Consider the following 72,089-nt stretch of genomic DNA (forward strand, 5'->3'; position numbering starts at 1 on the left):
TGAAACAATTATATTTTTTGATCGGAAAACATCGGGATTTTCGAGGAAATCAACATCATTCATTTGTACTTTTCAATAACTATAAGGAAAAACTTTTCACTTATACACACTTTGAAATCACTCATGCATAAACCTATGGATCTCCACACTTTGATATAAACAATTGTCTTTTTCAGAAATATCGGATTTTCTGGGTTTTATAAACTACACAAAAAGTTTTCACAACAACCATGCTTATGAACTCACCAACATTCCATATGTTTACGCTTTTCAAAATAACTTGTATTCTCAGGTAACAGGTAAGCCGAGGAGTAGTACCAAGTATGTTAGGGTGTTATGCTTTTGAAAACTTTCAAACGATTTATGTTATGGATATGTAATGTTTAAACAATATACTTGATGTGAACAATGTCAGTTGTGATGTATTGATGCATGGTGATGTTTATGTTATGATTCATGTATATTCATTGTGATGATATTCAAATTAAGTCACGCGAGCCCTCGGATGTTTCCGCCGTCTGGTTCGGGGGTGTGACAACAAAGTATTGGAAGGAGGAGTTCTTTTTCGTTCATGCTTCTTCTTTCTCATGCCCCATGGCATACGGCTCTATCGCTGACAGGGTTGCTGACCTCGTCTTGGAGCTATCGTCCGATGAGCAACTAATAACGGAGAGGTTATTGGACAATTTTGTTCGATGGGTGGACCCCGGCGAAGCGATGTTGGGTATGGCTGGCATGAGTCCCCATTGGAACTGTTTGGGTAAGAAAACAATGGAGGTGTTCAAGGGAAAAGATGTAACCCTTCTTAACCGACTTCACCAGAGACGAATTGTGAACTCCACCTTAGTGACGAAGGAATTTATAGCGTCAGATTCCCCGACTAGGTTAGAGTCTAGCATGGACTCTGTACTAGATGTTTCTTGTGACATCCCCAAATTCACAGTCATTTTGAAAATTTTATTTATGCTTATTTGAAAATCAGAGTATCCTTTTTAAAGAATAATATTGCGGAATTTTTTCCTAGAAAAAACAAGATAAATATATTATCAAAGCATTTCCGAAGAAATGTATTTTGTTTATATTAAAACTTTGGGATATCATCGTCAATACAAAAACATAAGCATAAATAGACCTTACATTCATTTACACTAGTGATTTTCATCTCCTTTAATCTCTCAGTGTAATATAGCTTTGTATCGACACATGTGATACAAATAAACTGAGTGGGTCAGGTTGGGAAATCTAGTGAGTACATAGGGTTTTCAGCCCACAATAATAAAGTTATTATGTTTCATCATCACACAATTAACCCAATTACCCATCCCCATTGTCTTCTATATTTCTTAAGGATCTACCCTAAGAATCATCTATCATTCACTTATTCATTCCAAAGGGTTCTCATAAGGAATAGGCATGAAAGCCATCGTTTCCTATGGCACAACTGCCAATGTTATCTATTAGGAACAACTGCTAATATTATCCTTTAGGCGTAGCTTCCAGGATTATGACGTTCTCTATTAGGCGTAGCTGCCGACATTATCATTTAGGCGTAGCTGCCAAGATTATGATGTTCTCTATTAGGCGCAACTGCCAGGATTATCATGTTCTTTATTAGGCAGAGTTGTTGATATTATCCTTTAGGCGCAGCTGCTAGGATGTTTAGAGTACATCGTAGTTCAAAAAAATCTACAGGTTGTGGCGCAACTGCTAATGCTCATCTATATCATCTTTTATCGCTCATCATTCATCTACCCATGTTCTACCCAAAATATTCATAGATATAAAATACATATACAATTTAAATCATTTAAAAGATGTATTGTTGAGAGAAAAACTTTGAGACATACTTGAACAAACGTTAGAACAAGTATATTGCGGACTAGTTAATCTCGAAGGATCTAAAAGCTCACCAATAATATTTAGAGTTAGATGGTTAAAGAGTTAGTTGTGGAAAAGTAAAGAAATGGAAATGACAAGAATTGTTATATCAAGTATACACATAAGCTGATTCATAACGAGGAATGCATTCAAGCCAAGTTAATAAGTGAGATCAAAGTTAGTGATTAAGTCACAAATGACTTTCTCCGAAGAGAGACTGTAATCGATTATGAGAGTAAGAAGTGTGAGTAAGAGAGATAGAAAAGATAACTTCAGAGATTAGTATTCAGAATAGATGCGTAATTTTTTTTAAATACAAGTGAATGAGCTCTATTTATAGAGACTCATGAAGTACACTAGATTACATCTCTAAGAGTAGCCATGCAAGGCATAATGGAAAATAGAGAGTATTACAAAAAGACAAGTAAAGTAATCTAGTAAAGAGACTGTGGTAGATAAAGACTGCGGTTGCTGATGAAGGGGATTGACTGCGGGGGTTTGACGGCTATGGTAGCTGAAGTTCAAGAGGGCCACTTTTTATGGTTCAACAATTTCCCCCTAAGTGACCTCTTTAACTTTTGATCAGCTATCAAGTTTAAGAAACTTGTTCAGGATCAACCAAAACTTCCTAATGTTTTCCAACCAGATAATTCTTCTTAAGATCTCGAAATTGACTTCTGCAATAGTGTGCTTTGATTTTTCAACTGCGTTTCAGCAGATATCAAGTTGCTTCCTGGTGAGGCGATGCATGGCAGTCATAGGAATGAAGTATTTGACATTGTCGATCTTCCTTTTGAAAATGACTCGAAGTTTAGGGTAGTTGGTTGCACCTAAGGATCTTTCTTCATAGCCTTCGGTAGGCATTGGTGCGGGTTCAAGTGGTGGCAGATCGAATTTTTTGGCAATGGTGGGGTAGATGTCAGCGTCGATTTTAGCAAAATCACAAACTGTTTCCTTCAAGAAAGTATTAGCCCTTTCAAGTGCAATCTTCATGTTCGGGTGCTTCTCCGACTTGTGTTGGAACACCTTTGCAATGAGAAAGACTTCTTCCGGATTCATACAGGGGAAGTCAGCCTGCGTGCGGACATAGTCGTGTTCCCTTCTAGTCAGAGTGTACTGGATGAAGTCAGCTTTCATGAACTTCCTGATCTTGTAGTTCTTGACTGCGAATGGTCTATCGTTAGACCATATATTCTCAATGGGAGAGGCATGCTTAGCATAAAAAGAAACTAAGTCTCTCAAATTCCATTGGAAGTCTTTTGGAGTCTGGAAGGCTGCGGTCGAATTGCTCAAATACTGTGAAGTATCTGACATTTGGAGAAATTGGGACATCCTAGTAGCCATCCGAAGGGGGTTCTGCATACGTGAGGTGAGGAGTGTAATCATCATCAAGCAGTCTGCGGTGAGGATTGATCCAAGAATTTATCAAGGACTCATCCATGATAGTATCAAAACGACATTCTCTCCATATGAGCTCAACAAGTTTGGCTGCCTTCCAATCTTTTTTCCTTTGGGTGGTGGCAGGTGAGTCATTTGAGCTCGGAGAAGACATGTGCTCCGCAAGATTTTTGAAGTGAAGGGGAGTCTTTGGTTTCTCAGGAGTGTTTTCCTCTTGCAGTGGAGATTTATGAGGTGGAGTATGATGAGATGGTTGAGGTGAAGGTTGCGGTGTAGGATTTTTTTCTGTAGAGATGAGGGGAGTTTGATGCTGTGAGATGGAGTGATTGCACTGATGGACTTCTTCTTCACTTCCCCATCTTGAGGAGTTCAGACTTGGAGCCTCCTCAAGCCATTGACGAAGGCCATCAACTTTGGCAAAAACTTCTTGAAATTGAACTTTGAGGGCTTCTTTTAGTTGTTGATTGTTGGGGATGGTGGGGTTGAAGAGTAGCCTGTGAATTTCCTTGGTGAGTTGAAGGATTTCGGGACCATGGAAATTTGTTGACAAGGATCGCTGCAGGCGGTTGATTGTAGTTTGAAGGACTGCAATTGTGGACTCATAAGCAGTGTGAGTCTCAACAATCAGCTTTTGAGATTGGGAAGCTTTATCCACAACGGCTGCTTGAAGATCTTTCTTGATTGTGGTTACCTCAGAGATGAGGCGTTCCGCAGCAGCCATGAAGTCCTTGTGATCTGCTTGTCGATTATTGTCAAGGGACCAGATTCCTATTTCAACCGTGAGTGAGATACGCTCAACAGCCAATCTCTCACGAGTTTCCAAGCGCTCTATTCGTTCAATCAATGATTGCGGTCCGGGGATATCTTCTGGTTGCGGTTGAGTTGGCTTGACCGCAGCAAGGATTTGATCAACCTTGGCTTGAAGACTCAAAAATTCTTTCCTAGTGACAACATTCTTCTTCTTTTTCTTCTTCTCTTTGGGCTTAGAAGCTGAATGATGAGAGCCACTGGATTCTTCTTTTGTTTACCTCTTGAAGATCAGCATCATCAAATCAGAAGGTGGTAGCAGAGCTCACTTCTATTGCGATTCCTTCGTCTTGTGATCCTTGGACAGTAGGAGTGAGAGGAACTTTGGAAGCATTTTGATCAGCAGTTGCTTCCTGAGCCTTGCGAAAGGTTTCGACCATCTCAGACATCCAGTCCTGAACTTCTAGAATGGTGGCTATGGTATGAGCATTGTTAATTGTATCTGCCCAGTACTTAGCCACAACTTGAATTTCTTGTTCCTTTTGCTGTTGTTGCTTGACTTGTTGATCATTGTGAGCTTGGAATGCCCTACGGAAAGCGGCATATTTCTGAATCTTGGCTTCAGTTACCGGATTGTAGTTCAACCAAGAATCATTAGAGTCTTCACCGTCAATTCCTTTATATCGCACCGAAGCGTCCTTAGGGTCCATGGATCATTGCACAATTGTGCTCACCGTGCCTAAACCACCAGTTACAGATGTAAACAGAGTAGGATTTCCTAAGCTTCCTTGGTCTCCTTGACCCGTGGTCAAGTTTGGCCTCGGCTCAGTTCTGGCATGGGCGGAAGAAGTGCCCTGCGGTTTGGAAAGTGTTTGAGGTGTATGGGTTACGTTCAAAAGGATGGGGTTCAACTCCTTAGGAGAAAAGAAATGCAGTCGGGAAGCCCTAGAGACTTTAGGGCGAGAACGAGTATTATCCGCTTGGGATTGAACTGGGGGGGAGTCTCCTCGTTGCAGTAAATCAGACTCACTTTCTGAGTTTGAGAGGTAGAAGATGGTTGTTTCGAATGGATGTGCGGCCATCCCAAGGACTACCGGAGCCTGTTGAGAGGCTGAGGTATCAGTCCGGTCACACATATGGCTAGTAGGATCGGTTTTGCGTTTCTTGAGGATTGAAATGGGTTGATCATCCTCGTCAGAGTCACTGCTGGAGTCATGTCGACTTGGTTCGACAATAGTAACTACTAGTGGTGATTTTCTTTTCTTGGAAGGCTTGGAAGGCTTGAAAGCATCCTTTTTAGGAGTTCCTTGCTTCTTGGTGTTGCGGGGGGCATGAAGAGCTGAGACTTTATGCTTGCGTCTTTGGGATTGAGAAATGTTGGAGAGAGTAGTGGAAGAGGGGACTGCGGTGCCTTCAGGGTTAAGGATTGTGGATGGATTTTGAAGAGGTGGGGTAGGAAGGTATGGGTCAATACCTTCCGTAGCCTCAATGTGGTCTAAGACATCAGTAGTCTCAAGACTGAGGGTAGAAAGAATGTGGGTAGGAAGTCTTCGGAATGGTCCAAAAATTGATTGATCAGATGAAGGACTGTACCTTTTTAAATCGTTGGTGACGAAGAAGTTGATGTCACTGCCAATGTCGATCCCTGCGTCCGCATGAAGGTCTGAAATGCAAAGGGACCAGAACCTTACGAAAGTGAGTTCGGGTGGGTTCTCCCTTGGGCTCTCCTTAGGAATGTATTGAAGGAAGTCATCCCATAGGATTTGTCCGTAGTTCTCGTCATGACCTGTGAAGATACTCCACACCAGCTCTAAAAGTTTGAGTCCCATATTATCCGTGCCTCCGGTTCTGCCGGATAGACTGCGGATGACAAAGTGGCAAACGAATTGCCAGAACGCAGGCAGTTGGTTCTTCTTGAATTCACCAATTCCTTTGATCTTTTTCTGATATCCCACTTGGTAAAGTGCCGAAGTAATGTCCGCCATGGATGGGGTGAAAATTTTGATGGAGGGATGAACCAGAAGGTTAATGGTAGTAAGAAACTTTTCTTTGGATAGAATGACCCAAGAATCGTTAATCAGGTTGAGATGAACTTCTTGGGGGGTTTTCGAGTGGGCGATAGGCGGAAAAGGCACATTTGAAAAGGGTTGTGATCGAAACAACTTTTGTGAAGGATCAAAGGGGCCAAACAGAGGGTGATTCTTTAGGAACTTGATTATTAGTTTCGTGGGAGCATTGTAGAAAGGGTGTTCTTCAAACACGGCTCTAAAATTGATCGAAGCAATTGTGGGAGAGTCTGAACCAGTAGGGTTCACTGATCCAGATGCCTTGGATTGTTTTTTCGATACATTGGATTTCACCATTGTTGAGAGTTTGAGGAAACTTTGAAGAAGAAAGGTAGAATGCAAGAGAAGGTTTAAGATTTAGAGAGCGTAAACTTTTCTTTGTGGAGAAGAAAGAGGTTTTATAGTGGCTTAAGGGAGCAGGAAACGTTTTTGCCCTAAATGAATTTGGGTGAAAACATTTGGGTTTTTCTTTTGAATTAGGGTCTCTAATCTCAGCCACATATTGATAAAAGAGGGAGTAAATCTGAATTTGGGGTTTACCAAAAAAGGGTTTGATACCACGTATGGTGAACGTGTGGTGAGGGTGAGATCAATCCGTTGGGTAAAGGGGAAGTTGTAACAGATGTGATGTTTTAGGGTAATAGGAAAGGACATATTAAAAGGATTTGATTTGGGAAATCTTTCTTTTTGTCATCATACCTAAAATAGGTCTGACACGAGGTTTAGAGAAAAAAGAATGAGACAGTTTCTCAAGGAATGTTTTTATTTAATGTTTTATTTAATGAAGGATCATTAAATAGCACACCATGTTTTTTTTTGTTTTTCAAAAGAATGTAACAGTCTGAAAATCAATTAATGTGACTGCGGATGGACACATCATTGCAGATAGATCCTTTGCCATTACGGATGAGTAGATATATGACTGCAGTGCAAGAAACTGAGAAGAGAACTTGTACAATAAGTTAGTAATAACAAAGAAGAAGGACCAGTGAAGGATAAATATAATATATGGTTGCGGTACATAGACTGCGATACACAGGATATACCAAAACCATTTATTATAAATAACTTTCAGTTAGGACCGCAACGGAGACCAAGGATGGTCTGGGTACCTATTAATTCAAGAAGAATTGAGGGTCTGAATTCATCATTCCTTACATTTGTAAGAACGCGTTGAGTTTGGCAGAGTCAAGTGCTTTTGTAAATATATCAGCAATCTCTTCATGAGTAGGGACAAAGATGAGTTCAATGTTACCTTTTAGAATGTGGTCTTTGATGAAATGCTACCGTAGTTCAATATGCTTCATCTTCGAGTGCTGAATAGGATTATGAGAAATCGTTATGGCACTTTCAGAGTCACAGTAGATTGGTATCCGTAGCATTCTGTATCCGTAGTCTAACAGTTGTGTCTTCATCCATAGAACTTGAGAACAACAGCTGGCTGCGGCCACATATTCAGCTTCTGTGGTAGACAATGATACACAACTTTGTTTTCTTGAGGACTAGCTGACGAGTCTTCCTCCCAGAAATTGAAATCCACCTGAGGTGCTTTTTTGATCAAGTTTGCATCCGGCATGATCCGCATCTGTAAATGCTTGAAGACTGAAGTCATTGCCTGCGGGGTACCATAGACCAAGAGATTTGCTTCCTTTTAGGTACCGAAGAATTTTTTTGGCTGCGGTCATATGTGACACTTTTGGGTCAGCCTGATATCTTGCACATACACCAGTTGCAAAGACAATGTCTGGTCGACTTGCGGTAAGGTACATTAGAGAGCCAATGATACCTCTATAAGTCTTGTGATCCACAGATTCGCCAGAGGGATCAGCAGAGATCTTATATCCGAAGGCCATGGGGACCTTAGCCGAAGATCAATTATCCATTGAGTACTTCTTTAATAGTTTAGTGGTGTATTTCTCTTGATGAATGAATATCCCTTGCTGAATTTGTTTCACTTGAAGACCTAGAAAGAAATTAATCTCTCTATTCATGCACAATTGATATTTATTGGTCATGAGCTTAGCAAATTCATCCACCATTCCTTGATCAGTCGATCCGAAGATGATATCATCCACATATATTTGTACAAGCATAAGGTGGTCACCATTTGCTTTTCTAAATAGAGTGGGATCAATCACTCCTCTTTTGTAAGTTGAAGAGACTAAGAATTCAGAAAGAGTCTCACACCAAGCTATTGGGGCTTGCTTCAGACCATAGACTGTTTTTCAATGCTTTCAAAGCCGAGAGGTTGCTGAAGATAAACCTCTTCTTTTAATTCCCCATTGAGAAAAGCACTCTTAACGTCCATTTGATATACCTTGATGTTTTTGTGGGCTGCGTATGCTAAGAAGATTCGGATGGCTTCCATTCGTGCCACCGGAGCATACGTTTCATCGTAGTCAACACCTTCAAGTTGACTGTACCCCTTTGCAACTATTCTTGCCTTATTTCTGATAACCACACCAGATTCATCTAACTTGTTCTTGAACACCCATCTTGTACCAACAATAGTGTGGCCTTGCAGTATGGGAACGAGTTGCCATACCTTGTTCCTTTTGAATTCTTCCAGTTCTTCTTGCATTGCGGATATCCAATTAGGTTCCAATAATGCTTCTTTGATTGATCATGGCTCAACTGAGGACATAAATGTTGTGACAATGATCAGATAAGTCGTTAGAAGATCGAGTCAGGATACCTGCGGATGGGTTGCCAATAATTTGAACCGGTGGGTGGTCCTTCGTCCATACGTGTAGACAAGGTATCAAATGATCAGCAGCTGCGGTAGAGGGAATGTCTTTTATATCAGAAGTTTCTTCGGTTGGAGATGGCAGTTCCCCCTGGATTTGAGAACATCTTACGGAATCATCTTGGCTTGTTGGAACGAGAATGAAATTTTCTTGAACAGTTTGGAGAGGTTCCCCCTGGATTGCAGATGGGAGTTCCTCTGGAACTTGAGAGGGTTCCCCCTGGAATGCGGATCGGAGAGTGATAATCCTTGAATCAGTTCTAGTGTCAATGTTCTCTATGAGTTCATCATCCGAATCCGAAGATACGTTTGATGGTAATGATTTTCTGCGGATAGGTACTTGAGCATCATCAAGAACTGGAACCTCTATGGTTGTTTCATGATTCGGAGTAGAGATTCCCCCTCAACCGGAGACGTGAAAGTATTGAGAGATGCTACTTCGGATAGAGATGGACTAGAAACATCAGCTTGTTGTTGTTGAGCAGCTGGTGACACAAGAACTTCGGATAGTTTCGTCGTTTCAACAGGGTCGAAAAGATTGTCATAATTGACTTCAACTAGATTTAAAATACCTGAAGAAGCAGGAATATCGCTTTCCATGATTGCGGTGGTTCTAGTGGATGGAGCGGCGTTGCTGATGTGAGAATCATCAAATTTCACATCGAAGCTTTCAATGATTAGCCTTGTATCTCTGATGAGAACCCGATAAGCAACCTTGTTTGTAGAGTAGCCAAGATAGATGCCTTCATCAGACTTCGGTGCAAATTTGTTAAGCTGATCTCTGTTGTTGATCACAAAACATCTACACCCAAAGATATGAAAGAAACGAACATTTGGTTTGTGATTGTTAAGGCCCTCATATGGTGTTTTATTAAGACGTTTGTACATAATGCTTTAGTTTTGTACAAAGCATGCGGTTGCTACTGCTTCAGCCCAGAAGTAAAGAGGAAGGTGTGTGAAGTTGAGCATGGATATGGCTGCTTCTACTAGCGTACGGTTCCTTCTCTCTACTACTCCATTTTGTTGTGGTGTATATGGAGCTGAAAAGTTGTGAGTGATGCCTTTAGACACCAAGAAACTATTGAGAGGATGATTAGTGAACTCGGTTCCATTATCACTACCGATACGTCTTACTGGTAGCTTGATCTGAAGTTCTATTTCTTTGATGAAGTTGATGAGAAATTGCAGTGTTTCGGATTTGAGTCTGAGGAAGAAAACCTATGTGAAGTGAGTGAAGTCATCTACTATAACCAGTACGTACTTTTTGTCATGGAGACTGGCTACGGTTGACGGACCATAAAGATCAATGTGCAGAAGCTCAAGTGGTTCAGATATTGAAGAGTCAATCACCATGGGGTGACTTGCTTTGGACTGCTTACCACATTCACATGCAGGACAGAGAGTGTCATTGCTGAATTTGAGAATATGGAGTCCTCTGACCAGCTCTCCAGTGACCAAAGTGTTGATGTATCTGAAGTTGAGATGAGCGAGCTTGCGGTGCCATAGCCAACTGACTTCGGATACAGCTTTGGAAAGGAAACACAACTACGGTTTGCTGATGATCAAAGAGACATCCAGAGGATACATGGTACCCTTGGATCGAGACTTGATCAAACAGGTGCTCCTATCACTTATCTTTACATAACATAATTGATCATCAAATTAAACTCGATGGCCTGTCATACATAGTTGGCCAACACTGATGAGATTGTGTTTAAGTCTTTCTACATAAGCAACCTTATGAATTGAGAAGTTTCCCGTAGTGAGTACTGATGGGTTTTTGTCATAAGACATCCTATGTGCTCATACAATCCCTAATGCTCGGATCTAGGTTTCTCTATTGTACATGCAAGTTATCCAAGACTATAAACCCTAATTCTAGCATTCAAGTAATCATATTAACATGAGAATAGGTTTAAGATGTTACCTTGATTGTTATGTAGCAATAACAATCCCAAATCTCCTTGTATTGACTTTAGAAAGCTTAGAGTCACAAATGTCACTCCTCTAATGGCTCACAATCACCATAAGCAAGAGGATGGAGGCTGCCCAAAAATGTGTGAAACCTTAGAACAAGTCTTTTCCATGTTTTTTGGTCTTTAAGGGGTCTATATATAGTGAGGCTATTAGGGTTATCTAACAAGGAAACCCTAATTTGGATGCTTAAGCCCTAAGCAACCCATAGACTCCTTTAATTAAGGCCTTGGACGATTTCTTATGGGCTTCCCCATAGAATTCGTCCACTCCTTAATATAAGACAATCCATAGCCCAAATTGCAATTATCTTATAATTACAATTCTAGTCCCTTAAGTTTAATTAATCTCTTTTAGTCACAAAACTAATTACCAATTAATTATTGACTAATATTAATTAAACAATATGATTTCTCCTTTAATATATTATTCTCATAATATATTAATAAATCATATTTAATCCTTTCTCTTCATAATTCATCCTATCAAGTTGCTTTGGTGAAGGCAACCCAAAAGGACCATGCACCATCGGGTCAAGTACATACCAAAATAGTTATGGACTTAGACACTAATCCAACAAGTAGGCCATAACCTCGGATGATTCCATTCACATTGTTGTCGAATGTAACATTTCCACCGTTGCAAATTGGCCTGAAATCCTAAAGGTATTCTAACCTTCCGGTCATGTGGAAGGAGCAGGCACTGTCAATTAACCATTTATTTTCTTGTTCCTCCTCGCACAAAGCCTGAGAATTAAACGGTTAGTTTAGGCATCCAAACTAGTTTGGAGCCTGGAACAACAGATGAGTTTCTGAGTGATGCATGGGCTGAGGTTGTAGGGACTGGTTTCGTGTCAACTTTTAAACATAGTCCTGGGTGTTTGTGTAGTTTTGGAGTGTTGTGTGTTTTTGCAAAGTTACGAGGTTTCTGATTTTGGCAACTACACTGACATTCACATGTTGAGCTTTTGTTTTTTGTTCTGACACCACGTTTGGTCAGCAGTCTAAAGGATGAGTTGTTTGGCTTATGACTAGTCCGAGATTGAAAAGATCTGACATGAGTGTTGTTTGGTTTCTGAAAAGTTTGTTTTGAAAAAGGTTTAACACGTGTAGTTCTTTGTGTCCTTTTTGTTGGATTTGGTAGAAGACCCTTCCATTTGTTAAAACTTTGATGTGACTTTAAAAGTATTGGAGTGGGTAAGATACCTTTCCATTTCGAATCATCTGAGGAATAGATTTGAAATCAATTGTTTTGAAAAGACTTTACATCCTTTTGGATTGTGTCAGATGAATTAGGAATTACTGTTGAAACTGTAAATTCCTTTTTGGATGTTTTCTTAATGGTAGAGTTTTTACAAAAATAGTGAGAGAAAACAGTTTTTTCTAGACTATTGGACTTTTGAAATCTAACATGCTTCTTGTTTTTTGAAAGAATTTGTCTATTTGTGCCTCAGGAGCGAATTTTCTCTTTGAAAGCATTTTTAGCTAAGGATTTTGGTGAACCGCAGTCTCTGTTGTTCAACTGCGGTTTCCTAGAATCCTTTGAAATTTTGTGAAAACGTAGGCTTGATTCATCTGAACTTGAGGACTCAGGGATTTGAGAACATTGAACCACTTCAAAGTTTTCTATGGGTAATTCATTATGAATTGTTTGAAGAGTGGCATAACTTTTGTTTGAAGACTGCGGTAGAGATGAATTGACTACCGCAAAGTAAGTATTAGTTGGGACTTCAATGTGACTTTTGTAGGACTTTTGACTACAGTATGGGATACCGCGGTCTGAGGACAGAGATGGAAAGTCTTTCGAGACTTCAGTGTCCTCAATGACAATTTCTTCATCAACTACAGATGAGTTTTGAGAATTTGGGTAAGTAGTGCCACAGATGGGAATTTGATCACATGTGTGACCTGAAACCTCAGGCACAATTTCCTCAATGACACAATTGTTGCTTAGATTATGTAGTCTGCCGAAGTGAGTTTTGATGTCTTCGGGAAAGGTTTTGTCATTGAATGGGAAATGAAATTCTCGGTCTAGAGGGACATATAGTCTGTCTTTGTGGAACCGGGGCGAGGAATCCATTGCGGTAGGATATCCATTTGACCAACCCCAATTATATGTGTTGTCCACAGTTCCATTATTTACCAAATTTTCAATAGCTTCACTTTCGTTGAACAATTTTTCGATTAAAAGATTTAAGCATACCGTTTCACTTTGAGCTAAATCTCTTTGATTCAAAGCTATCTCTAATTAGGTTTCACTCAACATTCTTGCATCTTTTTCTAAGTCTAAATCTCTTTCTAACATAGCCCTTTTGAGTATTTTGTTATCCAGTCGTCCTATCACATGGAACATCTCCTGGGATGCAATGTTCATCTCATCTAAGGCTTTGTTAAAGTCTGTAAGGACGGCATCACATGTGTCATTAAGATCATCTATGTAAGGTTGACAGTCATGCATGCTATAATTTAGAGTTTAGATCATGAGTTTTACCTATTTGACGATGCTTAGAGTTCCATCATTTGCCATGTAGCAGTAGTTTTTGTCCATCTTTGTAGACCCATCATCATCCGAAGTCGCCAACATGTAGATCTTCCCTCTTCCTTTGACACTGTTGATGGGTTCGTCTTCGTCTCCGGATGAACAAACTTGATGGTCTCTTTTGACATAGGCTACGTATGCCCTTTCTTTTTCCTTTTTCTTTTAACTCTTGAGCCATTCTAAGGTAGAATGCTCTGTCTTTTACTAAATTGGCCTTACAATTTCTTGCAAAGTGATTCTCTTTGTTGCATTTGTGGCAAACAACAACATCAGTCTTGTCTTCTGCGGGAGTATCGGAGTCAGTGGTTTGAGTAGACTGCGGTGCTTCCTTTGGTTGAGTGTTTTGAGATTGCGGTGGTGGATGAGAACTTTTAGGATAATGGGAGTGATTGTTTTGTGGGTTGAAATTACGATTGAAAGGTGGTTTCTTGAATTGTTGGTTTTTGCAAAAAGAGTGAGGTGGTTGTCGGTTGAATTGTTTGCTAACTAGAGCAATTGCCTTTTGAAATTCTTCTTCATCATCATACTCTAAATCAGCTTCGTATGACTGCGGTGAAGTGTCATACGAGGGAGAGTAAGATTGATTATGTGGAGTTTGTGCTATGAGAGCAAGAGGTCCTCCAAAGTCAGCACAATCTTTGTGTACGGTGGATTCCTGTGCTTGTAGTTCTCCATAGAGTTTATAGAGTGACAAGGAATGAATCTTTCTATCGCCCTGAACTATCATCTTAGCCGTAGTCCAATGTCTTCCCAAACCATTAAGAAATTGAAGATTTGTTTCATGGTTACTACGGATGGTGCCCGCATTGGATAACTTGGTGACAATCAGGTTGAACCTTTTGAAGGAGTCTTCCAAACTTTCGCCAGTATGAGCTTTGAAGTTGTTGAACTCATTGAGTGCTGTTGTAAGCTTCTTGTCATGTTCTTGTTCTGAGCCTTCGTACAGATTCTTGAGAACATCCTAGATCTCTTTTGCTGATTTGCAATTTATGATAATATCAAAGTTGTCAGGAGCAACTCCACAGGAGATTTCATAAAAAGCAACAACATCATTTTCCATTTTATCGAGATCATCCTTGATGGGATGGTTCATAGCTGGTTGACCTCCTCCTAGTCTGGTTGTAGTTCCATTAGTTTGGACTGGTGTAAGGACAGGGACATGTGGTCCTTCTTCTACGGATCTCCATACGTCTCTACCAAGTCTCCTTAAGTATCTTTCCATTCCTTGTGACCAGTGATGATATTCATTTGCAACCAGTATTGGGGCTCGATTAGAACCACCAACACTGTTGGAGACATTCAGAGATAACGATTGTGCCATTTTTTGTTTTAAAAGTGAGCTTTAGTGGTATAGAAAGCTCTTCGAAAAATCAGAGTTCTGATTTTCAAAAAGCAACCACTATGGCTCTTATACCAATTGTTGAGAGAAAAACTTTGAGACACACTTGAACAAATATTAGACCAAGTATATTGCGGAATAGTTAATCTCGAAGGATCTAAAAGCTCAACAATAATATTTAGAGTTAGATGGTTAGAGAGTTAGTTGCGGAAAAGTAAAGAAATGGAAACGACAACAAGTGTTATATCAAGTATACAGATAAGATGATTCATAACGAGGAATGCATTCAAGCCAAGTTAATAAGTGAGATCAAACTTAGTGATTAAGTCACAAAAGACTTGCTTCGAAGAGAAATTGTAATCGATTATGAGAGTAAGAAGTGTCAGTAAGAGAGATAGAAAAGATAACTTCAGAGATTGGTATTCAGAATAGATGCGTAGGTTTTTTTTGAATACAAGAGAATGAGCTCTATTTATAGAGACTCACAAAGTACACTAGATTACATCTCTAAGAGTAGGCATGCAAGGCATACTAGACAATAGAGAGTATTACAAAAAGACAAGTAAAGTAATCTAGTAAAGAGACTGCAGTAGATAAAGAATATGGTTGCTGATGAAGGGGCTTGACTGCGGGGGCTTGACAGTTGCGGTAGCTGAAGTTCAAGAGGGTCACTTTTTATGATTCAACATGTATAAATCGTTCATCCAACATAGATATCAGGAACACAAATAATATGCACACATAGTATGTAATTTATATTAAATACTTCATATCTATGTGTAAAATGAAAGTAACTATGCACTCACTTGTTAAAGTGATGATTCCCAACTCGGGCAGCGCTTCGCTTCTAATAATTCAATTTCCTTCGACGAAACCTAGTATCATTACCGCTAGATTTTAGTCTAATATTTATTGCGACTATTACAAGAGATATTGTTTTATAAGTGTTCAAAGATACTTTTCAACCACTTTGTATAGACATGGGCCAGACATGAAACACCAGAGGGCAGGACCACTTTGGCATTATAGAAGTTCTGAAATACAACAACCCTATGCGGCCCTTCAAACCAGATCCCCGTACTACAAGTAATTAAAAGATATTATAATAACACTTTTTATATGATATTTTATAATATATATATTTTTTATAAGTTCATAATAACAATAATAAACATAAACATAAGCTATAGCTAGAGTAGGGTATGCATATCTCACTAACCGGGGGTTTGGACGGGAACCAGGCTCTGTGGGGGCAGAATTTCTGAGCCAAAAGCTCTTCTTCTCGAACTTCTGAGCCAAAACCAGGGTCTGCGGGCTTCTGAGCCAAAAGGTCTTCTTCTTTTCAAGAGCCGAACTCAGGGCATTCTTTAGCTGAACGTCGGGCGTTCGTGGCCAGGTGTCACCATCTGGTGGCAAGCCGTCGTGAGGAAGCAGTGGCTCAGATCGCGCCACGTGTCGCCTCCTATTTATTCCAAAAACTAATTATCTTCTAAGATCCATAAATTTTTTATACGATCTCTGTTTTTATGTTCTTTATATCCGTTGTTAGCGATGGGATCTATAACTTTCTTTTTGACCCCATCGGTTAATTCTTGACCGATTTTAAATTTAAAAGTGTGAGAAGATTTCATTGTTAACGACCGTGTGAAATTCATAACTTCTACATACAAACTCAGTTTTGTACTGTCTTTTTATCGTTGAAATCCTATTAATGAGATCTTAAATTCTCATTTATTTTGTGCTAGCTAAAAATCGATCGATCTACAGTTCGACTTCCAGGCTGTGCATTGCTAGGCTAAATCTTAGAAAAATCATAACTTCCTTATATAGAGTCAGATTTGGACGTTCTATTTATGTATGCTGTCGGTTTTAACACATAATACGACTTTCGTTTAGATCACTAAGGCTAAAAAGTAAATTATCAAAAATTCACTTTTTACGTTACGCGGTGCCGTGCCAGTTTACCCGTAACACTTCGACGAGTCATAACTTCTTCGTTATAACTCGGATTTCAGTGTTCTTTATATGTATGGAATCCTTGATACATATACTATAATCTGATTAAGATTATTCATTCTAAATAACCATCTATAAAAAGTCATTTTGACACTTATTGTCTCTAAATTGACTAGCCCGAATCTAGGGGCGTTACATTTCTCGAGCAGGGGGTTTTGGACCTATTCCTCCTAACATTCGCTAGCAGGGCATGAAATTGGATTCCGATTTTGGCAAGCCTCCCATGGTGTTTACGAGGGCTACATCGAAAGGGTTCATCCTAAAGAAGCGCTCAGAGAGTGCTCAATAGGATCAACTGATTAGAATGTCCCCTCCGAAACAGAAGCGTTCTGGTCGTGAATTAGAAATTCGAAGCCTGAATGATCTATCTGATCCTCTAGCTCCTGATGCAATAAGCTCTGGGCATGCCTCAGAAGATCCTGCTACTACTGTTTTTCATAAATGTCAAATTGAGCCGGACAGCAAGATGATGTGTGTGGAAGATGATGCAGAGGTGCCTCATTTGGGCAAGCCAGAATTGGAGACCGTTACTGGAGGCCTCCAGGAGAAGATCCCTGAGGATCCCCCTTTGGAGAAAGAAAACCCCAAGGGCTTGTCTATTGCGGCTGTGTTTCAAAGAAAATCTTCGGCATAAGGGGGAAGAAATTAGGAGTGGAAGCCCACTCTAATTTCGTCCAGGGAGGCCTTATTCCAGAAGGTACTGAAGTTGCTTGGGGCCTATGTCATCCAATTAGGGTTTTGACTGAAACCCTAGCAACTCAGCTATTTAAGGGACCCTACGGCTTCAGTTTCGGCTACACCAAGAAATCCTAAGGTTACTATAGCCGAAATTCACCCTTTCTCCTTCTCTCTTCTAGATTATCCTTTTGGTTATGGTGTTTGTGAGCCATTAGAGGTGTTACACTTGTGACACTAAGCTTTTTGAAGATTGAAGATTCTTGCAACCATTGAAAGGTATCATCTAAACTTGTTTTATTATAGATCTCGATTTCAATGTATGCTAGATTAGGGTATTCAAGTCTTGGATGAATTGCATGTACAATAGAGAAACCTAGATCCAAGCTTTAGGGTTTTGCATGAGCACATATGATTGTTCTCTTGTATAAAACCCATCATTGGTATCAGAGCCTTGATTGGTTTCTATTGTATTTGATGTTTTGTATGTCATTCATGCTTGAAAAAAATCAGTTTTTTGGTCTTCTACCTGACAGACTCTTCGAGTCCCAAGGTGGGCTTGCCGAGTCAAATGAACTCGACAAGGCCATAAGGGGACTCAGCGATTCGGGTTGTTAGACAGAGGGAATTTCGGGATTTCATGCCTATTTTGCTGTAGGATAATTACCAAAACATTTTTAATTGATAAAATACGAATTTTATTGATATTGTGTGATTATCCTTGCCAAAATAAAAGATAATGTCAAATTAATTGAATAATTATTTCCTTATATGATAAATGTTAATTATTTGAATTATTTGGTCAATTATCTTGCATGAAATTGGATTAGGTTAAAATTAGATAATCACCAAAATTAATTGTTTAATTATTTATTTGAATTTTGATCTAGATAGTTTTGAAATGTTTCAAAACTTTCCCTCAAGTTTTGAAATTTAATTTTTGGATTAAAAGTTTAATTTTGAAATAATTAAATTCCAAACTCTAGAATTTTACAAGTTTAAAATTTACCCTATACTATTATAATATTATAAGAATAATTATTATATATGTATAACATAAATGCTAGTCTAACCATTAGTAGGACTCATTCATGAAGTCGATCTATAAGGCGGAGTATAAGGTTATGGCCTATAAAATGACCGTTTAGTGGGTGTGTACTCTCACCCACAGTTTCCTTGATTGGTGGAGGGTCGTTAGCCGAACGGGTAGGATAGGGCAACTCTTTCCTCATTAAAAGTATAATGATTTATAAATTAACTAAATGTTTTTTTACAAAATTTCCAATCTTAGTTACTTTAGGCAAAAATGTGAATTTGATGCTATTCCATGAGATTACACTTTGTACCCTTGCTAAGACGTTAGTGGAGCGTGTGTGGTTAACCGACACACTAATTTGGCTCTAAGAAAAGGTCGCAAAGGGTGACTCGATGTTTGAGATAGATCAATGGAGTGTGTGTGGTTAACCGGCACATTGATTAGGTGACTATAACATTGGGGGCACCATGTACATTTGCATGGTTATTCACACCCTGTTTGTGATCGTCGGTATCCCAGTCACAAACTTGAGGGGCATATCGAGATTTAAACATGCCATTGAAAGGTTCAATGAATCTCAAAAGATCTAGGAGTTTTCAATACATTTAAAACTTAATTCTCTTTCTTTTTTCATGGTGGAAATTAGTGAATCGTCATTCGCTTACCTTCAAATTATTTGTTGTTTAGATTACGACATCCCTCTTCTAAATTGAAAATAATGTTGTTGGATCCTAACCCTAATTTCTCATTTTGGTGTTGGGATTCTTATCTAATCAAACTTTGCCTCTTTTCTTTTTCAGATGTCGAACTCAAACAACAACATTTCAAGCTCAAATACCTCCGACTCATTCTCACTCATGAATTTGTGTGGGAGGGTGATCTTCGATGGAAACAATTTTAACGATTGGATCTACAACATAAGGATGGTCACCCGCTACAAGGACAAGGAGTATATCCTCGACATGGAGCTGAAAGAGGTGGATGTGAACACTGCCACTTCCAAGGAGATCGTTGTCTTTGAGGCCCATGAGCGTGATGCCACGAAAAGTCCATTGCATCATGCTAGAGACCATGACTTTTGAAATCCAAAAGTCCTACGAGGACTTCTATCCCGACGAAATGCATCAGGACTTGCTTGAAAGGTATCACCAAAGTGCAAGGCATGAGAGGTACGAGATCATCACTTTGATGATCTCGACCAAGATGAGAGACGGAGAGTCTGTCACTGCTCATCTACAGAAGATGCAAAGGTATGTTGACCTGCTACTGAAGTTAAATGTTAACTTTGATGAAGAGCTGGCGATTGACATCATTCTTCATTCACTGCCACCCTGCTTCAACCAGTTTCGCATGACCTACCACATGAACAAAGAGGAGGTCACATTGAGTAAACTTCAAGTCATGTTGAGGAATGTTGAGAGTAACCTCAAGGACAAGTCCATTGCACAAACTCCTATTTCTACTACTACCCCAGTTTTGGCAATTGGGCAAGGGAAGGGTAAAAAGTGGAAGGCTCCCTCAAAGAGCCACCATAAGGGAAAGTCCCATGATGGCATCTCTTTTAGTAGAACCAAGGCTGGTCCCCTACACCCACCTCGAGCCCCAAGGATACAGAGTGCTATCACTACCACGACATAGGGCATTGGAAACGAAGCTGCCCGAAATATCTACAAGACATCAAGGATGGAAAGATCAAGCCATCCTTCGCAAGTATTTATACTATTCAATCTAATGATTCATCACATGCTATTTCTTGGGTACTTGATACAGGATGTGGTTTTCACATTTGTTCTGATTTGCAGGGCCTAAGAAGAAATAGGGATGTGGAGCATGGGAAGATAAACTTGATCATGGAGAACAGAAGATCATCGTCTATCACCAAGATTGGAGTTTACTCTTCGGTGCTTAGTAATGGATTAGGACTAGATTTGAATAATTGTTGCTATTCACCAGAAATGGCAAGAAACATCATTTCTTTTCATGGTTTTTATAGACAAGGATTTAGATATTTATTTGATAATGAAAATGGTTCTATTAATGCTTATCTTAACGGTGTTTCTATTTTGAAGCATTCTCTTGTAATGGAATATATGAAACTGTGATGGTTGTAGATAACTTAGGAAATGATGTTTTGTATATCGAATCTTCCAATAGTTTGGACAAAGCATGCTTGTTTCATTGTCGTGTTGGACATGTCAACAAGAAACACATAGCCCAACTCCAAAAGGATGGAGTGTTGGAGTTATTCGACCTTAGGGACGATGAAGTTTGCGAATCTTGTTTACTTGGAACGATGACCAAGTCACCCTTCACTGGTACTTGTGAAAGAGGTGAGGGTTTATTGGATCTCATACACATCGATGTGTGTGGGCCCTTTAGATCAACCACAAGGGATGCGAGCCGCTCCTATGTGACTTTCACTGATGATTATAGCAGATATGGGTATATCTACTTAATCAAGCACAATTCATAAACCTTTGAAAATTTTAAAGAGTTTAAGATGGAAGTGGAGAATCAGTTGGGCAGGAAAATCAAGATGCTTCGATCTGATCGAGGTGGAGAGTACCTAAGTCTTGAATTCCACGACTACCTCAAGGAATGCGGAATCGTGTCACAATTGACGCTACCTAGGACACCACAGTTGATTGGTGTGGCTGAGAGGTGAAATTAAACCTTGCTTGACATGGTTCATTCCATGATGAGTTGTGCTTCGCTATCTATCTCATTCTGCGTGTATGCCTTAGAGATTGCCGCCCATATCCTTAACTTAGTGCCTACAAAGAAGGTTGCTAAAACACCTCATGAGATGTGGACAGGGAAAGCTCCCTCGTTGGCACATATCAAGGTTTGGGGTTGCAAGGCTTTCGTAAGAAGAGAGACTCACGACAAGCTCGAACCTCGTAGGGAGCAGTGTATTTTCATCGACTACCCGCAGAAGTCCTTTGGATATCTCTTCTATAGACCGACTAACAATGTTGTCTTCGTTGCGAGTATAGGAGTTTTCCGAGATCAAGAACTCGTAAGCTAAGGGGATAATGGGAGGCAACTCGATCTTGAAGAGCTTCAAGAGTCAAGCGATGAAGGAACCTCTAACGCTAGCGCTCAACCTGAGGAGGAAACTCCTGTTGAACCAATTGACGAGCTCTTAGACATTCTATTAGACTTAGTGCTCCACTTGTGTTGTATGGTTTTCATATAGCAAGTGAGGGTGATACGTTTATTAGTGATAGTATGCTAATAAATTTGGATGAACCTAATAGCTACAAGGAAGCCATGGCGGGCCTGAAGTCTGTGATATGGAAAGAGGCTATGGATAGTGAGATTCGGTCCATGTATGACAACTAAGTTTGGAATTTGGTTGACAATGTGCCAGGTCGTAAGACGGTCGGGTGCAAGTGGATCTTTAAGAGGAATACCGACATGGATGGGAAGGTACACACTTATAAGGCGCGATTGGTTGCGAATGGCTTTAATCCAACTCCCGGAGTTGACTATGATGAGACCTTCTCACCGGTTGCAAAGATAAAGTCAATTAGGGTGATGCTAGCCATTGCTGCATTTCATGAATATGAAATATGCCAGATGGATGTCAAAATCGCTTTCCTTAATGGGAATTTGGCTGAGGATGTTTACATTAGTCAGCCAGAGGGTTTTGTCGATGCGAAGCATTCTAATAGTGTGTGTATGCTTGAGAAGTCCATTTATGGATTGAAACAAGCATCTCACAGATAGAATCTTTGTTTCGACGAGAAAGTTAAAGAGTTTGGCTTCCTGTGAAGCGAGGATGAATCATGTGTATATGTCAAAGTCAGTGGGAGTATAGTTAGCTTCCTCATATTGTATGTCGATGACATACTGCTCATAGGAAACGACATCCCGACCCTGCAGGAAGTTAGGTCCTAGCTTGTGAAGTGTTTCGCTATGAAGGACCTCGGAGAGGCTGCCTATATTCTGGGAATAAGGATAGTGAGAAACATGAGTAAAATACTAATAGGACTTAGTCAGAAAACTTACTTGGACAAGGTACTAGAGCGTTTTAGTATGGAGAATTCCAAGAAAGGGGAGTCACCAATGCAAAGTAATGCCAAGTTGAGTAAGACTCAAAGTCCGAGTACCGAAGTCGAGATAGCGGCGATGAGCTGAGTACCTTACGCTTCTGCAGTTGGCTTGATCATGTATGCTATGACTTGCACTCGCCCTGATGTGGCCTTCGCTTTGAGCTTGGTCAGCAGCTATCAAGGGAACCCTGGCAAAGCACATTGGACCGTAGTCAAGAATATTCTTAAGTACCTTCGGAGGACCAAGGAATGGTTTCTAGTCCTCGGTGGGAGTGATGAATTAATGGTGCGAGGGTATAGTGACGCCAATTTTCAGATCGGCCGTGACAACTACCGGTCTCAGTCAGGCTGGGTCTTTACCCTAAATGGAGGAGCAGTGACTTGGAAAAGTTCCAAGCAAGAGACTGTAGCTAATTCAACGTGAGAATCAGAGTACATAGCGGCGAGCGAAGCGTCAAAGAAGGCGATATGGTTGAAGAACTTCATTGGAGACCTTGGAGTTGTGCCAGCCATAAAGGATCTCATGGAAATTTTTTGTGATAATGAAGGAGCGGTTGCCTTGACCAAGGAACCGAGTGATCATGGTAGATCTCGAGATATCAACAGGAAATATCATTTTATTCGACATCGGGTGGAAGAGGGACTCCTCGTAGTGAAGAGGGTATCATCGGAGGACAACCCAACAGATCCCCTTATGAAGGGACTGAGTAGGCTTAATCACTTGCAACACGCTAGGAGCATTACGCTGAAGGACGATATTAGTTTAGATTAGATAGTTTTCGAAACATGTAATAGATAAATGTAATTGACATTTGATGATTACATAAAGGAGTATTATTTATAAGTAAAAGTTACTGTCTTATGTTAATTGTTTACCTATTGTTTCACTTTGCATGTTTTGTGTGACATCCCCATTTTCACGGCTATAAAAGACCGATTTTGTTTATGCTTTATAAAAATCAAAGTATTTCCTTTAATAAAAATGTTGCGGAATTTGTTCCCAGAAAAACATGATAAATGTGTTATCAAAGCATTTCTGAAGAAATGTATTCTCATTCCTTTTAAAACCTTGGGATATCATTGTCAATACATAAACATAAGCATAAACATAACTTACATTCATTTACACTAGTGATCTACATCTCTTTTAAATCTCTTAGTGTAAAGTAGCTTCGTATCGACACCAGTGATACAAATAAGCTTGAGTGGGTCAGTTTGGGAAACCTGGTGAGTATATAGGGTTTTCAACCCATAATAATATAATTATTATGTTTAAACATTAACAATCAACCCAATTACCCATCCCCATTATCTTCCTTACTCTTAAGGATCTACTCTAAGAATCATCTATCCTGCATTCGTTCATTTCGAAGCCCATTGCTTCCAGGGTTTATATGATAGGCACTAAGTCCGTAGCTGCCAATGCTTGTACGTAAATCACTAATTCCATCGCTGCTAAATTTCATTCACCGGGTACTAAGTTCATAGCTACCAGTGTTAATCTGATAGCTACTAAATCCATAGCTACCAACATTTATCTAACAGTTACTAAGTCCATAGCTACCAACGTTTATCTAAAAGGTACTAAGTCCATAGCTACCAGTATTTATTCAATTGGCACTAAGTCCATAGCTGCTGATGTTACTTATTAGGCACTAAGTCTATAGCTGCCTATGTTCACTCATATCATCCTTCATCTCTCATCATTCAACTACAAACGTTTACCCAAGATATTCGTAGATATAAAATACATATATAGTTTAAATCATTTAAAAATTGTATAAAATCATTCATCCAACATAGATAGCAAGTATACATATAATATGCACACATGGCACATAGTTTATATAAAATACTTCATAACTATGTGTAAGATGAAAGTAACTATGCACTCACTTGTTAAGGTGGTGATTCCGAACTCAGACAGCGCTTCGCTTCTATTAATTTATTTTTCTTTCAACGAAACCTAGTATCATTACCACTAGAGTTTATCTAATATTCAACGAGACTAATTAATAGTCTAGCTAATATTTCTATTATATAAGCATTAAACAATAATCTTCACCCACTATGTACAGATAGGGGTCAGACATAAAACACCAGAGGACAGGACCATTTTGGCCTAAAACACTTCTGAAATCCAACAACCCTATGCGGCCCTTTAAACAAGATTCCCCATACCGCAAGTGGTTAAAAAGATATTATAATGACACTTATATAACTCATAATAATAGCCCACATATTTATTATAAGTTCCTAATAACAATATTCTATTTAAATAAAAGCTCTATTTAAAATAAGGTACGCGTATCTTACCTACGAGGGGGTTTGGCTAGAAGCTGTGCTCTGCAAGGGCAGGACTTCCGAGCTTAAAGCTCTTTTTCTCGGTGCCGTCGAGCGCTCCAGGGCTTTCTTCTAACGTTAGGGGAGTTTTTAGGAGGTTTAGAGAGAGTGTAGAGAGAAGAAAGAATGGGAAAGGTGTGAAGAAAATGAGGGTGGGAGAGGTTCTATTTGTAGGGTGGAATATGGCTGAACTTGGTTCCACATGTCACCATTTGGTGGCAAGACTTGGGGCGAAAGCAATGGCCAAGATTGTGTCACGTCACCCATTTTCTCACACCACACTTCCGAATTCTAAAATCCGTAACTTTCACATACAAGCTCCGTTTTGACGTTCTTTATATCCACGCATAGGTAAAAATTAGATCTACAACTTTCCTTTTGACTCCATCGGCTAATTCTCGACCGATCTTAAATTTAACAGTAGAAGGTGACTACACTGTTAAATGTCCGTGTAAAATTCATAACCTCTACATGCAGACTCCGTTTTCGTCTGCCTTTTTGTCGTTGAGTTCCTATTAATGAGATCTTCAATTATCATTAGGTCGCGTTGGCCAAAAACCGCTCAATCTAGAATTCGAGTTTCGGGTCATGCACTGCTAGGCTAAATCTTAGAAACATCATAACTTCCTCATACGAAGTCAGATTTGGGCGTTCTTTTTATGCACGCTCTCGTTTTAATGTGTACTATAACTTTTGTTTAGATCAATAATTCTAAAAATTCATCTATCGTAAATTCACTATTTACGTCGTGTAGTGTCGTGCCGGTTTTTTCGCGAAACTTCAACGGGCCATAACTTCTTCGTTATAACTCGGATTTCAACATTCTTTATATGTACATAACCCTTGTGACATATTCTAAAACTTTGTTAAGATTAATCCTTCTAAATAGTCTTCCTTCAAAAGCTCATTTTTGATGCTCATTGTCTCTAAATTGACTAGCTCGGATCTATGGGTGTTACAATTATCTCCCCCCTTAGGATGATTACGTCCCGGAATCATCAACGAAATAGGGCTTGTATAATGACTCCCTATGTTAAATCTTCATCCTAGGTAATAACCATAACTTCTATGTTGCTTCAAATAAGTATTTAACTCTTGGACTCCCTGACTGCAAGCGGTGCTCGATCTTGCACCTGCTCCTTATCTCACGTTAGACTCCAAATTATGACCTTCAAGTCACAATCTCAATCCTTACTGGAGACTCCTTCTTCTTCTTAACAAACTTAAGATAAGTTCTTTTATTACTACAATGGACCGATGTGTCATATTCTAATGACCTCTCATTGCATGCTGCAACGCTTAGACTCAGGTCTCTTAGAGTCAAATTCCAAAACAGACTATACCTTCCTTCATGTTCTAATCACATCTTAAAAGGTAGCATTCTTAGCTACAAGCAACTATCGCGATACCTCTACTGATCGCTTTGATTATCTTTTATTTCAATCTTCCGGCTTAAGTCGGATGCTACATCAAACTTGGTTCTCTGAACCACGTAACATACTTATCATAGTCGGCCTCAATTTGATATGACCACTAGGGTCGGAATAACAATCATCTTCTTAGTCATTACCGAAATAATGGTAATGACATACATGAATAAAACGAAATCAATTACTAGTGCCTTGGTAACCTTGTGACTTTCCCTGATCCAAGTGTGAGTCATGTGCTTCCGGTAGTATAGGCCTCTACTACCTTTCACACCTACTCATACTCTTTCCAAGTATTGTCTCGCTATTTTTCCAAGTTATTATCACAAAAGCAATTTTAACACATACAAATGTGTCCAAACAATAATATAATTTTCTCTAGACTCTACTAGGACTTATTCCAAGCGTATCTTCGATCATCAATTCTGATTCAACTCGGTTCGTAATGGAAATGTCCGATGATGGGATAACTTCATGGATTATACCAAAAATCTTTCTTTCTGATAATCGAAAGTGTACTTCTCCCGTACTAGACGTATTATTTCTTATACGCGTTCTAAAGGCAAGATATCACTCTTACGATATCTTCTGATAGGTACCACTCAATATCGTAAGCCTTCTCATTTCCTCTATTTACTCAATTCACTACGAGTCTTCACCATAATGTTCTGTACACCAAAGCAGGCGTTCGGTGTATTGAGACGAGAATATAGATATAGGAAGATTTAGACGCGTATTCCTCCTTATTACTCTGAAAAGTTACATGTCAGTTCTAACATCGTAATTAAACGTTTAGAAACCTGAGCACATAAAATTTCCAGATCCAGTCGGCAACAGACCATAGATCCGATCAAACGATAACATCATAAAGCATATAAGGCAACATAAATCACTTAGTACATAAAAACAATTTAGTCATCTTCCCTAAATAAACTAGTGCTTGTGTCAATTCAGGTGTACTACCTAATATATAATAGACACACTCCTCACGATCATCGCTTAACATTCTAAGTTTAAGTCTAGAAATAAATCCTTATTCCTAGTTCGCTTAAACTAATGCTCTGATACCAACTGTGACATCCCCATTTTCACGGCCAGAAAAGACCGATTTTGTTTATGTTTTATAAAAATCAGAGTATTTCTTTTAATAAAAATGTTGCAGAATTTGTTCCCAGAAAAACATGATAAATGTGTTATCAAAACATTTCCGAAGAAATGTATTTTCATTCCTTTTAAAACCTTGGGATGTCATCATCAATACATAAACATAAGCATAAACATAACTTACATTCATTTACACTAGTGATCTATATCTCTTTTGAATCTCTTAGTGTAAAGTAGCTTCGTATCGACACCTGTGATACAAATAAGCTTGAGCAGGTTAGGTTGGGAAACCTGGTGAGTACATAGGGTTTTAAACCCACAGTAATATAATTATTTTGTTTAAACATCAACAATCAACCCAACTACCCATCCCCATTATCTTCCTTACTGTTAAGGATCTACCCTAAGAATCATTTATCCTGCATTCGTTCATTTCGAAGCCCAATGCTTCCAAGGTTTACATGATAGGCACTAAGTCTATAGCTACCAATTATTGTTTGTAAAGCACTAATTCCATCGCTGCTAAAGTTCATTCATTGGGTATTATATTCATAGCTACCAGTGTTCATCTGATAGCTACTAAATCCATAGCTACCAATGTTTATCTAACAGGTACTAAGTCCATAGCTACCAACGTTTATCTAAAAGGTACTAAGTCCATAGCTACCAGCATTTATTCAATTGGAACTAAGTCCATAGCTGCTGATGTTACTTATTAGGCACTAAGTCTATAGTTGCCTATGTTCACTCATATAATCCTTCATCTCTCATCTTTGAACTACGAACATTTTACCCAACATATTCATAGATATAAAATACATATATAGTTTAATCATTTAAGACTTGTATAAAATCATTCATCCAGCATAGATAGCAATTATACAAATAATATGCACACATAGCACGTAGTTTATATAAAATACTTCATACATATGTGTATGATGAAAGTAACTATGCACTCACTTGTTAAGGTGGTGATTCCAAACTGAGACAGCGCTTCCCTTCTATTAATTTATTTTTCTTTCAACGAAACCTAGTATCATTACCACTAGAGTTTATCTAATATTCACCGAGACTAATTAATAGTCTAGCTATTATTACTATTATATAAGTATTAAACAATACTCTTCACCCACTATGTATAGACAGGGGCCAGACATAAAACACCAGAGGGCAGGACCATTTTGGCCTAAAACACTTCTGAAATCCAACAACCCTATGCGGCCCTTTAAACAAGATTCCCCGTACCGCAAGTGGTTAAAAAGATATTATAATGACACTTATATAACTCATAATAATAGCCCAAATATTTATTATAAGTTCCTAATAACAATATTATATTTAAATAAAAGCTATATTTAAAATAGGGTAGGCGTATCTTACCTACGAGGGGGTTTGGCTAGAAGCCGTGCTCTGCAAGGGCAGAACTTCCGGGCCTAAAGCTCTTCTTCTCAGAGCCGTCGAGCGCTCCAGGGCTTTCTTCTAGCGCTAGGGGAGTTTTTGGGAGGTTTAGAGAGAGTGTAAAGAGAAGAAAGAATGGGAAAGGTGTGATGAAAATGAGGGTGGGAGAGGTTTTATTTATAGGGTGAAATATGGCTGAACTTGGTGCCACATGTCACCATCTGGTGGCAAGATTTGCGGAGAAAGCAATGACCAAGATTGTGGCACGTCAACCATTTTCGCACAGCACACTTCCGACTTCTAAAATCTGTAACTTTTGCATACAAGCTCCGTTTTTGACGTTCTTTATATCCACGTGTAGGTAAAAATTAGATCTACAACTTTCCTTTTGACTCTGTCGGCTAATTCTCTACCGATTTTAAATTTAACAGTAGAAGGTGACTACACTGTTAAATGTCCGTGTAAAATTCATAACTTCTACATACAGACTTCGTTTTCAGTTGCCTTTTTGTCGTTGAGTTCCTATTAATGAGATCTTAAATTTTCATTTAGGTCGTGTTGGCCAAAAACCTCTTAATCTAGAATTCGATTTTCGGGTCGTGCACTGCTAGGCCAAATCTTAGAAACATCATAACTTCCTCATACGAAGTCAGATTTGGGCGTTCTTTTTATGCACGCTCTCGGTTTAACGTATAATACAACTTTTGTTTAGATCACTAAGGCTAAAAAGTCATCTATCGTAAATTCACTATTTACGTCGCGTAGTGTCGTGCCGGTTTTGTCGCGAAACTTCGACAAGCCATAACTTCTTCGTTATAACTCGGATTTCAACATTCTTTATATGTACGGAACCCTTGTGAACTATTCTAAAACATGGTTAAGATTAATCCTTCTAAATAACCTTCCAACAAAAACTCATTTTTGATGCTCATTGTCTTTAAATTGACTAGCCCGGATCTACGGGCATTACATTTTGACTTCCTGAATAATAAGATTATTCGAACGTTCCACACTCGCTCATACTTTGGAAGTCGGTATGAAAGAAGATTGTCATGAATTGGTTTGTAGATTGTCTAATGTGTATTAGACATAGAAAAAATTTGCTGCAACGTTCATGAGTCCTTATGAATAAGATTTGAATATTGGATTAAACCCACGCTTGCTGGTATCACTGAATTTATCACGAGTGATCGCAAGACAATAATATCATATGGTCTTGAAACCTAGATATATAGTTTATTATTTGCAAGTTGGTTGTGTGTTGATAATGCATAAACGCATCAGTAACTTGATGCTATAAAACGCATTGTCGTGCATGATTTGATGAGTGAATGGTAAATGCATATAATAGAAGTTTATCTGTTCCTTTTATCCTAAGAGGGTAAAAGCGATATCTGGGCCCCTCGATGATTTGGTTTGACTTATGTGTCGGGCCCGGTCAGGACTAAATTGATGTGTTCAATTAAGTTCTATGTTAGACGAATCAGAGATCAAGAAACAAACTGTTGGACAATAAGTATGACTATGTTCCATGTAGTTGTTCGCACGATATCTAGAACGGAGGACTATACGATCTGTTATCTAAAGGATAGGTTACTGATAAGATCAGAGTTCGACAATGTCTTTGAGAGCTACGATTGCTAATCTAATCCTGAAGTCGTACTTGCATTTATAGTTACTAGACTTATCTAAGTGGGAGATTGTTGGATTAGTGTCTAAGCCCGTAACCATATTTGGTATATACTTGACCCGGTTGTACATGGTCCTTTTGGGTTGCCTTCACCAAAGCAACTTGACAAGATGATTTATAGAGAAAGAGGTTATTATGGTTTATTTATATATTATATGAATAATATATTAAAGGAGAAATCATATAGTTTAATTAATATTAGTCAATAATTAATTTTGTGGCTTAAAGAGATTAATTAAATAAAGGGGACTGGAACTGTCAATTTTATGATAGTTGGTTTTGGGCTGTGAATCTTCTTGGGCCTAAGAGGGATGGAATTAGGAGTGGAAGCCCACTCTAATTTCGTCCAAGGAGGCCATATTCCAGAAGGTTCTCAAGCTACTTAGGGCCTAAGTCATCCAATTAGGGTTTTGACTGAAACCCTAGCAGCTCAGCTATTTAAGGGACCCCAGAGCTTTAATTTTGGCTACACTAAGAAACCCTAAGGTTACTATAGCCGAAATTCAGCCTCTCTCCTTCTCTCTTCTAGATCATCCTCTTGTTTATGGTGTTTGTGAGTCATTATAGGTGTTACCCTTGTGACACTAAGCTTTTTGAAGATTGAAGATTTTTGCAACCTTTGAAAGGTATCATCTAAACTTGTTTTGTTATAGATATCGATTTCAATGTATGCTAGATTTGGGTATTCAAGTCTTGGATGAATTGCATGTACAATAGAGATAAATTTCAATGTATGCTAGATTTGGGTATTAAAGTCTTCGATTTCAATGTCCCTTAAATAGCTGAGCTGCTAGGGTTTCAGTCAAAACCCTAAGGTTACTATAGCCGAAATTCAGCCTCTCTCCTTCTCTCTTCTAGACCATCCTCTTGTTTGTGGTGTTTGTGAGTCATTATAGGTGTTACCCTTGTGACACTAAGCTTTTTGAAGATTGAAGATTTTTGCAACCTTTGAAAGGTATCATCTAAACTTGTTTTGTTATAGATATCGATTTCAATGTATGCTAGATTCGGGTATTCAAGTCTTGGATGAATTGCATGTACAATAGAGAAACCTAGATCCGAGCTTTAGTATTTTGCATGAGCACATAGGATTATTCTTTTATATAAAACCCATCAGAAAACTCTTTGGGTCCGGACTTGGTTGCTTTATGGCATCAACCATCGGCTCCTCGGTGGTTATTCCTATTCTCATTCACTCCGATACCATAACTGGGAATGAAGAGCCTTTGGGAACATCTGTAGATATGGAAGTTAGTATCCTGAATCCTCCCCCCTTGACAAGTCGTATGTTCCCTTTCTCTCTTTGTTGATTTTTTTTTGTGTGTGTTTTAGATCCTTTTTGTGATTCAATTGCTTATTTATTGCACAACTATTGTGATTACAGGAAAAGAGGCCACAATGCCAACATTAGTCACTCTTGCTGCTTCACTTCCTCAGTTCCAACATCCCTTTGCTATGAAAAGTGTTCCCAAGAGCCCTTCTGAGATGGTTACATATGATGAAGAAGCATTAGAAAAGGCTCGGTCATGTTTGATGGAGGGGATGCACTTGTTGAACGAAGTGTTTGTACGCACAAGGGCGCGTACAGAGCAGCTTTTTTGGTGTCAAATCGTGTTTGAGGAAGCTATGGTAGGGTTAAAGTAGCTTCAGACTCTTCACGAGCAAACAGAAGAAGAAGGTAAGGGTTGAGGAAAGAGGTAGCCGGTTTGTCTGAGAGAAACCAAAGTTTGGTGAGAGATTTTAATCAAGCCCTCGGTCAGTAGGGGGAGTTAAAAAATTTGAATCATGATCTGCAACTAAAGGTGGATGATGTTGTGAGCCAACACGTATCTGCTGTCAAAGAACTCGAGGGTATCTCTTAGCAGTATCATTCGCTGAACTCGCAGTATACTGAGAAGGTTTCTCAGTTGGAAATCGCCTGCTTTAGCAAAGATGTGAGTATTAAATTGCTAGAGGAGGAGTTAGCTGCAAAGAAGCTCCTGATGTTGGAGAAAGATGTCTGAATTCCCACCTTAAGCGACACACAACTTCTGATGGAGCAGAATACAACAAGTTTCCAGATGGGAGCAGATCAAAAGGTTGAGGAGTTGCGATGGGTCATAAAGGAAGGAATTCCGATCTTTGTTCAGGTTTTATAGGATTCAAGTAACTTTGGTGCCATGAATGTTGCCTTGCAGACATCCGTTATCCAGCTTGGCCTCCATCAAGCCTGTATGGAAATGAAAGAAAAGTACCCTGAGGAGATGAAAGTTAAGAATGTTATGTACTCGTACCCAGATGTACAACGTCAAATTATGGAACGTTTTGCTGAAATGACAACATACAAGTACTCGCTAGTGTCTGCCCTGGAGAGTGAGGAAATGGATGTTGGTGGTTTGAAGAAATTGTTGAAGGTCGTGGATTCATCTGAGGCAGGTGAGGTTGGATTAGGCTAACGGTCAGGAAATCGTGTTTGGTTTACTAGTGATTTGGACTTTTGAACTTTTAAGCGTAACTTTTTTTTTACCAATATTGTGGGGTGGTTTTTTTTGTTACCCTATAATGACATTCTGCTAAATGAAAATGTGATCTTCCTTTATTTGCTCGAACCCTTTTTCTTCATACCTGTGTAATTGTAAGACTTATTTGTGACTTCGATTATTCTTCTATCTGCAACGGTTGGCATCTAATTTCATATTGACTAAAGCGTTTGTCAGACTTTGAAATGTTCCACCCATTGACTCGGATGCTATGCTTAGTATATGACTTGAACCATTGGGTTTGAACCTAAGTTTTGAGTAATTGGAATATTAAGCCATAAGTTGAAGGATTATGGCGGTGTTTGTAAGTTGCTTGAACCATTAGGTCTGAACCTAAGGTTCAAGTAATAAGAACATCGAGCCATAATTTGGAGGATTATAGTGATGTCTGTATGTTGTTCGAACCATTTGGTCTGAACCTAAGGTTTGAGTAATAAGAACATCAATCCATACTTTGGAGGATTATGACGATGTTTGTAAGTTTCTCGAACCATTAGGTTTGACTAAGGTTCGAGTAATAAGAACATCGAGCCACAGTTTAGAGGATTATGGCGATGTTTGTAAGTTGAGCGAACCATTAGGTTTGACTAAGGTTCGAGTAATAAGAACATCGAGCTATAATTTGGAGGATTATCTCAATGTTTGTAAGTTGCTCTAACCATTAGGTTTGACTAAGGTTTGAGTAATAAGAACATCGAGCCATAGGTTGGAGGATTATGGCGATGTTTGTAAGTTGCTCGAACCATTAGGTTTGACTAACGTTCGAGTAATAAGAACAGCAAGCCATAATTTAGAGGGTTATGGCGACGTTTGTAAGTTGCTCGAACCATTAGGTTTGACTAACGTTCGAGTAATAAGAACAGCAAGCCATAATTTAGAGGGTTATGGCGACGTTTGTAAGTTGCTCGAACCATTAGGTTTGACTAAGGTTCGAGTAATAAGAACATCAAGCCATAATTTGGAGGATTATGGTGATGCTTGTCAGTTGCTCTAACCATTAGGTTTGACTAAGGTTCGAGTAATAAAAAAATCGAGCCATAATTTGGAGGATTATGGTAATGTTTGGAAGTTGCTCGAACCATTAGGTTTGAATAAGGTTCAAGTAATAAGAACATCGAGCCATAATTTAGAGGATTATGGAAATGTTTGTAAGTTGCTCGAACCATTATGCCTGAACCTAAGGTTTGAGTAATATGAACATCGAGCCAAAATTTGGAGGATTATGGCCGTGTTTGTAAGTTGCTTGAACCATTAGGTGTGAACCTAAGGTTCGAGTTAGAAGAACATCGAGCCATAATTTGGAGGATTATGACGATGTTTGCAAGTTGCTCGAACCATTAAGACTGAACCTAATGTTTGAGTAATAAGAACATCAAGCTATAATTTGGAGGATTATGACGATGTTTGTAAGTTGCTCGAACCATTAGATTTGAACCTAAGGTTCGATTAATTAGAACATCGAGCCATAATTTGGAGGATTATGGCGAGGTTTATAAGTTGCTCGGACCATTAGGTTTAACTAAGGTTCGAGTAATAAGAATATCGAGCCATAATTTGGAGGATTATGTCGATGTTTGTAAGTTGCTCGAATCGATAGGTTTGACTAAGGTTCGAGTAATAATAAGATCGAGCCATAATTTGGAGGATTATGGCGATGTTTGTATGTTGCTCGAACCATTAGGTTTGAACCTAAGGTTCGACTAATAAGAACATCGAGCCATAATTTGGAGGATTATGGCGATGTTTGAAAGTTATAGACTTGAATATTCATAATCGATAGGATTAAAAGGAATGAAAGATATCATTTTAGATTAAGTAGTCGAATTACATCAAAAAGAACAGTAAAAGTTTTGAATTCTAAAATGTCGTCGTCTCTTGATTCCTTTCCCTCCGGTTATCTTGTGCACCGCTTTCAAAAGTGGAATCTGAAGATATTGCGAATGTTCCATGTTCATGTTAAGCGTGTCCCATCCAGTGTTTCCAGAATATAAGTTCTAATATGTTGAAGTTCGATCACTCGATATGGCCCTCCCCAGCTTGGACACATTTTTCTGAGAGGATTTTGCCTGCTTACTTTGTTCTTGCGTAGAACCAAGTCACCTACTTTACACGATGATTTTTTACCCTGGAGTTATAGTAACGCTCCATCAGTGCCTTATAACAGGCTTCTCATGTAACTTCTTATTCCCGCTTTTCTTGTAATAGGTCTAGATTTGTCCGGAGGTTCATTATGTTTGACCGTGCCTGTGGATTGTTGGTTCGTGTGGTCCGGATTGCTACTTCGATAGGGATGACTGCTTCTGTTCCATACACTAGGCGGAAGGGAGTTTCTTTGGTTGGTGTCCGGACCGTGGTTCGATATGTCCATAACATGTGTTGTAATTCATCAGCCCAATTCCCATTGGCTTTTCCTAGCCTCTTCTTAATCCCTTTAACTAGAGTTCGATTCGTCAATTCAACCTAACCGTTGGCCTGTGGGTGAGCTACTGAGGTGAAATTTTGTTGAATCCCCTTCTCTTGGTACCGTTTGTTGAATGGATTTTTTGCTAACTGCTTGCCATTGTCACTTATGATAGTGTAGGGTAGACTGAAACGACAAATAGTTTGTCTCCATACGAACTTGATAATCCTTTCTCCAGTTATAACTGCAATTGCCTCGGCTTCAACCCATTTGGTAAAGTAATCGATTTCCGCGATAAGGAATTTAAGCTTTCCTGGTGCTTTAGGGAAAGGACCAACAATATCAATTCCCCACTGGAGGAATGGTCATGGGCTTGTGATGCTGAACATATCTTGTGGTGGGAGTGCTGGTACATTCGCATGTATCTGGAAGGCGTGGCACTTCCTGATGAACACTTCTGTGTCGCGAGTCATGTAAGACCAGAAATATCCTGCCCGAAGGATCCTCTCGGTGGTTTCTCGTGACCCTCCATGCACTCCGTAGATTCTCGAGTGTACTTATTGTATTACTACTTCCGCTTCTTTACTTGTGATACATTTCAGCCATGGGGTAGAATAACCTCTCCGATACAGCCGATCGTCATAAATGGTATAATTTGGTGCATTAATTTGTATCTTCCTTACTTCTTTCACATCCTCCGACAATATGATTCTTTTCATAAAAATGACGTAGGGTGTCATCCATGACGCTTCCTCCTCTAACGACATCGCTTCCCTCTACGGCTTATTAATACTCTTTTTTGGAAATACCTATACTAGGATGATCTTTGATAGATGACTGGATGCTATTGAGGCAAGCTTGCTTAAAGCATTTGCTTCATTGTTCTTTGATCGTGGAGCCTGTGTGACTTCGAATGTTTGAAACTTTGCGACCCATGTCTGTGTTTGAGCTAAATACTTTTGGATGTGCATTTCTTTTGCTTCGTATGTTCCTTTAATTTGGTTGACCACTAGCATCGAGTCACTGAACACTTCAAGATGCGCGATGTTCATGCTCCTTGCCAACCGTAACGCCGCTAGCAGAGCCTCGTATTTCGCCTCGTTTTTTGAACACTTGATTTTGAATCGTAGGGCATAGGTTGAATTGTCTTCATATGGTCTGGTGAGAAGAATTCCTGCTCTTGAGCCATCTTTGCTTGATGCCCCATCAATATGTAGCACCCACGTTTCTTTAGTTTCTTGGGTCAGGGCTTTTGGAAGTTCGACAGCATCTTTAGGAGTAGTCATCATTGATGGCAGTGGGTCGTCTGGCATTTCTGTCAAGAAGTCTACTTGAGCTTTCCCTTGTATGCTAATTCGGGGTTTATATGTGATGTCATGTTCTCCTAATTCTATTGCCCACTTCGTCATTCTTCCCGAACGTTCAGGTTGAAGTAGAATCTGTTTCAATGGTTGGTCAGTTAATACTTCGATGGGATATGCTTGGAAGTGTCTGTGTAATCACCTGGTTGTGTATCCCAACGATAAGACCAACTTTTCGACTTTAGAGTAATTTTGTTCCGCCCCTTGCAGTACCCTAGTAATGAAGTATACTGGTAGTTGCTTCGTTCCTCTATTACCGACCAACGTTGCATTGATCGCTTCATGGCTCGCTGATAGGTATACTGTTAACACTTCCTCTTTTAAAGGACTTTCCGGGGTAGACACTTTTTTGAGGCATCGCTTCAATTTCTAGAGTGCTTCTTACGCCTTATCAGCCCATAATATATCTTTCTTCCCTGTGAAAGTTTTCAATGTTTGGAAGAAAGGTATCGTCTAGTCTGTTGACTTTGCCAGGAATCGCCCCAATGTTGTTAACTTGCCATTTAAGCTCTATACCTCCTTCATTGTTCGTGGTGTTTTCATTTTCAACAAACTTTCAATCTTTTGAGGGTTCGCCTCTATCCTTCTTTCTGTTACAGTATGGCCCAAGAACTTCCCTCTTTGCACTCCAAAGATGCATTTCTTTAGGTTGAGCTTCATGTTGGTCTGTTGTAGCCTCTTGAGAGTCTCTTCAACGTTTCTTCCCACCTGTTGTGTGAATAGTTTGTCTACCAACCTTTGGTAGGTTGCCCCTGCATTCTGCAATCCGAAAGTCAATGTTGGGTAGCAAAAAGTCCCTTTCTCAGTATGGAAAGTTGTTTTGTCTTCATCATCTGTGGCCATTTTCACTTGATGATACCCTTTATAGACATCCAAGAAAGATTTCCATCTGTATCCTCCTAATGACTCGATATTCTGCTCTATTTCTGGAAGGGGATAGCTGTCATTCAGTCATGCTTTATTGAGATCGGTGAAGTCAACACACATTCTCATCATTCCATCTGCTTGTTTTACTAGCACCAGGTTGGAAATCCATTTTGGGAATTACATGGACCTCATGACTCTAGCTTTCACTAAAGCTTCGACGTGCTTGTTGATGATTTTGTTTCTTTCTTTTACCATAATATGCTTCTTTTGCTTCATTGGTATGCATGAGGAATTGATGTTCAAGTGATGTTCTATTATTGACCTTGGGATTCCTGTCATATCTACAGTTGCCCTTGCGAACGTATCTTGATATTTTCTCAATATCATCATTAAACCCTCTCGCAACACTCTAGAGAGCTTGACCCCTATTTTAATTGCCTGATCCTTGTGGTTTTCGTTGACAACTACCTCATCTGTATCTACCAGAGAAATTCCTTCTTCCTCTTTGGGCTCATCTTGCTCTGGCTGTATAGCATGGCTACGCTTAGGAGGTCCTGTGGTGGTGTTTTGAACTATTCCCACTCCTTCCCTAATGGGAAATTTGATGAAACCATGCACTATGGACAAGATGGCTTGCAGCTTCCACAAGCCAGTTCTTCCCAAAAGTATGTTATAGGGAGATGGTGCGTGTACTACTAAAAATTTCGTTAGTATGGTTTTCTGAATGTTACCTCGATATTCCTCCAATGTGAAGGGAAACAAGATCTTCCCTTTTGGCCACACAGACTGGCCTGTGAACCCTACCATCTCCCAAAAGTATGTTATAAGGAGATGGTGCGTGTACTTCCGTTATCTACTTAAACTCTTCTGATTACCATTCTCCCTATCTCCGCCTTTATTATCGAAGGTTTCATCTCTTTATGATCAAAAGATATTGGATCATGAAGCCTAAACTCGATGCTAGTTATATTCAGCTTCCGTGTTAACTTGTCACAAGGATCCTCTTCGCCTTGTACCATGGCAATTTTAGCATCATACTTTGGCGTACCGTCTTTCTTTGTCATTCGTTCGTTGACTCTTAATGATCTCTTTTTCTCTTTTTAAACTTTCACAATCCTCCGTCACATGACCCAACTTTTTGTGAAAGTCACTGTACTTGTTCGGATCTCAAGGATATTTCGTGTTTTTATCTATGTTGTACCTGTTCGGGAATCATGAAGTATAAGCTTCATATGCGTCCTGTTGATAAGGTTGGTAACGACCCTTTCTCTTTCAATTCTCGCTTTAGTGTGGCCTTCTACTGTAGTCCGGCGGGGCTGTCTATTGGGTTCAGACGGGTATGTTTTAATTCGTTCTTCCCTTTTCCCTCTTCCCTGAATGTCCTTTCTTACTTCCTTGCTTCTTTAGCGCTCTCAGCTTCTTGCCTCAGGAACCGATTAACTTTTCATATCATTTCTTCTGCATTGCCCCATTCTCGCCCAACCAGCTTTCGAAATAGCTCCCCTTCTAAGAGCCCATAAGTGAACGCCGTTATGATCATAGGATCATCCCGAGTTGGCATTTTCCTAGTGATCTCATTAAACCTCTTAAAGTATGCTTTATTCAATTAGGCTTCATGATGTCGAAAAACGAATATCGCGTGTGCTTGTTGTTGGAACCTTCGTTGTTGTATGAAGTTGTTACATAATTTTTGACCCAACTCTTCGAAGCTCCCTATACTTCAAGGTGGTAAGCTAGCAAGCCAATATCGGACAGATCCGTCTATAGTTCCCGCGAAATACAGGTTCAATAACATTGGATCCATTGGTATCATTTTGATCGCCCACTGGAAATTGGATACATGGTTGTCTGGATCTCCGGTACCATCGTAGGGTGGCACCCTCGACCCTTTCAACCCTTTGGGAATAGGCGTTTCATTAACGTCGTCCGTAAATGGAGAGCGGAAATTTAGGTCCTTGAAAGCTTGGTTGTATTGCTTTGCTTCTTTTACTTCGGGTAACTTTTTTTGTCTTTCATGAGCGTCTTCTATATTTGATAGTCGACCTACATTTCTCTCCTTCTTGCTTGATCTTTTTTGGCGAGGGCTTGACTCCCTTCCTTATTTGTCAAAATCTTCCGTTTGGTCCGTGTGGACCGAAACTCAATCCCATTCTTTCTCTATCTGGAGCTATCTTTCACTTTGCAATTTTCCTCATAGCCCTAAAGATTTTGAAAGCTTCAAATTCTTCTAACTCCATTTCTTCTACCGTTTTGCCTTGTAGATTCGCTCCCTCGTCTCTGATAAACTTTCCGGCGACTATGTTTTGATGGCTCACCACAGTAGTAACTTGTAGGATTGCATTCTTGCAACGGGACTCGCTCCAAATGTTGGTGTGCTTGCGCTGGCTATCTGTTTTGAAGTCCCAAGGATGGCGCCACTTGATGTACCATCGAGTCTGTCTTCCATCTTTCACCATATGGGGCGGGTGACTTCGAGCAACCTTGCAACATGCTAGTTTGGTATATATGGGAAGGATATGGGTATTTCCATACTATATCCTATTAATTCCACAAGGAAAATAATTATATATTATAAAATAACATGAATTTTTTACTGTCATTAAAAAAAGTATGATTCTTCTATTTAAAAATTCAATACTCAGATTGTTATTTTTACATTACAAAATTGATAAAAAGTAAAAACGACATATGAAAACCGGATTCAATTCAATCTTACTGGAATAGTCAATCCCTGAATGAAACTAGTAATATTTCATTAAAGTGAGATCTTAGAATAACCTTAATTGATTAAAATCTGATACAAAGAATAAAAAAGATTGAATAATCATTGTATGATTAAAGTAGAATAAGCATATATTTACGCCCTTAGTCATTCAAACCCAGATTAATTCGCTTTGTCGAAATGGAACAAAATGGGTCGAACCATTATTCTTATTATTGTTGATTTTATTTTTGTTAGGCGTGCACGCTCACACACACACACCTTATCGCATGGTTTTTTGAAGATGCGTTTTTTTTTTTTTGCTTTTTTGATCCGGCCTAAAATAATTGAATTTTTGTTAACTTTTATATACTAAATACTAATATAACACTTATAAAAACTTGATATACTTGATAAAATTCAATAATTATATGATTTATCTCTTTTAATGTATATAAAATAGTCACGCCTTGAAAAATGCATTGGCTCGCCAAGGCTTGTGATTGCTTAACTTTGACGTTACCGTCAAGTCACATCTCACGTTATTTAGAACATTGATATATATATATATATATATATATATATATATATATATATATATATATATATATATATATATATATGGAAGGGTTATTTAGAAATTAAAAAAACCTTAAAAATCATATAAAATCAGAAATTTATTATTTCAATGCTAAAAGCATCACTATCTCCTCCAGCTCCACCTTAAACAATGTCATTATGTTTTCATTTAAATGCATTTATATGTTTTATTAACAATATTAATAATACAAGTTCAAAAAATAGTATTCTTATTTATATTTTTAATAATAATAATAATAATAATAATAATAATAATAATAATAATAATAATAAGAGTTTTGTTTGCAGAAAAATCCTAATCTTTTTATTTACAGAAAAGTCCTAATATTTTTGTTTATAGAAAAGTCTCAATATTTTGGGTTGGTTTATGAAATTGTTCTAAATTAATTTGGTACCGGTTAAAAAGGGTCAAACGACAAATTTTGGCCGGTTTTCAGGATTTTTTCGTTCAAAAAAAATCTTGTAACTAAAGTGTAACTTTTCCGTAAATATTGAGAATTTTCTGACAATTTTAAACATCAACATCGATTAACAAAAAAAAAACCTCGATCAGTTCAGATTTACACTGTGAATCTAAACTGTACATATTACAATTTTAACATTAATAATGTGAATCTGACTTAGTATTTCAACTATCTAATCATGCACAATAAAGTAAAATTTACATATAAATTGGAATATATTTCCATGTAGTTTTATAAAATTTTAACATTTTGATTACTCGTAACTTAGTTTTGTAAAATTCATAAATATATTTATTCACATTATGAATCTAAATTGTATATAATTTAGTTTTAGAATTTATAATGTAAATCTAATTTACTATTATTCACATTGTGAATCTCAACATATTTACAATGTGAATCTGAACTGAAATTTCATTTTTTTAACATCAATATGAATTTATGTTTAAAGATTACTGAAAAATATGAATTTTGATATATTTATTAATTTTTTCGATAAAAAATAGACCTTAATTTTTCAAACATAAAAAATAAATGAAATGAGTTTTTTTCTTTAAAAAAAATCATTTTGTATATATCAATATAGATCTCTTTGGAAAGATGACGAAAAATCATGAATAAAGGTATATTCGTTTTTTTTCGATAAAAAATATGACAAAAAAGTTTAACTCAAAAAAATAAAATGAGTTTTGTTATAATTCGGTGTATGTACATCTATTGTAAAGGTCCTTAACCTTCTTTTTAACTTTGATCGTTTTTAATTTCGACGCCTTGGATTTGTTACTTGTTTAATAATGGTTCTCTATTAAACGTTTTCATATATATATATATATATATATATACACTTAAGCGTACCGACGGAATGAGTAACGGATACACATGTGTTTTTCCAACCAAACATGTTTCCTTAAAGTATGCTAATCATTACGTTAAAAGAAACAAAAACATATATATATTTTTTTTGTTTTTTGATTTTTAGAATGTTATTTTTATTGAAATTTATTTTAAATATATCAAAAATTCATAATTTTTTGTTCTCTATAAATAGACATCCATATTGATATAATTTTAAGATAAAAAAAATATTTTTTAGAGTTTCAGCTATCGTTATTCATAAGTGAAAAAAAACGTATCGGATTTTTATTACAATATATTCGTTATTCACTTATGAATAAAACGCATGCTTCATTTTTTTACAGTTTAAGTATCATTTATATATGAATATAACACATTATAAAGTTTTCTTACCTAAAATTATTTTTTACATCATATTTCGTCACATGTTATATTTATATATGAATTAAACGTGTATTAATTGCCGTCATATATTATATTCATATATTAATAAAACATTTCTAAGGATTTGTCACGATTCATTTGTTATTCATATATAAATAAGTAGTATGTTAAAAAAATGAAGTGTTTTCAAAATTTGAACTACTTATTCATATTAGAATAACAAATGAATTGTAACAAAATTATGATAAATGTATTATTCGTATATAAATATAACTTGTGAGGAAAGTCAATATATGTTTGATTCATATGTGAATATAACATGTGACGAGAGTTAATGTAAGTTGTAAAGAGTTTATTACTTGTTATATTTATATATTAATGATACTTAGTCTATAAAAAAATTAATCATAATTTTTATTCATAAATGAATAATGAATGTGTTGTACTAAAAATCTGATGTATTTTTATTTATTTATGAATAACGATAGCTAAAAATATAAAAAAATAATAATTTTATTTTATCTTAAAACTATATCAATATGGATGTCTATTTGTAGAGAATAAAAAATCATGAATTTTGGTATATTTAAAATCATTTTTCGATAAAAATAACTTATTAAAAATTTAAAAAAATGAAAAAAACTATGTTTGTGTATATATAAGGCAATGATTAGCATAGATTAAGAAAACATGTTTTGTTGGAAAACACATATGTATTGGTTTTAATTTCCACTAATACGACGGAGACTTTTGTGGCAAAAAATAAATAAATGACTGAGAGTGATACACTCATTATCAAACTTTTTTATTTTCACAATTGAACTTTTATATATATATATATATATATATATATATATATATATATATATATATATATATATATATATATATATATATATATATATATATATATATATATATATATCTGAAAATTGAACCCAAAAATTTTGTTTCAAAATTGAATGTAGTTTATTTCGATTTTCTTTTATATATATATATAAAAGAAAATCGAAATAAACTACATTCAATTTTGAAACAAAATTTTTGGGTTCAATTTTCAGTCAAGCGTGAATCAATACATGTAAGATGACTATTATTATTTAACATAATATTATTATTATTATTATTATTATTATTTAGGATGATTGAATTCTCTCCCCTTTTATCTTAAAACAAAAGCGATTGTGATTTCATGTAAGAGAAACACATGACAACATGAGCTGTTCCTAATGTTTCATGATAGGTGTTTTCTTTCGAATCAAATATCATAAATCCCCTACTTGACATCTTACAACATGCACTAGGCAATTCAAATGATTTAATGTGAAGACGAAGCGCTGATTTCCAAACGATATAGAATTGAAATTTCAACCATCAACTATCAACAATGATGTGAGATTTTTTTATTTCATATTGTTTGAAAATTTGCTCCTTTAACAGAGATTTTATTTATTTATTTATTTATTTTTTATTTTAATATTGTATTTATTTCCTTCATATATTAATATTTGTATTACACGTTAATAAGATTTTTTAAAGAAAAAACTTAACATAAGTAGATTATTGTAATTTTTTTTGGTTTTTTGACGTGATGATTATTTTGTATTAAACTTTATAAAAGTTCTCAAATTAAATGCAAGTTAAACATGTCAATATGTCATGTAGTACCGGATTAAACAGGTTGAGAAATTCTCACAAGTGTTTTACTCGTTTAATTTTGTGTCTGTTGTCGTATTACGTAAACAGTTTTACTAGAACCTTTTTACCTTTTGTCGGGTTCATAGATTAGTATTTAGACCTTGTAAACGTGTTATATCGGGTCCTAATAAAACAAGTTGAAAGAGTTGACTTTAACTTTAAATGTTTATTTTTTATGTTAGTCAAACCCATTTATTTCATGTCAAATTCGTATATGGGGTACCATGTCTTTTGTGTTTTTGATAACTTTACTAATTAGGATGGAGGAGTGATAACATCGTTAATACATTGTCACATCATTTTTGTGCTGATACATTATTTTTTTATGCAATCACATCGCTATGTCTTTTCCTTATTATTTCATAGAAAGTGGTAGCACCTAACACATTTGATTTTTTTTTTCAAACTTTAATAAGTTATATTTCTTTAAAACACAAACATTTCGTATTAAATAACAAAGTTACAATAAATTAAAACTTAAAATACAACTTAATAATTTAACACACGACTTAATTCCTAGGGGTGTTTGGCTTAGCTTTTTAGAGGTTAAAAGTCATTTTCCAAAAAGTTACAAAAAGTCAGGTTTTTCTGACTTTTCCAAAAAGTTGATTTTTCTTCTATCTAAAATTCAAAAGTTGTTTTTAAAAGTCTTTTGACAAACATCTTTTGGCTTTGATCTTTTACTAAAAGTTCTTTTGACATATGAAAAGCTAAGCCAAACACCCCCCTAGAAACATAACTTATATGTGGAAACATGACTTAATACATAAAAAAACCACATCATAACTAAAACAACGGGTCTTCGTCCAAAATCTGACATTCCAATTCATCTTTTGGTTGTATATTAAAATTAAGATTGTCAATCGTCTAAAGATGATCGGTCAAATGACAACGAAGATCGGAATGGATTACTGAATTGTTGACTATCATCATTCTTTGTATCCATTCTTGACCACCTTATTCTAATGGTTGTGTATTGGGGATGACTTGATTTTTGTCGTAGGCACATATCGTGTTTGCTTCATGTTCTAATATCATATTATGTAATATAATACACGCATATCTCACATTTGTCATAATAAATGTTTACATAATAAGTTATTTGAGTTTTTTTGTATTAGACCTTATGTTTAATCCATTAGCTAGCTAAACCCTAGATAGTTTCTTTTTTTTTTTTTTTTTTTTAAATTTATCTATATTCTTATTTACCTTTCTTTGTATATATAGTTTTTCATTAACAATGTGACTAGCTATTTTTCTCTACAGATTTTTCTCTATATTATTATTAGTTCTCTTTATAGATTCTTATTAGTTTATATGATATAGACTTGTTTTCTCGTTGCAATCTTGGGTAAGATTTCCTTATTATTTCTTTATTTTATTTTTCGGTTTGTATTGTTTGAATTATTCGTTTGGTTTAATTTGTTGGAATTATCTTTTTTTTTTGTGCCACTAGTTTGGGTTCTTTCAGTCTCTATTTGAATTTTCAATATTGGTTTGATCCGTTTCATGCCTTCATTTGTTCAATTTGTTGTTTTGCCGATTTTTGGTTTTGTGATACTACTTTGTTCGATTCAATTTGATTTGTTTCGACTTTGGTTCTTTCCGTTTTGTGCCGACATTTTCTCGATTTGCTATTTTGTCATTTTCTCTCTTCGTGATTTTAAATGATTCTATTTGGTTTGGTTTGGTTTGATTTGTTATTTATCTATTTTTTTTTTTATTTTTCGCTGTAATTATCATAATTGCACTGCGGTTTTTGTTTACAAAGCATTTCTTATTCATCTTGGTCATTTGTCGGAGCTCTTGAAAACCTTGGTCGTCAAAAATTCATATTGTTGTTATTCTTAATTCAATTTATGTTATTTTTTCGTTAATTTTTTGAATGTTTCTTATTCAAAAAAATTGTTTTTTTTACTTTTGTAAAGGGTTTTATTGTTTTTTCTATTTAAGTTTAGTCTTATGAAAATTATAGATGCTATGTTTCTTTTGGTATTATTAAAATGAGAATTTTTTTTTGAAGTTTTTGTAAATTTAGTTACAGCTTCCGCTTAAGCTAGTATCACTAAATCGATATTAGCTTCAACAAAATTTGCTTTGGTTTTATTCTAGTGCTCTTGTTCCGGTTTGAATTCTTTTATTCATTTTCCAGTTCTAGATTTCATTTCCATTTTTGGTTGCAAAAGTATTTGATATGTGTTTGTTTTTGTTTGGTCGTATTTGCTTATGTTCTAGTTTTGATTTGCGTCTCTATTTTATTTTTATTTTTTTCTTCCGTTGGGTTTTGCTTTTGTTTCGGTGTTGCTATCGTTTGTCAAACTCTTAATGCTTATTGCTCAAACATTGTGAGTTTGGGTGGGAAAGAGAATAAGGAAAATTAGGTACATTTATTTAGTACAATGTAGATTTGCATTTTGACTTTTCTTTGTTGTGATGCTTCTACTAGTATATTTGGGGTTCACTTGTTTAGACCGCTTCCATGCATATTGTTTTGTTTTGACTGCTTTCAGGCAGGTTGTTTTGTTTAGGCTGCTTTCGACCATATTTTTGATTCTGGTTGTTTTATGCAGATTGTTAGGTTTTGGTTGCTATTAGGCAGATTGTTTGGTTTTGGTTGCTTTTATGCAGATTGTTTGGTTTTGGTTGCTTTGTGTACATTTTTTGGTTTTCGATGTTTTTTTAGGCAGGTTGTTTGGTTCAGATGCTTCTCTTGAAGATTGTTCGTATTGATGGGTTTTAGAATAAGCATACAATCCTATGTGTGTATGTAACCATAATAAGATTTATGTCTTCTCTAATTGAACATACCATATGAACAACAACAAGCAAACCCTAGATCTATGGATAATAATCGAGAATCACATAATAAGGATTAAAATACAAACATTTGATTGTTATGTACTAATAACAATCTAAAACCTTGTAGATCTTGAAGCCTGAGAGCAAGTATCACAAGTGTAATACCTTTAATGAATCACAAACACACTTAGCAAAAAGATAAGATGTGAGAAGAAGGACGTGATGGACTTTAATATACTACAACATCCTATGGTGCAGATACAACCCTAAATGCTTTGGATCTATGTTTTCTCTAATTATACATGCAATATTGTTTCCAAAGCATTAAGACTACAACTATCAGACACAATGATATAAACAACATAAAATTGAGTTATGGAGTTACCTCTTGGTTATGGCCTGTAGAACTTGTTGTGTCTGGCCTTAAGAACCCAGTGCCCCAAGTGTTGCACCTCAAATGGAATCACAACACACATTTAGACAAAGGATGTCTTTTGAGAGAATATTCTTACACTCAAATCGGCTCCTGAACTCTTAGAACATCTAGTGCACGATTTTGGATGCAAAGGAACTTCTTATATTGTAACACCGTGAATTTCAAAATAATTTTTCGAATAATATAAAAACATATTCATTTATTTTTTCATAAAACATTAGTGTTTGAAACTCCAATAAATGTCATACAATGAATCCCAAGATCACATATCATAAAAATCCCATGTGTGTGTGTACTGATCAAGCCGGCGTCTTCCCACGGTCATCACTAGTACCTGAAACAAACAACACCAACACTGTAAGCACAAAGCTTAGTGAGTTCCCCAAAATACCACACATAACACATGTTAGCCACTCAAGGCTATAACTTTGTGGGTCCGTGGACCCTACTCTGTGAACCCTCTGGTTCTAACTCTGGGAACCTTCCGGTTCCAACTCTATAAACATGCACAACATAAATCACATAGAAATAATGCAGTACAACACATAACATACATATAGCATACAAATACTCTGTCACATAACTCTGATTACCTACTCAAGGTAAAGTATAATGAGAAGACTCACCTCGTGTATCTCGATAACTCGTAAATCCCAGAAATCACTCGCGCTCGATCCTCCGAGCTATAATCCTCTTATAACACCATGTACCTCTAATTAACACTTTCACAACTAAGGTTGACTACCCCTATCAAGTCAACACTGGTCAACTCTGGTCAACGGTCAACTTTGACCGGACTCGACGAGTGCACTAGAGCGACTCGGCGAGTCTATACGAGTTCACTGACTTCCTAGGATCCTCTCTTGACACGTCGAGTACCTCCCTGACTCGACGAGTTCCACCTGGCATGAATCGCGGGGACACCACGACTCAACTCGCCGAGTCTCAAGAACAACTCGGCGAGTTCCAGCTTGACTCAGTCCACTCGACAACCCTCTATGACTCACTGAGTCAACCCCTTAACTCGGCAAGACCACTCGCTGAGTGGTTAAGGACAATCTTCATGCTACTCGCCGAGTCTGTTCTTCGGACTCGGCGAGTCTAAGCCATGCATGAACTCAAACTCACTCCTGAGGTCAGATCCGTTCCAGTAACTCATAGATCCAGTCCTTCCAAGCACATTTATCACGTAAAGTTACAATCTTGGCTGCCATGCAACGCCTACAAGGCTTCTTTTGGTGAAATGACATCTAAAATGGTAACCTAAGTCCACAACTCAAAAGGATAGGCATAAAGCAGAGCATTTGGGACTCTATGGACCTACTAAGGTCCAGATCTAGGTACCAATTCCCCATGGGACCTCTCACACTCCAATTACAAGGTAAACAAGGCATGAAGAAACCCTAGATTTGACCATATCAATAAAAACACGAGAATAAGCTTTGAATATTACCTCAAATAGCTTCCTCTGCCGAAATGGAAATTCATCCAAGCTCCCCAACTCTCCTAGCTTGGCCTTCCTCTTCCCTTCTTGCTAACACACACAAGGATGATGAATAATGGCCTCTTTTCTCACTCACAAGGACTCTCAGATGCTCTGGTGCTCTCAAGCTCGAAGGTAGCCGCAATGAAGGTTTATAAGGTCCTTTAAATAGGGCTCAGGGCTGGGAAATTAGGGTTTCATTAAACAGCATGGACTCGCTGAGTCCACTCTTGGACTCGCCGAGTCGAGACGTGAACCCGCGTCCAAATCCGCGATCATACTCGGCGAGTCTAGGCTCCAACTCGCCGAGTCTTCTCACAAATTACCAAAAATAAATAAATGAATAATACCTGGGAATCCGGGCTGTTACAATTCTCCCCCACTAGAACTAGACTTCGCCCTCGAAGTCTCGCTCTGCAAATAACTCTGGATGCTGCTCACGCATCTCACGCTCCGGTTCCCAAGTCATCTCGGACCCCTTCCGATGCTACCACTGAACCAAAACCAGGGGTACCACCTTGTTCCTCAGAACCTTGATTTTCCAATCTCTGATTGCCACTGGTCTCTCAGCATAATTCATGCTCGCATCCACCTGAATATCCTCTAATGGAACCACTGCCGACTCATCGACTATACACTTCCTCAGCTGCGACACATGAAAAGTGTCGTGAATTTGACCCAACTCTGCTAGCAAATCCAAACGATAGGCTACCCTTCCTACCCTCGCGATTACCCGGAATGGGCCAATATATCGGGGCCCCAACTTGCCCCTCTTCCTGAATCCAATCACTCCTTTCCAAGGAGAGACCTTCAGGAGCACAAGGTCGCCGACCTGAAACTCAAGCTCGGACCGGCGTCTGTCTGCATAGCTCTTATGACGACTATGAGCGGTCAACAACCTTTGTTTGACCTGCTGGATCTGCTCTGTCGTCTGAAGCACGATCTTTGTACTGCCCATCACATGCTATCCAACCTCTCCCCAAAAAATGGGGGTCCGAATCCTCCTCCCATACAATAGCTCAAAGGGCGGCATACCAATGCTCGAATGATGGCTGTTGTTGTAGGAAAACTCTGCCAAGGGCAAGTACGCATCCCAACTACCCCCGAAATCCAACACACATGCCCGGAGCATGTCCTCGAGCATCTGGATCGTCCGCTCACTCTGACCGTCTGTCTGGGGATGATATGCGGTACTAAAATGCAGCCTAGTACCCAACTCCTCATGAAACTTCTTCCAGAACCTGGAAGTGAAACACACATCTTGGTCTGAAACAATCGAGATCGGCACCCCATGCCGAGATACCACTTCCCTCACGTACACCTCTGCCAATTTCTCTGCTGAAGAACTCTCGCTGATAGCAAGAAAGTGAGCGCTCTTCGTCAACCTGTCCACAATCACCCAAATTGCATCAACTCCCCTGGCAGTCCTTGGCAATTTGGTGATAAAATCCATGGTGATCTGTTCCCACTTCCATTCGGGAACCTCCAACGGTTGCAACTTACCATGCGGCCTCTGGTGCTCGGCCTTAACCCAACAACAGGTCAAGCACCTCTCAACAAACCACGCAACATCCCTCTTCATACAGGGCCACCAATACTCCTTCCTCAGGTCCAAATACATCTTAATGGCCCCAGGATGGATCGAAAATTTCGACCGATGAGCCTCTTCCATCAAAATTGTACGCGTTCCTCCCACGTACGTCACCCAGATACGCCCCTGAAATGTCATAAGCCCCCGACCATCTGTAACGAACTCTGAAACCAAACCAACAACCCGCTCTTTCTTCTGCATCTCAGGTTGCACAGCCTCGGCCTGTGCCCCACGAATGGCGTCCAACACTGGAGCTAACACGGTCAATCTCAAACATACATCCCGCAACGGCGTGCTCTCCGCCCTGCGGCTCAGTGCATCGGCTACAACATTAGCCTTGCCCGGGTGGTACAGGATCTCACAATCATAATCCTTGACCACATCCAACCACCTTTTCTGTCGCATAGTTAGGTTGGGCTGATCCATCAAATATTTCAAAATCTTATGGTCCGTGTATATCGTACACCGAACCCCATACAGGTAGTGACGCCAAATCTTGAGGGCGGACACCACTGCCCCAACTCTAGATCATGGGTGGGATATCTCATCTCAAGAGGCTTCAGCTGCCTCGATGCATATGCTATCACATGCCCACTCTGCATCAGCACCGGGGCTTCGCACAACCTTTGGCGAAGTGTATCAAAGGAGGCCTACTGCTCGAGGCCCCATGAAAAAGCAACACCCTTCCGGGTCAACCTGGTGAGTGGCACTGCGATTTTAGAGAAATCCTTGATAAATCTCCGATAATACCCTGTCAACCCTAGGAAACTCCTGATCTCGGAGGGTGACCTCAGCACCTCCCAACTCATCACTGCCTCAACATTGGTCGGGTCGACCAATATCCCTTTCTGGTTAACGAGATGTCCTAAGAATTGGACCTCCCGCAACCAGAAATCACACTTGAAGAATTTGGCATAAAGCCTCTCCGATCTCAGAACTCCGAGAACCTCTCTCAAATGCTCCTCATGCTGCTCTCTAGATCTCGAATATACCAGAATGTCGTCGATAAATACAATCACCGACCGATCCAGCATTGGCCTACACACTAGGTTCATGAGATGCATGAACACTGCCGGGCATTCGTGAGCCCAAAAGGCATCACCACAAACTCGTAATGCCCATAACGCGTCCTGAACGCTGTCTTCTGGACGTCCTCATCCCGCACCCTCACCTGATGATATCCAGACCTCAAATCGATCTTCGAGAACCAAGATGCTCCCTGCAACTGATCGAATAAATCGTCGATCCTCGGCAACGGGTAACGGTTCTTGACCATCAGCTTGTTCAACTCCCGGTAATCAATACGCATCCGGTGTGAACCATCCTTCTTCTTGACGAACAGGATAGGCGCTCCCCACGGCGAGCTGCTCAGCCGAATAAACCCCTTCCCCACCAGCTCCTGAAGCTGCGAGGATAACTCTTGCATCTTTGGAGGTGCAAGGCGATAAGGCACCTTAGCGATAGGCGCGGCCCCCAGAACCAAATCGATACTGAACTCCACTTGCCTCACAGGAGGCACACCCGGCAATACCTCAGGAAATACATCAGGGAACTCACGCACTACCGGAACCTCCTCAACAGACCTCGGTCTCTCAGAATCCGCCCGCGTATCCATCACATATGCCACAAAACCCTTACAGCCCTGCTGTAGACACTGCCTTGTCCTAGCGTCCGAACAAAATGCTGATCCAGAACGTGTACCCTCGCCGTACACCGTAAGAACTCCCCCACTAGGGTCTCGTATGATCACGAGCTGTCGCTCGCAGTCGATAAACGCACCGAATCTGCTCAACCAGTCCATGCCAACAATGACACAGACATCACCCATCGTAATAGGAACCAGATCAATCGGGAACTCAACGCCGAAAATCTCGACTACGCACCCTCGGAGAACCTCCGTGGCATATATCATCCTCTCGTCAGCTATGGAAACTCTCAGAGGCCGACTCAACGCCTTACAACTAACACTGATATGCTAACTAAAAGCCAAAGATACAAAAGACCGACTCGCACCCGAGTCAAATAACACCAAGGCAGGTACAAAATTCACAAGAAAAGTACCTATGCATAACATAATATAAGCATAATATCACAACATCAAAATAAATACATGAAAGAATACATACCAGCCACGACATCGGGTGCTGCGCGGACCTCCTCCGCGGTCAACTAAAAAGCTCTCCCTGGTGCTCTCGGCGCCTCGGCCTTCACTGGCCGACTCTCGGTAGCTCTGATGGCAGTAGGGGCAGATCCCTGAGGTACTCCCTGAGATGATCCTCGCAATTGCGGACACTCTGCCTTCCGGTGTCCGGTCTGGTTGCAGTGAAAACACACCGCAAACCCCTTGGGGCAGTCCTTGGCCATGTGCCCCTCCTTGCCACACTTGTAGCAAGATCCCACTCTACAGACTCCATCATGACCCTTGCCACACTTCCCACAAGTGCGGCCCTTCTGGCTCCCTGGTTTGGGATCAGCGGGCCTGGCCCGCTTGGCTGCCGGCTGAGACTGTGCCGGTCGCCGATCCCTCCCCTGAGACTCCGCCTCCTCCCTGGCCTGAGTGTCTAGCTCAATCTCCCTCTTCCGGGCATTTGCCTGAAGCTCGGCAAATGTCTGGTATGAGGAGTTCGCCACGAACTCCCGAATGTCTCGCCTCAAGATACTCAAATATCGGCTCATACGTGCCTGCTCCGTGGACACGTGCTCAGGGTAGAACATCGCCCTCTCATGGAATATCCTGGTAATCACCGTAATAGACTCAGTACCCTGCTTGAGGGTCAGAAACTCCTGGGCCAAACGCTCCCTCTCCACCTGGGGAACGTACTCATTTCAGAACATGGCAGTGAACCTCTCCCAGGTCACTGCCGCAAGCTCAGCAGGCGTAAAGTGCGCCGTCACAAACTTCCACCAGTCCTTCGCTCCAAAGCGAAGCTGGTTCAGCGCAAACCGAACCTTCAAATGCTTAGGAGATGACCAAGTGAAGAAACACCCCTCTATGTCAGAAATCCATCTCATAGCCGCCACCGGGTCTTGGGTCCCATCAAACTCTGGTGGTTTTGTGTTGCTGAACTCTCGGAACAGCAACGCATCACCACCCTGCGGCCTCGCGGCAGCAATAGCTGCGGTAGCTGCTGCAACAGCAGCCTCAGAAAGAGCGGCATAACGCTCGTCGAAGGTCTCAATCAACGTGGTCTTAATAGACCCGAACATCTCTGGTATCTCTGCCCTAATGGCTGCAGCCACCTCCTCATGGATGATCCGGCAGATCTCCTCATCACTGGTCTCACTGCTCATCAGACGTGTCCTCACCATGATCTACCTCTGAAATATAACATACGATAAATTAGAATCCATTCGAGCATACTCACACTCGACAACTCATCCCTCCTTGATCCTTGGTATTCCAAAGATTCCTTCTTGGGCTGTACACCGCTCCGGTGCTTTCAGTAGTACGGGCCCAATACTACTATCCGCACCGTATCAGAATACACCCCAAGTCTACCTCTTCGGATCCCAAATTCCAAGTACTCTATCATGCACAATCCACTCTCTAACAAATCTCTCATAAGCCCCTCGCTGCTACCTACTCACTCTCAAGCATCTCATATCAGCTCACCTCTCCGTAGGCTAAGGCATCACAAATCAGGCCACTCTAGTCCTAATAGGAGTACCTAGCCAACTCTAGCATGAGAATACATCATATCAATATCAATATCACATAACATGAGGGTATTTTGGGAAATCACCGTTCGGGTGCGGACTGATCGTACACACAACTCTGCTCTGCGTTCTTCCAAAAATCTTTTATTCTTTTTTTGAAAATACTTCTCAAATCCTCAGTTTGAGTTCAAATAAGCCCGAAGGTGTACTCGAATCCCTCAAACCAAGGCTCTGATACCAACTTGTAACATCGTGAATTTCAAAATAATTTTTTGAATAATATAAAAACTTATTCATTTAATTTTTCATAAAACATCAGTGTTTGAAACTCCAATCAATGTCATACAATGAATCCCAAGATCACATATCATAAAAATCCCATGTGTGTGTACTGATCAAGCCGGCGCCTTCCCACGACCATTACTAGTACCTGAAACAAATAACACCAACACTGTAAGCACAAAGCTTAGTGAGTTCCCCAAAATACCACACATAACACATGTTAGCCACTCGAGGCTATAACTCTGTGGGTCCGTGGACCCTACTCTGTGAACCTTCTGGTTCTAACTCTGGGAACCTTCCAGTTCCAACTATATAAACATGCACAGCATAAATCACATAGAAATAATGCAGTACAACACATAACATACATATAGCATACAAATACTCTGTCACATAACTCTGATTACCTACTCAAGGTAAAGTATAATGAGAAGACTCACCTCGTGTATCTCGATAACTCGCAAATCCCGGAAATCACTTGCGCTCGATCCTCTGAGCTATAATCCTCCTATAACACCATGTACCTCTAATTAACACTTTCACAACTAAGGTTGACTACCCCTATCAAGTCAACACTGGTCAACTCTGGTCAACGGTCAACTTTGACTGGACTCGACGAGTCTATACGTGTTCATTGACTTCCTAGGATCCTCTCTTGACACGTCGAGTACCTCCCTGACTCGACGAGTTCCACCTGGCATGAATCGCGGGGCCACCACGACTCAACTCGCCTAGTCTCAAGAACAACTCGGCGAGTTCCAGCTTGACTCAGTCCACTCGACAACCCTCTCTGACTCACTGAGTCAACCCCTTTACTCGGCAAGACCACTCGCTGAGTGGTTAAGGACAATCTTCATGCTACTCGCCGAGTCTGTTCTTCGGACTCGGCGAGTCTAAGCCATGCATGAACTCAAACTCACTCCTGAGGTCAGATCCGTTCCAGTAACTCATAGATCCAATCCTTCCAAGCATATTTATCACGTAAAGTTACAATCTTAGCTACCATGCAACGCCTACAAGGCTTCTTTTGGTGAGATGACATCTAAAATGGTAACCTAAGTCTACAACTCAAAAGGATAGGCATAAAGCAGAGCATTTGGGACTCTCTGGACCTACTAAGGTCCAGATCTAGGTACCAATTCCCCATGGGACCTCTCACACTCCAATTACAAGGTAAACAAGGCATGAAGAAACCCTAGATTTGACCATATCAATAAAAACACGAGAATAAGCTCTGAATATTACCTCAAATAGCTTCCTCTGCCGAAATGGAAATAGATCCAAGCTCCCCAACTATCCTAGCTTGGCCTTCCTATTCCCTTCTTGCTAACACACACAAGGATGATGAATAATGGCCTCTTTTCTCACTCACAAGGACTCTCAGATGCTCTGGTGCTCTCAAGGTCGAAGGTAGCCGCAATGAAGGGTTATAAGGTCCTTTAAATAGGGCTCAGGGCCGGGAAATTAGGGTTTCATTAAACAGCATGGACTCGCCGAGTCCACTCTTGGACTCGCCGAGTCCGGACGTGAAGTTGCGTCCAAATCTGCGATCATACTCGGCGAGTCTAGGCTCCAACTCGCCGAGTCTCCTCACAAATTACCAAAAATAAATAAATGAATAATACCTGGGAATCCGGGCTGTTACATATATAGTGTAGCAAGATTAGGGTTACACCATGTAAACCCTAATGTGTATGACCTTCCATATTCCTTAGGCTCCATGGGTTTAAACCCCCATAGATCATCCATGGGTTGTAACACTGGTTTAGCCAAACCTAAAGAATCATGGATCATTGGCCCATACCATAAGAATGAATGATTTACCAATCAATCCTGTTACATTTAATTAGTCTCTTTTGATCACTAAATTAATTCCAAATTAATTCTTGATCAATACTAATTAAAAAATATAATTTCATGTTAACATATTAGAACTTATAATATATTAACAAATCATAAATAACCTCTTCTCAAAAGTCTATCCTATCAAATTGTCTTGGTGATATGCAACCCAAATGGACCATGCTACTCTTGGGTCAAGTACATACCAATTATAGTTATCGGCTTAGACACCTAATCCAGCAGTTTCCCACTTGGATAACTCTAATAACTATTATTGCAAGCACGACTCCAAAATCCCGACTAGCAATTGTAGCTCTTAATGTCGATGTTGAAATCTGACCTAGTCAATGAACGTCCATTAGATATTGATTTTGGATTAAAATCAATATCTTTGTCAATCTGTTGTTTCCTAATTTCCAATTTATGATGACCAACTAATTGAACAAATCAAAACAGTCCAGACTTGGCCAAGCACTTAAGGTTTGTCATCACTAAATCATCGAAGGGCCCACATATATCGCTTTTATCCACATAGGGTAAAAGGAACGGATAAACTTCGACCCAAATGCTTGCTTGTACTTATCAAATTACACATAACAATATGTTTTATTACACCAAGTTACTGGTGCGTTTACATATGTCAATGTGCAACCGAATCGCAACTATGACTCACATGTCTTCGTTTCAAGAATATAAGATATTATCGTCTCACAATCACTCATGATAAAATCCATGAAGTGATTCAGATGAGCGTGGGTTGAATCCAATACTCGAATCTTATTCTAGGAGTACTCATGAACACTGCAACTATGTCTAAAACACCTAGACAAACTACAGACCCATTCATGACAGTCTTGCCTCAATACCTACTTCCAAAGTATGATTGACAATGGGTGGTTTGAATAACCTAGTTATTCGGGAAGTCAAAACATACAAAGTGAAACACAAGAATAATACTAATCCTATATGGCCCCAAATCTTTTGAGTGCCATATTGATTACTCATTATTCATTATATAATGTTTCGATTTATCAATTTAACACTTGAATTAAAACAATAGCTATGCCATGCTCCAAGCATGCACACTATGTTTGTCTATGATCTTGACTTTGTTAAATAGATCAATTTAAAAAATTTCAATGATGCTCATTTCACAATTCCAAATATTTATTGCAAGTGTAAGAATTCCAAATTCTTGTCACTGCTAAACTATCATGCAATGCAGCCTTTGTAATGTCATGGTAAAAAAAGTTATAAAGACTTGAACAACTATATTAAAAAACTTTCCACTGGAGATTGATAACAAAACAATTCCAAGGAAACAAAGTCTCAAATTCAAAGTACATTCCTTTGAACATCCTTCTTGCATAATAGTTTCTCACTTTTTCATATATTCTTAATCTGCAAGTCCTAATATAGAAATAGTATATATCTTGCCATAAGACAACTCATTATTAATAGAATCCTGTCTATTCAGAACGGTGTGAATATGTTCCATCCATTATTATACTTCCAACTGTCCTTAAGCGACAAATCCTTGGTGAACCTTACATTGTCCTTAACAACTGTTTAACCACTTTAGTCATATCCGGTTCTAGTCTTTTTTCCTTCTTAATGCCCTACGTATTTGGAAAATTTAGAACACGAGAATATTATAGCATATGTAATCGATCCTATACCCGAAGCATATGGGATGTGATTCACAATATCTAACATAAAGACACGATACTTGATCAGTCTTTTGCTATAATATTTTTATTTTCCATGTTCTCACAATTCAAATTATGAAGAGGGATGTCGTAATTATAATCAAATTTTGAGAACGCAATTAACATTTCCATATGTAGAATTTCCTTATGTTGAACCATTCCAACAAAACATTCATATATTTGACTAAATTTGATTAAAAAACTCAATCTAAGCTCTTAGATTTCGAAATGAAGTATAACTTCCTCTTCCTTAATTATAGCAAACAAACTTTTCAAACCCTTCAACTTTGTGATTTGAAACATTTTGTTTTTCTATAATTAACATTGCTAACTTGCAACACTTTCCATAATAATTATGCTCCCACTAGCATAATAATTATTATCTTACTAGCATAACACTTATGCTCCCACTAGCTTTGACATGTATTTAAAAATCAACTGGACTTCTAGAAATCAATACTTATTCACTTTTATTACCAAAGTTTAGATTTCTGATACGAGATGGTTCGATAAGACTTTATCTTGGATTCTCAAACTCATACACCTTTCCTTAGATAACTCACATATATGTCTAAACAATTTTAGAACTTACATCAATAAGTCTCAAAAGGTTAGACCTTTGCCATTTCTCACAATTCGAACTATGAAGAGGGATGCCGTAGTCATAATCGAATTTGAGAATGCAAATGTCACAATTTCTAACTATTAAAATCTACTTAGTGAAAGAGTTTCCTCACAATCATTTTCATGAGTTGGAGAGAAACCTTATGAAACTTAGATTTTATGGTGTATGTGTTCTTAAGCATGTGAATTTGTCATAACCATAATCACAAGACCAGGTTAGTGACAAATCCAAACCCATATGGATTGAACTTGTTTAATCTTAATTTCTTGCCACTTGGTATAACAAGGGCCTAACATTGCTTCAAAGTTGTTATACAAATAATTGAGAACTCATAGAACTCACATACATAGTCAACTTTAACTGGAATGGACACTGAAACAAGAATATGTCAACACGATAGGTTACAAACCTCAAGTCGTGTGCTAGTGATTAACATAGGTTTACTCTTGATTAGTTCTTGAAACTTTTCAAGATCTTCAAGACTCCCACTGACCTCTTGACATATAAGATTCACTTTGTCAAGAGACATCACTTGACAACCAAATATTCAAGAGTTAGTGCGGATTCTTATCAAGACAAACACTGCACACAATTGGTCTTAGTTAGTCTTTGTTTTATCCAAAACATCACAACTCACCAATTTCAAATGTACAAAAGTAAAAAACATTTTACTCTACATTTGAAAAGTGTTATAAACCTTTCTTAAGATTATGTCACTCAAGTTACAATCTTGGAGTATGACTCTAAGACTTTTTCTTGGAACAAAGTATGACTCATCTTCTTGATTTAACCATTTCAACAATTCAAGATTCCTCTTTTTAGCCATACAAATGCACTAAGATGTCCTTAGAGGATCAATTGTGATATGGTTTTCATAGACATTAAATTGATCATAAAACACGATACTCAAGTACTCTCACATCTTTTCATATTTGAGAAACGTCTATCTTTCTGGTTAATTTGATTCTTATTATTCGTTCTGTCATACATTGAAACTTTTCTAATGATTTAGAATTATATTTAAACTTGTAAGCATAACCATATTTACTAAACTTTAGTAAATCATGACAAATAGTCTTATCGTTCTATGTGGTAGACCTGACCAGCGCACAACCAAGTGTATCCGATCCCCCAGTGCTTCACTTGACTCACATATACATGTGAACAAGGAATTAATCTTAATTTTCCAAAGGTGAAGGTTCTCATTCATCACACAACAGAAGTTGCATGATTCCAAGTTTCTATCCAACTGAAACTTGGGTGATGAGAATCTTTCCTTATTTGGCAAATTGTCGACACTACCACAAACGAAAGAATCAAATTCATATTGCTAACATAGAAACATACAAACATCAATTTTCACAAATGCGATTGCAAGGAGATATAATAAACTAAAAACAAGATTTAATTTATGTATAAAATGCGGAAAAACAGTTCCTTACAATGCAATTACAAATGAAAACTATGTTACTACATATTTCTAATCAATCTATCATAACTCTTAAGCAGCAGCTCAAAAATCCGATCATCGAACCATGCGATTGAAACCCATCTTCGCGACCAGATTCATCATACTCTTCCTTTAAGCGTCCTTCCTTTTGCATGATCCTACAAAACATCAAAATGCAACCTTGTCACATCATATATTAAGAATCAACAATTAGGAATTTAATAGAGTTAGATATTAGACTTACCCGAAGCAGAGTCAAACCTTTTTGATTCTACCTTCTTTCAGATCTTTCAGGTAGTTAGGGAAGCTTCTCTTCCAATGTCCCTTCAAATGGTAGTAGATACAAATGGCTTCTTTTGCATTGGCACATGAGATGATCACAGACTTAGCCTTTCTCTCTACCATTTGGTCAACTGGGTTGACTATGGCCAATCCCTTTCCATTGGGAAGAGAAATCTTTTATGGACTTCCAATGTTACCATTGTCAATGTCCATGGAAGTTTGAGGAGTAGATCTTCCAATCAAATTTGCTTTTCCAGTGCACCAAATCATTGTTGAATCAACAGCAACAAGCAAATAGGTAAGATCAATAAGGGTCATGTTGTGGTCTGTCACATAGTAGTCCTTAATGAACTCACTATATGACTCATGAAGAGATTGAAGAACCCAGTCAATAGCCAACTTCCTTGAGACAAAGACACACAATACTCTCAGCTTGTCAATATGTGACTTCATCTCCAAGACATGAGTACACACATACCTTCCATCTTGGTGTTTACTTGCAAGTAGAGCTTGAGTGACCTTGAAATTTTCAAGTCTTTGAACTTGTGGGTCAGGGAGAATAATTCGAAGAGGTGGAGGAAGTATGATTTCCATTTGCACTAATGCACGACAAAGGGGTTAATCTTTCACCTTGATTGCCATGTAGGATATCATCTTCATGAGGAAAGCTTGTTCCAAAAAATTTGGGAAGACCATAGTTGTCTGAACTAGACATCTACAATGGGAGAAATTTAAGTTAGTTGATTTAAGTCCTTAATATAACACCCAAATGAAATATTAAGTCTAGGACCCAACACAATATTTTACAATTCGGAAGAGGGATGTCGTAATCCAATTGCAAAATATTTAAAGGTAGGTGAATGATGATTTACCAATTTCCACCATGAAAAACAAAATTGATTATTAAGTTTTAAATGGATTGAAATTCCTAGATCCTTTGAGATTCATTGAATTTTTTCAATGGCATGTTTAAAAGTCGATGGTGCCCTTCAAGTTTGTGATTGAGATGCTGAGGATCACAAACAAGGTGTGAATAACCATGCAAATTACCTTGGTACACCCAATGTCACAACCACCTAATCAATATGACGGTTAACCACACACGCTCTATTGATCTATGATTAACATCAAGCTACCCTTTGCCACGCACTGTCAATCCCTGATTAGTGTCCCAGTTAACCACAGACGCTCTACTAACGACTTAATAAGGTGCAAAATGCAATTTCATGGAATAACACCATTTTCACATTTTTCCTAAAGTAACTAAGATTAGGAATTTAATAAAAGTTTAGTTACTTTATAATTTGCATTATACTTATAATGAGAATTAATGTCCTATCCTACCCATTCGGCTAACGACCCTCCGCCAATCAAGGAAGCGGCGGGTGAGAATGGACACCCATTAAATTGCCATTTTATAGGCAGTAACCTTATACCCCCATATAGAACGGCTTCATGAATGAGGCCTACTAACGGTAAGACTTACTTGTCTTATACATATATATAATAATTAACTTATAATAATATAAAGTATAAGGGTAGAATTTCGACTTTTAAAACTCTAGGGTTTGAAACTAAAGTAATCAAAAGTGAGACTTTACAAAGTCCAAAACTTGAGGGCAAGTTTTGAAACTTGTCAAAACTTTTCATTTCTCTAACTTATGAGTTTAATGACGTTTTTATGAAAAAATTTTCAAGTTCCAAAACTTGAGGACAAGTTATGGAAGACCTTAAAACCGTTTAAGATGACTTTTAAAATGAGACTCTTGAAATTCCATAACTTGAGGACAAGTTATGGAGTTCATAAAAAACCATTTATGAAAAACTTTTCATTTTTCATAGCTTGTGGACAACTTATGCAATTCATAAAAGGCATTTAGATCAAATATTTCAATTAAAAGAACAATCAAATAATTTTTCTATGATCTAGATTAAACTCATAAGTCAAGATAATTCATATCAACTATTTAAAGGAAATTAATCTATCATATAAACTAATACAAATCTTGAAACTTTGACATTTATCTTTTAATTGGACAAGCATGATCATTACCTTATGAAAAAACACATTTCATGGTTCAAAAAACAGTTTGGGGAAATGATCATAATCCAATTTTTGCCCAAAAGTCGAAAATCTGCTCGCTGGAGCACCAAATTGGCGAGTACATGAACTGGACTCGTCGAGTTGGACATTTTATGAGGGGACTCGGCGAGTCACCCAGTGGACTCGGCGAGTTCACTGGGCATAAGTTAGAAAATTTGATTTTTTCACTTTGAAAACAAATAAAACATCAAGTATAATAGAAAACAATCCTAGGCTTTGATACCACTCATGGGTTTTAGTATACTACACCATCCTATGGTGCACATACAATCCTAAATGCTTTGGAACTATGTTTTCTCTAATTATACATGCAATATTGTTTCCATAGCATTAAGCCTACAACTATCATACAAAATTGTTGGGCTTATAGTGTTGCGTCATGGGCTCGATCCTAGCCCAGTTTTGTTTGCCAGTTTGGGCCTATCCAACCGTGCATGTTTTATTCTAAGGTTTAGTATTGAGCTGCATGCATGTAGTCTTTTTAATCAATGCTTTTATTATTTTTCTCATTTGAGTTTTTGTAAACCCTAGCTCGCCTCTACAGTGGAAGTTCTTCATCGAGCTCTACTGAGGCGTGACTTTATTTGAACTATAAGCATAACGTTGATTCTATTCTGTGTTCATAATATTATTGTATTTGTTTTGTTTGATCTTCATCTTTTACTTGTGAAAGATCTAATCGATCTGAGATTTATTCTCATCAATTGGTATCAGAGCAAGAGACTGTGTAATTCATACACATCTCTTTTGTCGAAGAAGTTATTAGTGTTTTGTTCTGCATTGATTGATATGAATTGAGCCGTCATTCCTTATTGGCGATCTCTTTAATTGTCGATCTTACTCTAATTGATAAAATTACAAGTCTAGTCTTTAAACAGGTAATCGATCAAACGTTATCACAATGTCCATGGATGATTCTCAAACCAATCCAATCAACATCTCTAACAACATTGGTTTAACAACAGGGATTCTAATCTTGTATACTCAAGATTATGAAGTTTGGACGCATCATTTTGAAGATTATGTGATTGGATCGGAAGATAATGGCTACTTGATCTGGGAAGCAATCACTATTGGTCCATTCGCTCACTCAAGCACCTCAAAGATTGTCAAAACTCAGAAGGAGTACAATCAGCTTGTTAATGACGTAAAAGATATTCCTCAAGACGAGAAGGAAACGTATCAATGCAACATCAAGGCCTTGAGGATGATTAGGTTTGCCTTGCAGTCAGATACGTTCCGTTTGGTGAGTTCGTGCGCTACTGCTAAAGAGATATGGGACAGGCTACAAGAATTGTATTCCACTGATGAAGATCTGGAACATTCGATTCAAACTCTTTTGCTTTCAAAATTTGGTGATTTCAAACAGAAGCCTGAAGAGAAACTAATTCAGGTTTTTGATCACTTTAATCATCTCTTAAGCAAGATGATAAATCATGGGATCGAAAGGAAGGTTATTAAACAAAAGGTTACATTCATCAACTGTCTAAGACCTGAATGGATGGCTGTCGTATCCACTGTTAAAGCACATGAACAGTTTTAATCGTATTCTCTGGCGAAACTGGTGGGAATTTTGAAATCCCATGAAAGTGCACTGTCTAAGGAAACGAATGTGGTTTCTAGTTTGGGTTCGTTAGCCCTTGTTTCTAAAGGGAAAAGTTCTGTCGAAGAAGAAGAGGAATTAGATCTTGCTGACTACGATCTAACCGGTGAAGAGTATGCCCTGATAGTCTCCAATCCTAGAAAGTTCATCAAAAGAAAGTTCCCAACTAACAAGAATCGAAACTGGCAGGGAAGTTACAGTGCTGAAAAGGTTAAGGAGGAACCAAAGATACGGTCGAAGTCAGAAGAGTACAAGAAAGAAGTAAAAATAGGTGGAGACTCAGGATTTGATTGCCATTACTATGAAGGCAAGAATCACTTTGACAAAGACTGTATGCTGAAAAAGAGGGCAGAAAAGACAGATGAGGATGATGAGGAAGCGAGTCTCCTGAGACGACTGGAGGAAATCAAGAAAAGGAAGTCAGCTGCTAACAATAAAACTATGAATGCTTTGATTGTACAGGATACAGGAAACTATGATGAATTCGGTGGCGTGGAAGTATGGTCCACGGATTCAGAGGATGAAGAAGTAAGAAAACCCACTCATGGCAAGACGATGCTGGTGAAAGAAGAACGTGCTGCAGGAAGGTGTTTGATGGTGACCAAAGGTGTATCTCAGATGAGAGGATATATAACTGATGATGGGATAGAAGGCGAGAAGGAGCAAGAGGAAAGGTGTTTTGTTGCGAAACATGTTAGTGCACAGATCAATGAATGTGACGAGTTGATCAAGAAGGTACAAAATATTCTTGCTTCTCTAAATATACCTGTTACTAACTTTGAAAAGGAACTGAATAACTTAAAATCCAAATTTTCAAGTATAAGTAGCAGTCTCAACCAAACCCTTGTCACAAATTCTAATCTGACTGATCAAATTAACAGGATATCGTCGAAGAGTGAGGAAAGGAGTATGTGGATTCAGTAGAAGGAGAAAGAGTTGATTAGTTCTAAGGATGAATTGATTTATTTGCAACGAGACAATCTTAAACTTTTAAAACAACGAAATGTGTTTTGTTTGATTGCTGAAAGACTTTATTTTAATATCACTCAGTTGCATCTCGATTGTGAAATAGGAAAGAAGATACATCGCATGATTTTACCCTTCCTTGAGTTAAAGGAGGATGAAATCGATGTTGAAGCTTACAATTGTGAAAGCGTTGTATCTTCTGCTGAGGTCTCACCGGCATACAAAATTGGTCTTGACAAAATTGAGTCCTACATAAAGTCCAAAGACCATAAGGACATGCTCAAAAAATCTGTTAGATGAGAATGATAGATTGAAGTTAACAACCGAAACCGTACAAAAATTTGACTCGTTGAATGCCAAATTAAGTTCAGAAAATAAAATTGATGCTGAAAATGCATATGAACTTAATGAGGATGATGATCTTAGTGAAATCTTTGTAGAGGATTTGGTGGATTGTTCAGAATTTGTCAAAAGCGAACCTGAAACACGCAAAAATCTGATTTCTGAAAATTCTGTTGAGTTCACTCGCTCATCAACAGACAAGACCAAAATTCTCAAAGCAAAAGTTGTTGTGTATCAAAAGGTACAAACAACTCCAAATCAAGTCTACACAGTTCCATGAGTCACTCCACAACAAATCGCAGAGCTGACAACTATGGTGGAAGAAGATAATGCAGCTGGATGTGATGAGTTCTTCTAGTCAGCACCAATAGACAACGCTGATCAGACGAAAGGCCTATCTCAGAAGACCTCATGGAGGGTGAAAGGTAGATACGTGCCAGAACCACTAAATGAGCCTACAAAATATGATATGCCAAGCACAAGTGGAACCAAAACATCATTGGCCGAATTGGTACAAACTACCAGTGAAACATCTTCAACAAAGAGTGAAAACTATGCTCGTGCTTCAAAGAAAAAGGCTAACATCCACAAAAATCCAAAACAAGTGGCAGATCAAAAACACCAACGAAATCTGAGATATAAGAAGAATCTCTTAGAAAGAAAACAGTTTTGGAGATCATAAAATCCTCACTATGTCAGGAATGAAAGGAAGCATAAGTCACAAGAAGTATCAAGGAACTGAAAGTGTAGTTTCAGTCCCTCAACTGAAAGGAACCGAAAGGAGAGTTTCAGTCCTTAGAACAACATCAACCGAAAGAACGGTTTTGGGCCTCAACCCTATATCAACCGAAAGAGCAGTTGCGGTCCTCAACCCAATATCAACCGAAAGATCGGTTTCGGTCCTCAACCCAATAGCAACCGAATAAGTAGTTTCGGTCCACAACCCTACAAGCTCAGTCAGACGAACAGAAGATCCAATGTCACTTCTAAACCCAACTCTTCTCATTCTAATTCTTATTCGTCAAAAGATTTAAAGGGAAAAGGAAAGCTCTATCCAGAAGATGACAGACATCCAAAAGAGATACAAAAGAATGCTGACGTCAAAATCTCAAAACCTACGTCTAATGAACCTAAACCAACCAAAATTAAAGTTTTCACTATAAAAAGAAAAGATGAAACAACTTTGATTAAATGTACTTATTTGGTTGATATCTCTCTTACTATTACCTATCCTGTAAAAGGCTCACAAGGACCCAAGAAACACTGGGTTCCTAAATCTACTTAAAATTTTGCAGGTTATTCGTGATGAGCAGTTTGACGAAAAATGGTATATTAACAGTGGCTACTCTCGTCACATGACAGGAAGGAAGGAAGAATTGAGGGAGTTTCGGTCCCTCAAGGATGGTGGTATTGTGAAGTACGGCAACAACTCATATGGAACTATCAAAGGCTATGGAATGATTACGAATGGTGATTTCTCGATAAGAAAGGCCGCATATGTTGAAGGGCTCCAACACAATCTTATCAGCGTATCACAGCTGGTAGTTGGAACTGGATTGAAGGTATCATTTGATGATGAAGGCTTAGAAATAGTCGAGAAGAAGTCCAATAACATTCTGCTGAAATTGAAGCGAAAGAGGAAATGTACCCTTTAAACCTCAACCAAATTCGAGGTAAACCAATAGTTTGCTTACTCACGAAGGCTCACTCAGATGAAAGCTGGTTATGGCATCGAAGACTCTCTCATCTTAATTTCAAGGATATCAACAAGCTGGTTTTAGGAGATCATCTTCGAGGTCTTCCAGTTCTCAAATTCGACAAAGAACATCTATGCGCAGCCTGCGAAATGCGAAAGCGGAGTAGACAAAGTCATCCGTCAATTATCAATACAAAGGTGATAGAACCATTAGAGCTATTGCACATCGATCTGTGTGGTCCCTATTCCATTGAAAGGATTAGTGGAAACAAGTACATTCTGGTCATAGTGGACGATTTCTATCGATTCACATGGGTGTTCTTCTTGAAGCAAAAATCTGAGGCTACTCCAAAGCTCAAGCTCTTCATAAAACAGGTAGAAATTCAACTGAGGAAAGTTGTTCATAACGTAAGAAGCGACAACGGCTTGGAATTCAAGAACAAAGATTATGAAGACTTTCTTGCTGAGAAGGGAACAACTCATAATCTCTCGGCCCCGTATAATCCACTACAGAATGGTATCGTTGAATGGCGAAACCGATCTCTGTGTGAAGCAGCTCGAACGATGTTATGCTTCGCATCCTTACCTTTATATTTTTGGGCTGATGCAATTGTTGCTGCTTGTTATACTCATAACAAATCATATCTAAACAAGCAATTCTCTATCACTCCTTACGAGATCTTGAACAATCATAAACCGAATGTGAAATTCTTCCATGTGTTCGGTTCAAGATGCTTTGTCCTCAACTCTAAAGAGAATTGATACAAGTTTGATGCTAAGGATGATGAAGGAATATTCTTAGGTTACTCACTGAACTCTAAGGCATATAGAGTTCTAAAAAACCTCTCTAAGAAGATTGAAGAAACATACTATGTCAGTTTTGACGATAGCTATGTTAAGAAGATGAAGACAGCCGAAGGTGCAATGCAGGAAATCTTTCCAAAGACTAGTCAGGTTACAACCTCTATTTCAAATCTTTTCGAGCAATATATGCTTCTTTTTAATGAGCCTCAAACGGCAATTGATTCTGAATCAACGGCGAAAGACAACCAGGTTGATAGTCTAAAGCAAATCATCGATAATGCTGCTCAAAAGATGGCTACTAATCAACCTAAAGCAACCGAGAGGCCAAACGTAAGCAAACCTTCGAATGACCGTGCTTATGTCCAGGGGGAGGGCCCGACTCTACAACACGATCAAGGCTCTTCATTCCAGTGGAGAACTTAACGTCACAATCATCAAGCTCTATTGAAAGTCCAAACGAAGGAGAAGATACTAATCCATATTCTGAACACGAGTCATCCTTCGAGGTGGAGAACACCAATGTCAATGACGATGACACTCTATCATAATTGGAAGAAGAAATCAACGCAGAATTGGATCCCTGTTGTGATCCAATTTACCCACTGCTTATTAAATGGACCAAAGATCATCCACAAAGTCAAATTATTGGGGAATCTTCAGAAAAGGTGTTAACTCGATGTCAGATCAAAGCGAAACAAGCTGCACTCTTTTCTCAAATAGAGTTTTGCACATTCAACTCCTTTGTTTCCAAAGTTGAACCAAAGACTGTTAATTCAGCACTTGATCATTCTGACTGGGTTCAAGCCATGCAAGATGAGTTGAATGAGTTTGAAAGAAACAAAGTATGGTGTCTTATTCCAACTCCAAAGGATGCTTCGGTGTTCGGTCTCAAATGGGTATTCAGAAACAAGATGGATAAGGAGGGGAACGTGATTCGTAACAAAGCTCGGTTGGTGGTGAAAGGCTATTGTCAGGAAGAAGGTATCGATTATGAAGAGACCTTCGCTCCTGTTGCAAGATTAGAGTATGTTCGTATCTTTCTTGCCTATGCTGCACACAAAAACTTTGAAGTCTGTCAGATGGATGTCAAGTGTGCCTTTCTCAATGGTGAACTTGAAGAAACTGTGTATGTTGAGCAACCGCCAGGCTTCGTGAATGAGAAGTATCCAAATCACTGCTACATACTTGACAAAGCGGTATATGGCCTAAAGCAGGCTCCCAGAGCATGGTATGAAACTCTAACTCGATTCTTAAAAATGTCTAAATTCAAACAAGGTTCTGTTGACCCAACCTTCTTTCGAAAGAGAGAGGGTAACCACCTTATGGTAGTCCAAATTTATGTTGATGACATCATCTTCGGCTCCACGAATCCAAGCTTAAGAGCTGAATTCAGGAAGTTGATGGAAATTAAATTTTAGATGAGCTCAATGGGTGCAATTAACTTTTTCCTTGGCTTAAACATTAGACAGGGACCCGAAGGCATTTTTATCAATCAGGAGGCATACACCAAGACACTGTTAGCTAAGTTTGGTATGATGGGAGACTCCGAAGTGAAAGTTCCAATGGATTTTGGGACGAAGCTTACACCCTCATTGGAGAAGCCAGCCGCTGACATCATGCTCTATCGTCAAATGATTGGGTCTCTAATGTATCTCACAGCTAGTAGACCTGACATCATGTTTTCTGTCTGTTACTGTGCCAGATTCCAAGCTAACCCACGCGAACCTCATTTCCAAGCTGTGAAAAACATCTTTTACTATTTGAAACGAACCTCCTCTCTCGGTTTGTGGTATCCAGCCAACTCAGGATTCTTTGTCCAAGCTTTCTTAGAGGCTGACTTAGGTGGCTGTGGATTAGATCGTAAAAGCACCACTTGAGGATGCCAATTTCTCGACGGTAAATTGGTTAGCTGACAATCAAAGAAAAAAACTTGTGTTTCTCTCTCCACTGCAGAAGCTGAATACATCGCTGCAGCATCATCCACATCTCAAGTTGTATGGATACAAAGTCAGCTTAGAGATTACGGGCCAAACATGAAGAAAATCTCACTATATTGCGACTCTGAAAGTGCAATTAGGATTTGTCACAACCCAGTGCAACACTCGAAGACTAAACATATAGCACTGAGGTATCAGTTTATCAAGGATCACGTGGAAGATGGCAACGTGGAAATTCATTTCGTAAGAACGACTGATCAACTAGCAGACATATTCACTAAGGCTTTACCTGAAGCAAGCTTCAACAATATTTTGCAAGGCCTAGGAATGAATACTTAATTTCAATTCTAAAAGGCTTAGATTGAGATTTTAATCATCTTTAGTCAAGAATATATATAAATTTTATTTTGGTTTGGTTCAACTTAAGAAAATTCATATATATTGCGTTCTCAAAATTCGATTATGATTACGGCATCCCTCTTCATCGTCAAACTTTTGAGAACATGGCAAATAAAAAATATTTTAGCAAAAGACTAATCTAGAATCAAGTCTTTATGTGAAACATCATGAATCGTGTCCCATTTGCTTTGGGTACAGGATCGATTGCATGTTCTATAATATTTATCCTTTCTAAATTCTTCCAAATGCTAAGGGAATTCAGAAGGGAAAAGTCTGGAACTGGATATGACTAGAATGATTAAGCAATTGTCGAGAACAATCTAAGTTTTTACCAAAGATTGGTTGCTCAAGGACAGTTGGAAGTATATTGTTAATATTGGAAGGACCATATTGACATATTCTGGAAAAGAGACAACTCTTGTTCAGAAGTAGTAGTCAAAATAGGAATATGGAGTTGTCTCCAAAGGTGGAAGTTATATGTGTAAGATTATAAAACTTAATGCAAGAAGGATATTCAAAGCAATGTGCTTTGAGACTTCGTCTCCATGGAATTGATCTCCATTGGAATAACCTGTAATGACTGTTGACAAGTCTTTGTAACTTTGTACATATTCATTACAAGAGGGTCTGTGCATATAAGTTTAAAATCTAAACAAATTTTGGTCAATGTTAGAAATTTGGAATTCTTACATTTTTCGATAAGGATTTGGGAGTGTGAAAAGAGAATCATTGAAAGTACGTTCAATCGATCTATTTCACAAAGTAAGGATCATAGACAAACATAGAGTGCATACTTGATGTATTGCAAAGCTATTGTTTAGAAAACATAGTGTACATGCTTGGAGCATGGGACAACTAGTGTTTTTTAAATTCAAGTATAAAGTTGATAAAACCGAAACAATGAATAATGAGTAATCAGTATGGTGATAAATAAAAAGTTTTTTATTTATATTCATAGTTTTGATACCATATTAGATTCATTTATTCTTGTGTTTCATTTTGCATTTTTTGACTTCCAGAATAAACTAGGTTATTCTTCTTGAATGACTAAGTTATTCAAACCATCCATAGTCGGTCATATGTTGGAAGTAGATATGAATCAAGACTGTCATGGGTTGGCTTGTAGAGGTCCAAGTTGGTGGACAAAGTGGTACTACAACACTCATGAGTGCTCAAAAGTTCTGAGAATTGGATTCAACCCGCGATCATTTGAATCACTTCATGGATTTTATCATGAGTGATCATGAGACGATAATATCTTATATTCTTCAAACCTAGAGATATGAGTTGTTACTATGAGTTGATAGTACATTGATTACACGAAAACGCATTGGTAACTCGATGTTATAAAACATGCCTTTGTGTACGACTCAACAAGTAGTAGAACAAGCCATATGAGTCGAAGTTTATCCATTCCTTTTACCTTCGGGATAAAAGCGATATCTGTGGGCCCCTCGATGATTTAGTGATGACACATGTGAGTGCTTGGCCATGCCAGGACTGATGTGATTTGTTCAATCACTCAGTCGTCATAAATCGAAAATCGGGAAGCAACAAATGAACAGATAGAATGATTATTAATCCATGTCTCAGTCTATATGATATCTAGAATGGAGGAATATATGATCCCTTATCTAATGGACTAGTCATTGACAAGGTCACAGTTCAGTTACAAGGTCAGAGTTTAACAGCGGCTTTTGAGAGCTACGATTGCTAGTTGGGTTTTGAAGTCATACATAATAATAGTTTTAGACTTATCCAAGTGGGAGACTATTGGATTAATGTCTAAGTCCATA

Source organism: Lactuca sativa, chromosome 3, assembly GCF_002870075.4.
Source record: "Lactuca sativa cultivar Salinas chromosome 3, Lsat_Salinas_v11, whole genome shotgun sequence".
NCBI classification, from domain to species: Eukaryota; Viridiplantae; Streptophyta; class Magnoliopsida; order Asterales; family Asteraceae; genus Lactuca; species Lactuca sativa.